This window comes from Episyrphus balteatus, chromosome 2 (genome assembly GCF_945859705.1).
Source record: "Episyrphus balteatus chromosome 2, idEpiBalt1.1, whole genome shotgun sequence".
Lineage (NCBI taxonomy): Eukaryota > Metazoa > Arthropoda > Insecta > Diptera > Syrphidae > Episyrphus > Episyrphus balteatus.
The window spans coordinates 58,414,275-58,486,363 of NC_079135.1; the positions used below are offsets into that span (position 1 = coordinate 58,414,275).

The following is a 72,089-nucleotide window of genomic DNA, read 5'->3' on the forward strand; positions in this document are numbered from 1 at the left end:
GGACTTATAAAAGCTGCGTTCCTTTGGGAAAATTTATCTACTGCTTAGTACTTAAAGTTGCTTTGAACTACTTTTTCAATATAGCAATAGTAGTTCAAAGTTTGTAGTTTTAAGTACTTAGCACTAGATAAATGTTCCCAAAAGAACGCAGATAAAGTAGATATATTATGTTTTAATTTCGCTAAAACAAAAAGAATGCGATCTTAGCTATTGCGTAGATGTATGAGAGAAATTAAGACAACTAGTTATATGTATTCCACAAATCGTTCTCAAAATATTGAGATTTATACTCAGAAGAAACCCCTCTTCAATGGTGCATCCAAACTAAGCCGGAAGAAAATTTTCGTCTTTCGGTCTATGTTTCGTTTTTGGACCATTTACACAGTTAAAAAATTGACAAAGCTTGGTTTGTTCATTGATTCATTCTGGTGGTTGAGTCCCATATCAACCCTCCCACTACCTTAAGACCCCGCTCGCACTAGTGCCGAATTAAGTTGGCAACAGTTCTTTCCTTTTTAAGCGAAGATATATCGTCGGCACAACGCCAAAACCACGAATCTGCATTTTTGGACATTTTCACTTTAAGGCTGGGTTCCCTTTTTTTGCGAAGTCAGATCTCATGTAAAAGCATTTGTATGTATTAGTGAATATTTTTTGCTCTCTCGCCATCGAATTCTCTGGCTTTTTCCTCTCAGGATGTTGGTTTTCAATTTTTCATTCATTGTCTCTTGATGAGATCGCAATCGCACTCACGCGTGCGGGGTGACATACAAATGGATGTAGGTATACATAGATCTTTATATGGATATGGTGTTTGTGGACGAAAACTGGTTTGAAATTCTATATTTTCATGAAAGATTTCTGAAGTGTTTACCTATTTATTTTTGAAATGAAAAAGAAACTTGTTTTCATGTTGCTGTTGTGGATGGCAATTGAGTTTTCTGTGTATCAGAAAAAGTTTTTTGCATTATAATAATAACACCGGCACACAAAAAAAAAAAAAGTGTCATGAACCAGAAACCAGACCTATCTTTCTATATGTTTTTGGACCCGCTGAATCCGAATTTCCGTTTGGCCCTGTCACCCTCCAGTTTTGAGTAATATGCAAAAAACTCAAAAAAAGGTAGTTTTTGGGGTCTTTTTTACACTTTTCTCATTTTGTTTGAATTTTTATGACTTTTTTGGAGTTTTTTGCATTTTTCTCAAAACTGAAGGGTGACCGGGCAAAACGGACTTGAAATTCGGATTCAGCGGTCCCAAAAACATATAGAAAGATAGGTCTGGTTTCTGGTTCATACAACTTTTTTTTTTGTGTGCTAGCACTGTCGCGACATGTCGCTGTCATACCCGGCACACAAAAAAAAAGTTTCATGTACCAGGAAGCAGACCTATCTTTCTATATGTTTTTGGGACCGCTGAATCCGATTTTCAAGTCCGTTTTGCCCGGTCACCCTTCAGTTTTGAGAAAAATGCAAAAAACTCCAAAAAAGTCATAAAAATTCAAACAAAATGCACTCACAGCTCAAAACTGGAGGGTGATGGGGCCAAACGGACTTCAAATTCGGATTCAGCGTGCCCAAAAACATATAGAAAGATAGGTCTGGTTTCTGGTTCATGACACTTTTTTTTTTTGTGTGCCGGTGTAACTATAGTTGTTCAGCGGAGAAGCAGGTAGAGGATTATGTTATGTGGGTGCTTTGATATTATATACTTGGCAGTATCCTTTGTGTACCCTTCAAGCAAGAAAACAAGCAATCGGGCTTGCACTCACACACTTGCAACTTTTTGTGTATGAACACAAAAGTCGAACGAGAATCGTGGTGAAAAAGTGCGAAAAGGAAAATTGACGAAGGAAAGACAAAGGGAACAGAAAAACAAAGCGTCAACTTCATTTTATTTTTTTTCTTGCAGTGTTTGTGGCGTGTCGTGTCTCGCCTTGTTTAATATTAAATTACTATAGGATATAATATGGGATCATTTTTAGCCAAAAAAAGAATTCATCGATAAAATATGGGTGAGTGTGCTCGCGCAGTGATTTCTTAAATAATAAACTAATCATTTTGTGTTTTTCTTAGGAAATCTTCTTCGGCAGCCTGACGCCACCAGCACCCACATACATTCAACATCCACAATTTGTCGAATTACATCGAGATCTCCTGCCGCTGGTCTTCACCAGAAAATAATTATAAAAATTGTGTTTGTGAAAATAAAATAAAGAAAAGAAAAAAAAATAAAACAGTTTCAGTGAAAAAAAAAAAAAAATCTGGTTCTTTTTTTGGTCGCAAATGCGAAACGTCATCCCTTTTTTGTTCCTCTTTCTGGTAGGATTTCGCTGCTCCGACTCGGGTCCGACTTCGGCTCCGTTTTCTCGGAATGGAGATTTTCACCACACCAATACATATGCAATCGACTTCGCGGTGATTATAATTTCCGTACTAATTTGAGCCGCCATCGGACCAGTTTCTGAGCCGAAGTCGGACTCAGCTCCGCCTCAGGCGGAGCGGATTCGGACCGAAGTCGGACTTGTTTGCTTGAAGGGTAGTGTGTATAAAAATATGAGTAGATGCGCAGAAGGATTTATCAGGTTCTTGCTCACTTTTGAGTTGTTCTTCGTTGAGAATTTTTTTATCTAGCACTCGCGCGTGCCGGCTGAATGTTTAGGTTCTTATGTGTATGTTGGTTGAGGATGGACTCGAGATAAATCTTGTATGACAATATGATCATGGAGAATGCCGCAAAAAGTTTCTCCTGAACTTATTTTTTTAAACTTAGGCCGCATTCGGATTAGACTAAATATTTAGCCGAGAATAAATTTTGATAGCTTCTTCTTCATTTAAAAACAAAGAAGACACTGAATTGAAAATCCATTGCAAAACTATTTCTATAAATACCATCAAGGGCTTTCTAACCACAAATACACTTAGGTATATAACCCTTATACCTAAAATATTATACCTAAAATGGCAAAAATTCTCTGTGGTAACCTACAAAAAAAAAACCCAAATCCACAACATATAAACAAAGACAATGAAAAACAAAAGGACATATTTATATCAGAGATACCCAAAAGAGATGAGAAACTTCTGACGTCATACGGGTTTGCCTACAAGCTGCTTTAGACATTTTTGGATAAGTATGCGTGAAAAAATATACATTTTTGGTTAAGTATACGTGAAAAATCGTAGATTTTTGCTTAGGTGTGCGTAAAAACACCGTGGCTACACTATGTGTGTTTTTCACATTTATTCACGAATACAAAAGAGATTACAACAACACGAAATAAACAAATGGGTTTTGGGGGGTAAAACGTACGAAAGTTTCCCATCTCCTTTGGGTATCTCTGATTTATATTATATATAACCCCGTACGCACGCGCGAGTGTAGTATAATAAACAATACAACCCAGAAATCAACCTAAATATGGAAATCAATCATTGTGTACATGTCAAATGTCAATACGCATTTTTACACACAAACAAGTGTATACTTACAAATGTACCCACATATCTAATCCTTTACCTATATCCCCGCACGAGCGATTTGAATATTACACAATGCAAAGAATTTCGCTGACACAAAAAAACCCAAAAATGTCATCTCGCACGCGCGAGTGCGATATTATAAACACGAAATGAATTGTTAGGAAAAACCCAAGAGTCAACAAGAACAAAACAACCCTTTTTGAAAAACAAAGATAATGATCTTGCAAAAAACATCTACTATCTACCTACTCTCTGCAATGCAGCATCTTCATAATTTCATGAATGATTTTTGCCTGCCTGAGTGAGAAAATAGGAAACAAAACAAAAAGTATTATGTAAACACAAAAAAAAAAAAAAAAAACAAAATATAACGAGAAAATGAGAGCGCAAGAGCAAGTTTTTTTTTCAATAAATAGAAAAGAACAGAAAGAAAGAGTTCATCAGCGCCAGCCTCCGCAGTGACATTCTTTTGAACTAGGTTTGTATGTGTGCGTGATTAATGCAATTTTCAAAGTAAAAAAAAGCTAAAATAGACACTTTTTGAACAATTTATATTAAAAATACTGTGATCAAAAATATATATATATTTTTGAAACTTATTTGAAATATAATGAAAAAAAATAATAAAAATAAATTGTGGATGCTTTGACTGCCCCTTCCTCAAAAAAAGAATGCAAATATTGGTTCATTAAAATCAAAGGACCATGGGCACTTTTGTATGGGCTTTGGGCCCAATTTCAACATTGCTCAACAGTGATGAAACGCATGTCAAATGAAAGGAGTACTTTAATTTATTATATGGGGGTGAAGTCGAAATCGAGTGCAAAAGTGGTGTTTTGGACCATTTTATAAAATAGTACTCAAAATGAAAAAAAATATATTTAAAAAAAGTGGCAACACTTACTATAAAGTGTTTAACCTTTTTCAAAAGCTAGACATCCCACCTTTAATTCAGTATTAAAATAAAGTTATTTCTATTAATAGTTTTCGAAAAAAATGATTTATAAATAAAAAAATGTAAAAAAATAAGGTAAAATCAAAATATTTAGTTCTAATTTTTTCTTACTTTTTGTGAAATAAAGCTCTAAAATGACTTTTTATTCACTGTACTATCAATTTATCATACACTGAAAACCAAATAGTTTTATCTCTTCTAGTTTTTAAGAAAATCGAAAATTACTAAAACTTCATTTTTTCCATACGATTTTTTATGCTGAGTCCTGAGTATCAAGTTTGGATAAGTGTAATCGAAGTCTCCTATTTTGTGAAAGTAGACCTATTCCTAATACTTATGAAGGGCCAGTTGTACAAACGTGGTTCAGCCTCGGATCAGGAATTTAACCCACCGATTTCCGCGGATTAGCTGCGGATCAACTTCGGTTTAAACATGGATGTGGCTGTTTTTACATACATATGTGGACATTGCACTAGTGCTAAACTGGAACCTTAACACCGATTTCATAAGATAAAAGTTGTTGAACCACGGATTTAATATTTGTACAACTGGGCCTTACATTAATAAAATCAATGGCATATGGTTTGGTTCTAGTGCCAGTATCAATAATAACGTTATTCGTTACTTGCGTATGTTTCGTATTTTTAGTATATTTCGAGCCTTTGATTTTGGTATGGAACGAAGTACGTTTGGTAGGTACCTACTTAAAATATTTTATTTTATTTAGTTATTTTTTCATGGTTTGGACTAGAATTATAATGGAATGAAAACGGAATAGGAATTTAATAATTCGTTTAGGATATTTTTTTATTCAAATCTTACGGAAAATTCGAGTATGTAACGACATTGTTTAGAAAATAACCTTTCGTCACTCTTTACTGACGTGAATACCCGCATCTTAGTAATGAATACATACAATTTGTTACAGCTCTAGTCTGGATAACTGTAATTTTATTTTCTGTCAACAAAAAGTTGATATCGGTTACGATTTGGTCCATGACGATTTGGTAAGACGAATTAGTAGGTGTAGTGAATATAAAATAATTAATATACATATATGAAAAAAATACTGGAAAAACATCAGCAATGAATCAGCATAAAAAATCGTATGGAAAAAATGTAGTTTTAGTAATTTTCGATTTTCTTAAAAACTAGAAGAGATAAAACAATTTAATTTTCAGTGTTTGATAGATCGATAGTGCAGTGAATAAAAAGTCATTTTGAAGCTTTATTTCACAAAAAGTGAAAAAAATTAGTACTAAATATTTTGATTTTACCTTATTTTTTTACATTTTTTTATTTATAAATCATTTTTTTCGAAAACTATTAAAAGAAATAACTTTATTTTAATACTGAAATAAAGGTGGGATGTCTAGCTTTTGAAAAAGGTGAAACACTTTATAGTAAGTGTTGCCACTTATTTTAAATATATTTTTTTTCATTTTGAGTACTATTTTATAAAATGGTCAAAAACACCACTTTTGCACTCGATTTCGACTTTACCCCCATGTAATAAATTGAAGTACTCCTCAAGACCTTTCATTTGACATGCGTTTCATCACTGTTGAGCAATGTTGAAATTGGGCCCAAAATGCCCATGGTCCTTTTTAGTGGGTAAATAAAAATAATATTTTTTTTTGGCAAACTGGCTGCATTAAAAACTTTATTAACTTCTCATTAAAAAATACAAAAATATTTTAAAAAATAATCACGCTTTGCCCCACGATTAAAATGCTAAAAAAGTGCATTTTGACACTTTTCCTTCAAATTAACCGTTCAAACTAACTTCAAATTAAATTTTAGTAATTATTTTGGATTCTCCTTATTCCACTTTATTATTTTCTTTTTGTTTCATCTAAAAAAACACCAATAAATGGTAAAGTTATTCTAAGAATAGAAATTACAACAAATTGACGAAGCTTTTTTTCAAATAAAAAAAAAAAAATCTGTTACACCTACTGCATGAAAACACATTTGATCATTATAAAACAAAAACAAAAAAAAAAAATAAAAAGTTTATAAACAACGGTGCCCCAAGCAAAATTCTGATTTAATATAAATTTGCATGAAAAAAATTAATTTCGACTCTTATAAAAATCGCCAATGAAATGTTTCTAAAATTTAAATGATGCAAAAATGTGCATACGTTTATTGCCTTTTCAAATAAGTACGTTTCATAAGATTATCTTATAAACTGCAAAAGTTATACAACAATTAGTCAACCATCTTCTATTAAAATGCTATGGAAACCCCCCCTTAATGCATCATTTTACTTGCTATCGGTCCTTCTATTCACTGCATCGATCCCAATCCTCCAACTTTTGCCTTGAAGCCTAAACTACCAATTTCCGTTGTTCAAGTTTCCATAAGATTGCATGAGTTTGCAAAGCTTTGAAGAAGTTTTTCTCAAAGGTACAATTTTTCAGATTCGTGGTTTTGGCTTCGTGCCCGCGATATGTTTCCCGAAAAACATATTCAGCCCTATTGTGATTATGAGTTTCTCGTGAACCCGGAAAAATATATTTTCACTTTTTCTCTATTGTGAGTTGCGGCCGACAATTTGTTCTGGTCCCGAGAACTCCTCGTACCTATTTGAATTTAGTGAAAAACAAAAACCAGTTTAGCGGAAAACTCTAATTTCACTCCGATGCAACTTGCAATAGCTTTTCAAATTCCGGACGAATAAAAATATTTCGGGCAAAAAATTGTCCACCTGAAACACACAACAGGGCTTATAAATAATACAAAAAAAAAATAGTCAATTAATTTTTTAATTTTCTGGCAACACTGTCCCTGTCCCTAAGTAAGAGTTTTGAGAGATGTTTTGAGCTGAATATGAATGACAATTTATAATTGTTTGGTTAGTTGAGACAGGGAATGAAAGTTTTGAGGGTTTTTAGTTTTTTGTCTGGTTGTTTTTTTTTGTTCGAGGTTTTTTTTCAGCCGGTTTTTTTTCAGTATTTCGGTTTTTTTCCAAAACTGATTTAAGCCAGGAGGGCAAAAAACTGGAAAAAACGGTTGACAGAAGTAAAAAAAAGGAAGCGGTTAAACCGGCAGGTTTTTCCCATCCTTATAAAAAGGGTTCTTTCAGTGGAGTAAAGGAAAGCCACATGTGTTTTGTTTTTGTTCATGTTTCGGATAACCGAGTTATTGTCAAGAAACCAATTTTATTATTTTTTCAAAAAGTAAATTTCGGTCGAAAATTTTAAGTTAAGCTTTTCTAAGCACCCTCTACAACATATAAAAAATTTAGCTGTCTCGGTTCATTTGCATTTCTAAGTCGTTTTTTTTCGACGGAATGACTGACTACGGTAGCAGCTGCTGGCGATCAATCGTCTCGAAGAAGTCAAATGGACCAGATCGTGGGGACACACCTTGTAGTGCCTACCACCTCACCAGCCGAACCAATCCTAGCACCTGGTGATACGATTGGTGAAGCAGGTGAGGTGAGGCACAACTGACGAGGGCAAAGATGAAGGGGGGTGTAGGTATAACTTGGTTAGCAATTGCCCACATTGGGCAAATGAGACCAAACATTTTAATTTTTCATTAAACCAAGATTATTATGATGTGAAAATTCAGAAAAAGCTATTCCGATACACAATTTTATGCCCATTCTTCAAGTTAGCAAAAAATATTCTTTTTTCTACTTTGCATTTAAACAAAAAGTTAAAATATTTTTTTAAGAGCGACTCTTCAATAGTTTTAACATTTTTTAATGGTTTTGAATTAGAAGAATTTATGTAAAGTATGACTTTATGACTTCTTGGTACCAATAACTTCTAAATTACTTTAGATAAGATAAAAAATGTTACCATTCTGAAATTCTCTTTAGACGCTGATATTTTAAAAAAAGTTGGCCACCTACTACATTCCTATAGAATTTTTGAAGTTATACTTCTTTTGCAGCGATGAGCCATGAAAATTTACTTTTTGACAAGAATGTCAAAGGGATTATGACTCGATCGCCATCTCCGAAACTAATAATTGGGCAGCAGGGCTGTCGTTTCACCTTTAGAGTTGGCAGTACTTCAGTATTTAAAAATGCAGTACGCCGCAGTACAGCAGAAACACACAACACGTGGCAAGTTGCATTATTCATGTCGCAAGTCGCATGTGGCAAGTACCATGTGGCATGAAACATGGTGCAAGTGCATGCTGCATGTGGCAAATAGCACGAGTCATGTGGCATTCAGTATGAAAGGAAGTGTATTTGGCAAGTTGTATGTTGCAAGTTGCGTGTGGCAAGTTGCATGTGGAAAGTTGCATGTGGCAAGTTGCATGTGGCATGTTGCGTGTGTCAAGTTGCAAGTGGCAAGTTGCGTGCGACAAGTTGTATGAGGTATTTCTTTGTGGTGTAGACTCCATGTTGTTTGTATGAATGTAAATAAAAATAAAGAATGTATTGAAAAAATTTTAAGTTATTAATATTTTTTATAATTTTATTTAATTTTAAAAAATTTTAATTTTCACAACATTAAATTATTTTAAAAAATTAATTCAGCGAAGCGTTTTGGTTTTATAAACCATCATCGGGCTCAATTGTGTGACTTTTAGTGTTGTTTCGCCAAGAATATTTGCTCCAGTGCTTGCTGTGGTCTATGTTGAATTATTGTATTTGTTGTTAATGGTTTATATATTTGTTTCATTTATGTTGAATGTGTTTGCCTGTTTTGGTGTTTGATTGCAGTGTTAAATAAAGTGTTAGTTTTATTGTTAGTTTGTCGTTTAATATTTTGTCTTGTTCTGTCTTGTAAGCTCTGTAAATTTCGTATTCTTCAAGTGCGTGTAGTCTTTTCCTTTTTTTTTACATATATGTAATGGTATTACGTTCGTGTCGAAGTACGTATAGTTGTGGTTATTTTAATAATAATAATAATAATAATAATAATAATAATAATAATAATAATAATAATAATAATAATAATAATAATAATAATAATAATAATAATAATAATAATAATAATAATAATAATAATAATAATAATAATAATAATAATAATAATAATAATAATAATAATAATAATAATAATAATAATAATAATAATAATAATAATAATAATAATAATAATAATAATAATAATAATAATAATAATAATAATAATAATAATAATAATAATAATAATAATAATAATAATAATAATAATAATAATAATAATAATAATAATAATAATAATAATAATAATAATTTTTTTTTTTTTTTTTTTTTTTTTACTTTACTTGTGGAGGAATGCGTTACGCACCATAAGGAGGTATCCATACCTCCCCGTGTGTCGGACTCACCACCAAGGAAAAAATGTTAAAACCTTATAATGGCATACCGACTAAACCTCCAAAAGTGTCACGAAGAACCCCCCCTCGGGACCACGGGATTGCACTTCTTCAAGAGGGGGTGCTGTTGTACGGCCCATTCTGGGCTCACGTCTTGTGGCAAGATCTTTTCTTCCTCTGCTTTCTTCGTTCCTAGGTTAGGAGGGGTAAGGTTAGGGAGGTTACGTTAGGGAGGTTAAGTAAGGATTAGGTGGAATTAGTTGGGTTTCGTTAGTTTAATATTAGTCTTTGATTAGGTGAAGTTAGGTTACGTTAGTTGAAAGTGGTTTGGTTAAATTTGGTTAGGTTAGTTGGTTAATAGGTTAGGAAAGGTTAGGAACGCGGAACTGTTCTTCTTCTCTTTTCTTATTTCTGAGGAGCTGATTTGTGTATGCACTGATCGCGTTCCAGTTGTGTTGGCTAGTAAGCATCTTCTCGACTATGTTCTCTGGAGTGATGGTGCCAATGTTTGTCTCCAGTTCTTCTCTTTGTGCTGCCCATCTGCTGCAGACGAAGAAGGTATGTTGTGCATCGTCTTCTTGGGAGTCCCCGTACTGGCATGCTGGACTACTCGTTTTGCCGATCTTGTGGAGAAATGCGTTGAAGTAACCGTGTCCGGTGAGTAATTGGGTGACGTAATAATTAACTTCACCGTGTTTCCGGTCTTTCCACTCAGCCACATTTCTAATCAGCCTCGCCGTCCATCGTCCTCTGCTTTCTGCGCACCAACGTTCTTGCCACTTCTGTATGGTCAGCTGCTTAGCCTCTTCTGCTGCCGCTTCCAACCCCATTTCCGCCTTTTTGTCGTAGACGTACTTCCTTTCTGTCGCTAGGAGATCGATAGGGGTCACTCCAGCGATTACAAGGACAGCTGGTTCCGACACCGTTCGATAAGAGCTTGCCACGCGTAGAGCTCCGCATCTTTGTACTGCTGCCATCTGCTTTCGGTACTTCTCTTGCTTAAGTGCGTCCGCCCATATTTCGCTGCCATACAGAAGGATGGAATGCGTTGTCGCCATCAGTAGCTTCCGCTTACTGGCCGTTGGTCCCCCAACGTTCGCCATCAGTCTGCTCAGTGATGTGGTAGTTTTTGATGCTCTTTCCGATGCTGCCTTTATTTGTTGCCAGTAGGTTAGCTTTGTGTCGAGCCTCAATCCCAAGTACTTCACTGTCGCGCTGCTTCTTATCACTTCGGCCCCGATTTGGAAGTCGATTTGTGTAGGAATCCTCTTCCTCGTCAGAAGAACTATCTCTGTTTTTTCCGTGGCTAGGCTGAGTCCATGCTCTTCCATCCAAGAATTTGTTCGTCGCATGACCTGGTTTAGCTTTCTTTGCGCGCTATCGGTGTCTCGTGCCGTAATCACCGCGGCGATGTCGTCAGCATAGCCAACCAGGAAGGCATCGTCAGGCATCTCCATGCGTAGGATATCATCATAGGAGATGTTCCACAGGTCTGGTCCTAAGATTGATCCTTGCGCTGCACCAGATGTGACTTCCCTCCTTCGCGGACCTTCTGCGGTCTCGTAGATCAGCTCGCGATCTCTGAGATAGTCCTTCGTCATCCGTAGAAGATATGCAGGGACGTGGAATCTCAATTCCAGCGCATGTAGGATATCACTCCACCTGGCCGAGTTGAAGGCATTTCGTACATCCAGCGTTGCCAGCAAGACGATCTCCTTCGAGTAGTGATTTCTTTGTTGGGCAATTTGGGTGGCGTGCACTACTTCTTGTATTGCTCCGATAGTAGAGCGGCCTCTCCGGAAACCGTACTGTCTCTCTGATAGATCGCCTGACGCTTGTACTGCAGCTGAAAGCCGCGGTTTTAAAAGCTTTTCCAAGAGTTTTCCCGCGGTGTCTAGCATGCACAGAGGTCTGTATGCCGATGGGGAATCTGGGTCTCCTTTGCCTTTGCTGATGAGCACCAGCCGTTGTTTCTTCCAGCTCTTCGGGAAGACGCCTTCTATGAGGAAATTGTTGAACATGTTCAGAAGTAATTGGGGACATGCTTTGGCGGTCGCTTTCAGGACTTCTGCGGGGATTCCATCGGGGCCCGGAGCTCTTCGGTTTTGCAAGGACTGCACAGCTATGCTCAACTCCTCCTCGTTAAAAAGTGGGATATCCTGTCTTTGGACCGGTGTGTTGTCGGGTGGTCTGACAGGATGAGTTGGGAATAGTGTTCCAACAATGTGCTCCATTTTTTCTTCGCTTAGGACTGGGGGTGTTATCTGAGCTCCTAGTTTACGAGTAACGATCTTGTAGCCTAGTCCCCAGGGGTCGCTATTGACATCACGGCGGAGATCCTCCCATTTCTCTCTCTTGCTCGAATTGATGGCTCTCTTGAGCTCGGATCTCTTGGTTCTGAACTCTGCTATGGCGTCCTCCATAGGTTCAGCGTTTCTTCTCCTTCTCCCCCTGGTAACTATTCGTCGAAGTTGTAAACATCTTCGGCGTAACGCAGCTATCTCCTCTGTCCACCAGTACACTGGATCTCTGTTTCTGTTGGCACCTCTTGTCCGTGGCATTGAGGAGTCGCAGGCGAGCCGAATTAGTTGCATCGTGGCTTCAGCCTTGGTTTCAGCAGGTCCTTCTACTCGTAGCACAGCATCTGCCCCTTCCTCGATCACTCCCTTTAAAACATCCGCGTTAAGCCTGTTTAAGTTCCACCTTGGAGTACTTGGTTGGTGACGTAGGTTTAGGGCTCGTTGGTTTTCCTCCAGGTCGAAAACGATATACTGGTGGTCACTACCTGTGTAGTCCTCGATTACTCTCCAGTTCTTAATTTTTGCGAATGCGGTGCCCGTCGCAAAGGTAACATCTGGAATAGTGCCTCTGTGTCCTGGTCTCCTGAAGGTGGGCGTGTTTCCTACGTTAGCTACGTATAGTCCACGTCTCGCGGCCATCTCGAGTATTTGCCTTCCTCGAGAGTCTGTAGTAGGCATTCCCCACTCTTGACCTCTGGCGTTGAAATCTCCTGCGACTAGAACATCTCCACTAGTCTCATTCAGAAAATCCTCCAAATCCTCCAGTAATAATAATAATAATAATAATAATAATAATAATAATAATAATAATAATAATAATAATAATAATAATAATAATAATAATAATAATAATAATAATAATAATAATAATAATAATAATAATAATAATAATAATAATAATAATAATAATAATAATAATAATAATAATAATAATAATAATAATAATAATAATAATAATAATAATAATAATAATAATAATAATAATAATAATAATAATAATAATAATAATAATAATAATAATAATAATAATAATAATAATAATAATAATAATAATAATAATAATAATAATAATAATAATAATAATAATAATAATAATAATAATAATAATAATAATAATAATAATAATAATAATAATAATAATAATAATAATAATAATAATAATAATAATAATAATAATAATAATAATAATAATAATAATAATAATAATAATAATAATAATAATAATAATAATAATAATAATAATAATAATAATAATAATAATAATAATAATAATAATAATAATAATAATAATAATAATAATAATAATAATAATAATAATAATAATAATAATAATAATAATAATAATAATAATAATAATAATAATAATAATAATAATAATAATAATAATAATAATAATAATAATAATAATAATAATAATAATAATAATAATAATAATAATAATAATAATAATAATAATAATAATAATAATAATAATAATAATAATAATAATAATAATAATAATAATAATAATAATAATAATAATAATAATAATAATAATAATAATAATAATAATAATAATAATAATAATAATAATAATAATAATAATAATAATAATAATAATAATAATAATAATAATAATAATAATAATAATAATAATAATAATAATAATAATAATAATAATAATAATAATAATAATAATAATAATAATAATAATAATAATAATAATAATAATAATAATAATAATAATAATAATAATAATAATAATAATAATAATAATAATAATAATAATAATAATAATAATAATAATAATAATAATAATAATAATAATAATAATAATAATAATAATAATAATAATAATAATAATAATAATAATAATAATAATAATAATAATAATAATAATAATAATAATAATAATAATAATAATAATAATAATAATAATAATAATAATAATAATAATAATAATAATAATAATAATAATAATAATAATAATAATAATAATAATAATAATAATAATAATAATAATAATAATAATAATAATAATAATAATAATAATAATAATAATAATAATAATAATAATAATAATAATAATAATAATAATAATAATAATAATAATAATAATAATAATAATAATAATAATAATAATAATAATAATAATAATAATAATAATAATAATAATAATAATAATAATAATAATAATAATAATAATAATAATAATAATAATAATAATAATAATAATAATAATAATAATAATAATAATAATAATAATAATAATAATAATAATAATAATAATAATAATAATAATAATAATAATAATAATAATAATAATAATAATAATAATAATAATAATAATAATAATAATAATAATAATAATAATAATAATAATAATAATAATAATAATAATAATAATAATAATAATAATAATAATAATAATAATAATAATAATAATAATAATAATAATAATAATAATAATAATAATAATAATAATAATAATAATAATAATAATAATAATAATAATAATAATAATAATAATAATAATAATAATAATAATAATAATAATAATAATAATAATAATAATAATAATAATAATAATAATAATAATAATAATAATAATAATAATAATAATAATAATAATAATAATAATAATAATAATAATAATAATAATAATAATAATAATAATAATAATAATAATAATAATAATAATAATAATAATAATAATAATAATAATAATAATAATAATAATAATAATAATAATAATAATAATAATAATAATAATAATAATAATAATAATAATAATAATAATAATAATAATAATAATAATAATAATAATAATAATAATAATAATAATAATAATAATTTTTTTTTTTTTTTTTTTTTTTTTTTTTTTTACTTTACTTGTGGAGGAATGCGTTACGCACCATAAGGAGGTATCCATACCTCCCCGTGTGTCGGACTCACCACCAAGGAAAAAATGTTAAAACCTTATAATGGCATACCGACTAAACCTCCAAAAGTGTCACGAAGAACCCCCCCTCGGGACCACGGGATTGCACTTCTTCAAGAGGGGGTGCTGTTGTACGGCCCATTCTGGGCTCACGTCTTGTGGCGAGATCTTTTCTTCCTCTGCTTTCTTCGTTCCTAGGTTAGGAAGGGTAAGGTTAGGGAGGTTACGTTAGGGAGGTTAAGTAAGGACTAGGTGGAATTAGTTGGGTTTCGTTAGTTTAGTATTAGTCTTTGATTAGGTGAAGTTAGGTTACGTTAGTTGAAAGTGGTTTGGTTAAATTTGGTTAGGTTAGTTGGTTAATAGGTTAGGAAAGGTTAGGAACGCGGAACTGTTCTTCTTCTCTTTTCTTATTTCTGAGGAGCTGATTTGTGTATGCACTGATCGCGTTCCAGTTGTGTTGGCTAGTGAGCATCTTCTCGACTATGTTCTCTGGAGTGATGGTGCCAATGTTTGTCTCCAGTTCTTCTCTTTGTGCTGCCCATCTGCTGCAGACGAAGAAGGTATGTTGTGCATCGTCTTCTTGGGAGTCCCCGTACTGGCATGCTGGACTACTCGTTTTGCCGATCTTGTGGAGAAATGCGTTGAAGTAACCGTGTCCGGTGAGTAATTGGGTGACGTAATAATTAACTTCACCGTGTTTCCGGTCTTTCCACTCAGCCACATTTCTAATCAGCCTCGCCGTCCATCGTCCTCTGCTTTCTGCGCACCAACGTTCTTGCCACTTCTGTATGGTCAGCTGCTTAGCCTCTTCTGCTGCCGCTTCCAACCCCATTTCCGCCTTTTTGTCGTAGACATACTTCCTTTCTGTCGCTAGGAGATCGATAGGGGTCACTCCAGCGATTACAAGGACAGCTGGTTCCGACACCGTTCGATAAGAGCTTGCCACGCGTAGAGCTCCGCATCTTTGTACTGCTGCCATCTGCTTTCGGTACTTCTCTTGCTTAAGTGCGTCCGCCCATATTTCGCTGCCATACAGAAGGATGGAATGCGTTGTCGCCATCAGTAGCTTCCGCTTACTGGCCGTTGGTCCCCCAACGTTCGCCATCAGTCTGCTCAGTGATGTGGTAGTTTTTGATGCTCTTTCCGATGCTGCCTTTATTTGTTGCCAGTAGGTTAGCTTTGTGTCGAGCCTCAATCCCAAGTACTTCACTGTCGCGCTGCTTCTTATCACTTCGGCCCCGATTTGGAAGTCGATTTGTGTAGGAATCCTCTTCCTCGTCAGAAGAACTATCTCTGTTTTTTCCGTGGCTAGGCTGAGTCCATGCTCTTCCATCCATGAATTTGTTCGTCGCATGACCTGGTTTAGCTTTCTTTGCGCGCTATCGGTGTCTCGTGCCGTAATCACCGCGGCGATGTCGTCAGCATAGCCAACCAGGAAGGCATCGTCAGGCATCTCCATGCGTAGGATATCATCATAGGAGATGTTCCACAGGTCTGGTCCTAAGATTGATCCTTGCGCTGCACCAGATGTGACTTCCTTCCTTCGCGGACCTTCTGCGGTCTCGTAGATCAGCTCGCGATCTCTGAGATAGTCCTTCGTCATCCGTAGAAGATATGCAGGGACGTGGAATCTCAATTCCAGCGCATGTAGGATATCACTCCACCTGGCCGAGTTGAAGGCATTTCGTACATCCAGCGTTGCCAGCAAGACGATCTCCTTCGAGTAGTGATTTCTTTGTTGGGCAATTTGGGTGGCGTGCACTACTTCTTGTATTGCTCCGATAGTAGAGCGGCCTCTCCGGAAACCGTACTGTCTCTCTGATAGATCGCCCGACGCTTGTACTGCAGCTGAAAGCCGCGGTTTCAAAAGCTTTTCCAAGAGTTTTCCCGCGGTGTCTAGCATGCACAGAGGTCTGTATGCCGATGGGGAATCTGGGTCTCCTTTGCCTTTGCTGATGAGCACCAGCCGTTGTTTCTTCCAGCTCTTCGGGAAGACGCCTTCTATGAGGAAATTGTTGAACATGTTCAGAAGTAATTGGGGACATGCTTTGGCGGTCGCTTTCAGGACTTCTGCGGGGATTCCATCGGGGCCCGGAGCTCTTCGGTTTTGCAAGGACTGCACAGCTATGCTCAACTCCTCCTCGTTAAAAAGTGGGATATCCTGTCTTTGGACCGGTGTGTTGTCGGGTGGTCTGACAGGATGAGTTGGGAATAGTGTTCCAACAATGTGCTCCATTTTTTCTTCGCTTAGGACTGGGGGTGCCATCTGAGCTCCTAGTTTACGAGTAACGATCTTGTAGCCTAGTCCCCAGGGGTCGCTATAATAATAATAATAATAATAATAATAATAATAATAATAATAATAATAATAATAATAATAATAATAATAATAATAATAATAATAATAATAATAATAATAATAATAATAATAATAATAATAATAATAATAATAATAATAATAATAATAATAATAATAATAATAATAATAATAATAATAATAATAATAATAATAATAATAATAATAATAATAATAATAATAATAATAATAATAATAATAATAATAATAATAATAATAATAATAATAATAATAATAATAATAATAATAATGATAATAATAATAATAATAATAATAATAATAATAATAATAATAATAATAATAATAATAATAATAATAATAATAATAATAATAATAATAATAATAATAATAATAATAATAATAATAATAATAATAATAATAATAATAATAATAATAATAATAATAATAATAATAATAATAATAATAATAATAATAATAATAATAATAATAATGATAATAATAATAATAATAATAATAATAATAATAATAATAATAATAATAATAATAATAATAATAATAATAATAATAATTATAATAATAATAATAATAATAATAATAATAATAATAATAATAATAATAATAATAATAATAATAATTTTTTTTTTTTTTTTTTTTTTTTTTACTTTACTTGTGGAGGAATGCGTTACGCACCATAAGGAGGTATCCATACCTCCCCGTGTGTCGGACTCACCACCAAGGAAAAAATGTTAAAACCTTACATATAATGGCATACCGACTAAACCTCCAAAAGTGTCACGAAGAACCCCCCCTCGGGACCACGGGATTGCACTTCTTCAAGAGGGGGTGCTGTTGTACGGCCCATTCTGGGCTCACGTCTTGTGGCGAGATCTTTTCTTCCTCTGCTTTCTTCGTTCCTAGGTTAGGAAGGGTAAGGTTAGGGAGGTTACGTTAGGGAGGTTAAGTAAGGACTAGGTGGAATTAGTTGGGTTTCGTTAGTTTAATATTAGTCTTTGATAAGGTGAAGTTAGGTTACGTTAGTTGAAAGTGGTTTGGTTAAATTTGGTTAGGTTAGTTGGTTAATAGGTTAGGAAAGGTTAGGAACGCGGAACTGTTCTTCTTCTCTTTTCTTATTTCTGAGGAGCTGATTTGTGTATGCACTGATCGCGTTCCAGTTGTGTTGGCTAGTGAGCATCTTCTCGACTATGTTCTCTGGAGTGATGGTGCCAATGTTTGTCTCCAGTTCTTCTCTTTGTGCTGCCCATCTGCTGCAGACGAAGAGGGTATGTTGTGCATCGTCTTCTTGGGAGTCCCCGTACTGGCATGCTGGACTACTCGTTTTGCCGATCTTGTGGAGAAATGCGTTGAAGTAACCGTGTCCGGTGAGTAATTGGGTGACGTAATAATTAACTTCACCGTGTTTCCGGTCTTTCCACTCAGCCACATTTCTAATCAGCCTCGCCGTCCATCGTCCTCTGCTTTCTGCGCACCAACGTTCTTGCCACTTCTGTATGGTCAGCTGCTTAGCCTCTTCTGCTGCCGCTTCCAACCCCATTTCCGCCTTTTTGTCGTAGACATACTTCCTTTCTGTCGCTAGGAGATCGATAGGGGTCACTCCAGCGATTACAAGGACAGCTGGTTCCGACACCGTTCGATAAGAGCTTGCCACGCGTAGAGCTCCGCATCTTTGTACTGCTGCCATCTGCTTTCGGTACTTCTCTTGCTTAAGTGCGTCCGCCCATATTTCGCTGCCATACAGGAGGATGGAATGCGTTGTCGCCATCAGTAGCTTCCGCTTACTGGCCGTTGGTCCCCCAACGTTCGCCATCAGTCTGCTCAGTGATGTGGTAGTTTTTGATGCTCTTTCCGATGCTGCCTTTATTTGTTGCCAGTAGGTTAGCTTTGTGTCGAGCCTCAATCCCAAGTACTTCACTGTCGCGCTGCTTCTTATCACTTCGGTCCCGATTTGGAAGTCGATTTGTGTAGGAATCCTCTTCCTCGTCAGAAGAACTATCTCTGTTTTTTCCGTGGCTAGGCTGAGTCCATGCTCTTCCATCCATGAATTTGTTCGTCGCATGACCTGGTTTAGCTTTCTTTGCGCGCTATCGGTGTCTCGTGCCGTAATCACCGCGGCGATGTCGTCAGCATAGCCAACCAGGAAGGCATCGTCAGGCATCTCCATGCGTAGGATATCATCATAGGAGATGTTCCACAGGTCTGGTCCTAAGATTGATCCTTGCGCTGCACCAGATGTGACTTCCTTCCTTCGCGGACCTTCTGCGGTCTCGTAGATCAACTCGCGATCTCTGAGATAGTCCTTCGTCATCCGTAGAAGATATGCAGGGACGTGGAATCTCAATTCCAGCGCATGTAGGATATCGCTCCACCTGGCCGAGTTGAAGGCATTTCGTACATCCAGCGTTGCCAGCAAGACGATCTCCTTCGAGTAGTGATTTCTTTGTTGGGCAATTTGGGTGGCGTGCACTACTTCTTGTATTGCTCCGATAGTAGAGCGGCCTCTCCGGAAACCGTACTGTCTCTCTGATAGATCGCCCGACGCTTGTACTGCAGCTGAAAGCCGCGGTTTCAAAAGCTTTTCCAAGAGTTTTCCCGCGGTGTCTAGCATGCACAGAGGTCTGTATGCCGATGGGGAATCTGGGTCTCCTTTGCCTTTGCTGATGAGCACCAGCCGTTGTTTCTTCCAGCTCTTCGGGAAGACGCCTTCTATGAGGAAATTGTTGAACATGTTCAGAAGTAATTGGGGACATGCTTTGGCGGTCGCTTTCAGGACTTCTGCGGGGATTCCATCGGGGCCCGGAGCTCTTCGGTTTTGCAAGGACTGCACAGCTATGCTCAACTCCTCCTCGTTAAAAAGTGGGATATCCTGTCTTTGGACCGGTGTGTTGTCGGGTGGTCTGACAGGATGAGTTGGGAATAGTGTTCCAACAATGTGCTCCATTTTTTCTTCGCTTAGGACTGGGGGTGCCATCTGAGCTCCTAGTTTACGAGTAACGATCTTGTAGCCTAGTCCCCAGGGGTCGCTATTGACATCACGGCGGAGATCCTCCCATTTCTCTCTCTTGCTCGAATTGATGGCCCTCTTGAGCTCGGATCTCTTGGTTCTGAACTCTGCTATGGCGTCCTCCATAGGTTCAGCGTTTCTTCTCCTTCTCCCCCTGGTAACTATTCGTCGAAGTTGTAAACACCTTCGGCGTAACGCAGCTATCTCCTCTGTCCACCAGTACACTGGATCTCTGTTTCTGTTGGCACCTCTTGTCCGGGGCATTGAGGAGTCGCAGGCGAGCCGAATTAGTTGCATCGTGGCTTCAGCCTTGGTTTCAGCAGGTCCTTCTACTCGCAGCACAGCATCTGCCCCTTCCTCGATCACTCCCTTTAAAACATCCGCGTTAAGCCTGTTTAAGTTCCACCTTGGAGTCCGTGGTTGGTGACGTAGGTTTAGGGCTCGTTGGTTTTCCTCCAGGTCGAAAACGATATACTGGTGGTCACTACCTGTGTAGTCCTCGATTACTCTCCAGTTCTTAATTTTTGCGAATGCGGTGCCCGTCGCAAAGGTAACATCTGGAATAGTGCCTCTGTGTCCTGGTCTCCTGAAGGTGGGGGTGTTTCCTACGTTAGCTACGTATAGTCCACGTCTCGCGGCCATCTCGAGTATTTGCCTTCCTCGAGAGTCTGTAGTTGGCATTCCCCACTCTTGACCTCTGGCGTTGAAATCTCCTGCGACTAGAACATCTCCACTAGTCTCATTCAGAAAATCCTCCAAATCCTCCAGTTTTTTGCGAAATTCTTCGATCCTGTCGTTTGGGCTAAAATATATGCTTACTATTGTAAGTTTTTCAGTTTTGACCCAGACAAAGCCTCTTTCTGCCCCTTTTCTATCAATTTGGAATTTTGTTGTGTCTGTGATCCAAATGGCAGCAGTATTTAGCAGGTCTGAAAACCAATTTTGTCCGTCCTTATCGCGGTATTGTTCGCTTACGATAACAATGTCAGCTCGAAGTTCCGAGATAAGTTTTGTCAGAAGGCTGTCTGCTGTTAGACTTCTGTGGACATTCGCCTGGAGGATCAAGGTCATTTTGAGGAGGCCTTTTTCGCCTCTTCAAGTGCTTTTCTGAACACTTGACAGCTTCCGGTGCCAGGTACATGGTTTATGGATGATGTTGTTTCCAATTCCACACAGAGGCAGCACTTAGGCTGGTTTCTGCAGTCCTTCTTTTTATGACCCTTTTCCCCGCATTGGATGCATAGTCCTTGCCCCTTTCTGTCCGGATTTGGACAGGACGACTGTTTGTGTCCATATCCGAAACATTTGAAGCAGCGTGGAACTTCGGTTCTCTGTCTGATTCGGCAGTGTGTCCAGCCAATTTTAACTGTGCTGGCCTTCAGCATTTCTTCGGCGGCTTGAGCATTCACCCTGATAATGGCCATCTTCAGAGATCTGTTGTTTTTACTAGTGATCCCTATTTCCAGCTCTGTTATGGAGTCTGTACATTTTTTGCGAATTGCTTCCTGGACCTCTTCTACCGTGGTTAGTTCGTCAAGGTCCTTAATCTCGAGTGAAATCATCTGTTGGAGGTTTTTGACAACGGCTTTTTCTCCCAGAATTTCCTTTAGGCAGTTTCCAAAGGCTGTCTTGTTTTTTTCGCCCCGAGCTCTACCAAGACCTCTCCCTTTTTGGTTTCGCGAATCTTTTTGACAACTGTTTCTGTCGCGTCGGGATTGGCCTTATTCCGAATTTCTCTCAAGATGCCGGAGTAGGTTTCCTCTCCCATCGGCTTGATAAGAATAGCTCCCGGGTTTTGTTTCCGTCTAGGCTTTTTCTTTTTTCTCTTCTTCTGTTTTCCACTTGCTTTGGTAGTTGGGTTACCTTTATTCTTGTTCGTCTTATCAGGTAACGTTTCCTTGGCAGCTTCTGAGTCCTTTCCTTGGAGGGTTGCTATATTCTTTTTCGTATTAGCAGGTACAGTTCCCTTGGCAGCGTCTGTGACCTTTCCTCTGAGGGCTGCTTGGGCGTAGGTCTCTTCACCGGGGATGACGTCGTCGGTCAGTGTGTTTGCTTGTCTGTCCTCCGACTCCGCGGCTTGTGAAATCTTTCTCGTTTTCTTTTCGGAATCCTTTTGGAGTGGACTCGACGGTGGTCTTTTGGTGGTTCCCGGGTCTGAAGGGTTTTTTGGAACTTTCTTCTTACCGGCTTCCACCCTCTGCTGTGGGGTTTCGTGGCTCGTGGTGGGCGGTTTTGAGCAGCAAACATCGGTCTTTTTCTTTTCTCTTTTTGACCATTTTATTTTGTCAAGAGACTCCTCCAATGACGCTATGCCGTCTTTAATATCTATGCTGATATTTTTTTGTCTTAGACACGCTGCCTTCATTTTCTTGAGTGTATTAAGGCATTTCTGCATCTCCATAACAAAAACGTCGTTTGGATTTCCCTCGTCCGTTTCTTTGGAGGCAGAAGCATTAATTACTCCCGTCGGCAGCGCAGCAGTGTTGGCTTCCTCTTCTGGTTTTTCCGCTTCAGCTCGAGGAATCGGGAAAATCCCACGTCTTGCTGACTTCGGCCCTTCAGGCGGTTTAGGACCTGTAGGAGTACCCTTCTTCGGAGGTGTCCGAGGTATTTTTGATACTCTTTTAAAAGGGTCACCGTTGTTCTTGCTTGTAGCATTTTGATCCGTAGGAGCCAAGCTTTCCACTCCCATCGAATCAGTTCTCAATGTTGTTGTTGTTGTGCGGTCGCTGTATATCGACGTCTCGGGGCCCGCGTACTCACCCCCGACAGACGCCGGTACTGGGGATCCGACTCCCTGCACCGTAAAATTGTTCTCACTATCTTCTCCTTCCATATTTGGTTTCTTGTTCTGTGTTCCTTCACATAGTAGTTTTTGTTGGTCCGCGTGTGGTATTTTATTTCCCACATACCCTGCATTCCAAAGGAGATGCCGAGCGTTCCACTATCCGCCACCTGTGGACGCGTCCTCTAGGGGAAAAACTACAAAACCCCCGAGGAATAATAATAATAATAATAATAATAATAATAATAATAATAATAATAATAATAATAATAATAATAATAATAATAATAATAATAATAATAATAATAATAATAATAATAATAATAATAATAATAATAATAATAATAATAATAATAATAATAATAATAATAATAATAATAATAATAATAATAATAATAATAATAATAATAATAATAATAATAATAATAATAATAATAATAATAATAATAATAATAATAATAATAATAATAATAATAATAATAATAATAATAATAATAATAATAATAATAATAATAATAATAATAATAATAATAATAATAATAATAATAATAATAATAATAATAATAATAATAATAATAATAATAATAATAATAATAATAATAATAATAATAATAATAATAATAATAATAATAATAATAATAATAATAATAATAATAATAATAATAATAATAATAATAATAATAATAATAATAATAATAATAATAATAATAATAATAATAATAATAATAATAATAATAATAATAATAATAATAATAATAATAATAATAATAATAATTAAATGTTGTAAAAGTTTAAAATTTTTTAAAATTAAATAAAATTAAAAAAAATATTAATAACTTAAAAATTGTTTAGTATATTCTTTATTTTTATTTACATTTATACTATACATATGGTTATTTCCATGTGGCAAGTTGCTACTAAAAATGCTCGAACACACACAATTCTCAAAAAATACGTTTACTTTCGTTAGTCATCAGTATGTTCTGAACCGCACGACATGAGTAAATTTCACAGAATAAATTGAAAACAACTTGGACGCAAAGAGGATTGAAAAATTAATTTAGTGTTCACTTGATAAAAATGGGAAAAACCAAGTGCGGATTAACTAATTTAATAATCAAAATTAAAAATATCAAATGAAAATCATTTACATATATTGAGTGAGAATTATAACTTCAGTCGCGGGTATTTTTTATGTACAAGTGTTTAAAATTTTTCAAAAAATATTTTTTTTCCATTTTGCTTTTGATAAAAAAAAAATTATTTAGAAATTATTTGTTTGTCAACTTTCTTGTTAAAAGACTTCACATATTTCTATCTATGTTTTGAGAAAAACGCAAAAATGTTTTGAATCCAATGTACAAGAAAACGCTACAAAAATTACCTTTTTTTTTCTCACACAGAGAGAAATACATATGACCACCTAAAAACTAACAGATTGCCTTATTATTTTACTACCCATATGCTTGATAAGGAAATCTTATTAAAAGAAACGATTAATAAGGTTTTTCTATAAGGATTTCTTATTATTTTCATAGAGAAAGAAGTCTCCAGTTCGATTCCCGGCCTGGTCGTGCGTCGTTTTTTTTTCTTTTCAAAACCCTAGAAGTGCAGATTTCAAAAAGAATAAGGAAAACCCGATTGTTTTAATAAGGTTTCCTTCTTGGATGAAAACCATAGAAAAATCTTATTATTTTTGTTTTATTTTATGTGGTCTATTTTTCTCTTTGCATATCAATTTTTTATATGATAACACTCATTTTTTATGAAAAAATCACTGCCATCACCCAAAAGTCCATTTTTGTAATTAACAACCTATAATAAAATTTTATACCACCTGAAAGCCTATTGATTCAGCTCAAAGTATTTACATCAGTCATATCTGTACGACATCTACAAAAAGAGCTAGAATTTTTTAAACCCAATCAATTTTCATCAAAAAGCAAGAAAATCGAAATTTTTTCTTCCATTTCCTATATATTATAATATAATATTATTTGTATAATTATATCACCTAAAAGCTTATTATTTCAGATTTAATACGATGCTTCAATCATATTTCTACGCTGCCTAGAAAGTAATTTTTTTCAAAGCCAACCATGTCGAAATTTCAAACTGAGATTGCGGTAGCAACAGATCTGCACAGGTTTTTTTTTGGTATTTATGAAGTTTTTCAATTTAAAATTGTGTAGCTTGTATTGAATGTACCGTTATGTGTGATTCATCAAATGAAAGGTAATATTATCAGCTTGCTCAATAAAGTTCAATCAAATTTTTATCTGCTCTAGATCAAAAGAAATGTCGTGTAAAAAATTACCGTTATCTCAAAGTTGGGAATACGAATTTGTTTGAAATTTTGCACAAATATAGTGGTTATTATTATTATTATATATCTACACTATAAATTTCATTTATTAATCTGTTAAAGAAAACAAAATAAAAATAAAAAACGGATAAAACGGCCAAACAAATTCGGGCAAAAAAAATTGTTTTTTTCCCATTATTCAGTCAAAAATCATTTTAAAATTACAATTTTTTGCACATGCATGAGCATGTGCATGCAAAAAATAAAAAACCACCCGAAAATACTAAAAAAGGAGGTGTTTTTTAAAAATTAATATTTCGAAACGCAGAGATTTAGAAAAAAATCCATATCAGACCCCTAATTTTGCTCACTATCTTTCGAATGGCATTTTCGAAAAAATTTCCCCTACCTATAATAACCACTTTATCAAAGGTCTACCACATATTTAAGTTTTAAAAATCCGTTCATAACTTGGTTTTGAATTTTTTTATAATTTTTAAAACATTGCCAGCCTAACAATAGATTTATCTATCGATTAAACAAATTCAAGTTTCTACAACGTCGCGTTTAGAGAATAGCTACTTTTTGGCAATTTCGTTTTGCCCCTATTTACCCTCTTTAATGATTGCATTTTTCAAAATCCTTTATAAGTACTCACCTTTAGGTTTTTACCTTTCAAATAAGCTATAAAAGATTTTTGTATCTTTAATAGTTTATTTTTAAATTGAAATTTATGCCACTATACTAAAAATTTCAGGTGGAACGGGAGAAAATGGCGTCACTTTTTCGTGGATGCTGCCATGTTTAATCGATATATAAGAATTACTCACTTCAAAAAGTATGAAAATACCCCCAAAATGTGAAAAACTAAAATATTCAAAAAAAAAATAGTGCACCTAGAAAGAAACGAATGTGATTTTTAGGCTTAAGGACCATTTCACACATACCCGGCGACCCGGCCCGGATAGCCGCTTGCTAGATACACGTTCTTATGGGCGCCTTTACACGAACAAACCGAAACCAAAACCGGCTACACGGTTCGGCTGCATGCCGGAGTGAAACCAACTGCGCTTACTACAACCACAGGCAAGAGAAATATTATAATCATAAACAAAAAATACCAAGACTGGAAACTTTCGTACGTCTTTCCCCCCAAAACCCTGTTGTGTACAGTGTTGTCTGTGAATATATGTGAAAGCCACCACGTTGGTAAAGGACGTTAACACGCACACATTTATAGATTCACCACACATCGGACACGAACACAACGATAAGTTCACGACATTCACCACACCTCGCAGCTTGTAGGCAAACGTCAGTTGACCGCCGAGTTTCCAGTCTTGGTATTTTTTGTTTATGTATATAATTCTCTTTCGTGCTACAACCAAGGTTCGGACTTTACTTCGATCGAAGTAGATGTACTTTGATTTTGGGAAAAAAAAAAAATAAAATCTACTTCCCTGATTCTATTTTTCAGGAGCTACTTCTATTTCTTGATTGAAAAATATTTTTTAAATAACAAATTTAGGGTGACGTGAAATAACGCCCTACGAAATAAGGCCGCATCGGCCCTTATTTCCATTTGTAATGGAAATAAGGCCCTGACAATGCTTGCGGCCTTATTTCCATTTCAACAACGAAATTAGGCCCGTCGGGCCTTATTTCGTTTTTTCTACTTGGAAGTAGAAAACAAGAACATCTGAACTTCCAAACTTCATTCTTTAAAAAAAATTTAAATGTTATTTGAAGCTCAGAGCGTATAAACAAGAACATCTGAACTTCCAAACTTCATTCTTTAAAAAAAATTTAAATGTTATTTGAAGATCAATTTTGAGGTGTGAAAATTAAAAATTCGCGCGAATTTTTAATTTTCACACCTCAAAATTGATCCTCACGTGGGCAAACATTTTTTCCGCTTCGCATTAAAATTCGGGTTAGAAAATTTTTTTTCCGCTTCGCATTTGAACATTGGAATTAAATTGAATCTACTTATGTTACTACGAGTAAGTATATATGTAACTCAATTTTATTTATTTTGAATTTCCTAAATGTATTCTTAGCCCAGTAATTTTAGACATTTTTTAACCCAATCTGCGGAAAAATTCCTACTGGGCTCGATTTTGGTATAGACCTTCGTTACGGCGTTGTTATGAAGATGTGAAAAATCGACATTGATATCGTGTCCGCGTTAAGAGTTATAGGGGTCAAAAGGTCACAAAAACTGGTTTTTCACGATTTTCAGCAAAACGGTAAGTCTTATCAAAAAATTTTCAATGCAAGAATTGTAGACCAGATTATTATATATAAAAAGTGTCATGACACTTTTTTTCCTAAGACCCACCGTTTCTTAGGTATAACGATTCAAAAAGTTGAAGTTTAGTTGTAATCGTCATAATCCTATTCCTGAAAAAAAAACTCCTAACTGAAAAGTTCCTGAAATTTCATTATTTTTTTAGCTTGAATTTCGTTCCTCAACTGTTAAGAATATGGGGAAACCAAAAAAAAAAATGGAAATTTTCGCCATTTTTCCGATTGGGGCCCTTCTCCCGAAACCATTTCCCTGGGAATTTTTGTTTAGAATATGTCTAAAAATATACAGGGTGTGCAATAGAGAATGGACAACCCTAAAACGGCTTATAGCTACACTTATGATTGTCCTAAAAACAGATAGAAAAAAGTTCTATCGCAACCAGTTCATAAAATATGGACTTTTTTTCGTTCAGTGTATTTTAAATTTTATCATCTTATGTTTTCGTTCACTACAACCACGAATGAATGAATTTTATTTATTTCTTTTTTTTATAATTTTCTACAATAATTGGATGAGTACATAAACACTTTAAAAATTTCATAGCTATTGCACATTTTCGTAAAAAAAATTTTGAAATCTGTTTTTTGATGCAAAATGTAAAAAAAGTATTTTATGAAAAATTTTAAACACCTGTGGTATTAAATAAATCTATAGAAACCTAGGTGGCCAACTTTCTTAAAAATATTCTCCTTATACCAGAATATTTTTAAGAAAGTTGGCCACCTAGGTTTCTATAGATTTATTTTATACCACAGGTGTTTAAAATTTTTCATAAAATACTTTTTTTACATTTTGCATCAAAAAACAGATTTCAAAATTTTTTTTACGAAAATGTGCAATAGCTATGAAATTTTTAAAGTGTTTATGTACTCATCCAATTATTGTAGAAAATTATAAAAAAAAGAAATAAATAAAATTCATTCATTCGTGGTTGTAGTGAACGAAAACATAAGATGATAAAATTTAAAATACACTGAACGAAAAAAAGTCCATATTTTATGAACTGGTTGCGATAGAACTTTTTTCTATCTGTTTTTAGAACAATCATAAGTGTAGCTATAAGCCGTTTTAGGGTTGTCCATTCTCTATTGCACACCCTGTATATTTTTAGACATATTCTAAACAAAAATTCCCAGGGAAATGGTTTCGGGAGAAGGGCCCCAATCGGAAAAATGGCGAAAATTTCCATTTTTTTTTTTTGGTTTCCCCATATTCTTAACAGTTGAGGAACGAAATTCAAGCTAAAAAAATAATGAAATTTCAGGAACTTTTCAGTTAGGAGTTTTTTTTTCAGGAATAGGATTATGACGATTACAACTAAACTTCAACTTTTTGAATCGTTATACCTAAGAAACGGTGGGTCTTAGGAAAAAAAGTGTCATGACACTTTTTATATATAATAATCTGGTCTACAATTCTTGCATTGAAAATTTTTGAAGTTTTACTTCTTTTACGGCGGTGGAGTGAAAATTTGCTTTTTGACAAGAACTGTCAAAAGGATTAGCAAGTAGCTCCACCTAGTGCTCATGGTTTTAAACAGTTTTGTTTGTTTTTGTTTACCTAAAGAGTTTCATTCTTGCTAATAAATTCTATGATTACTTGAAATTAAATAATGTTGACTTTATTAAATAAAGGACTTACATTTTTGGATTTTATAGTTATTCAATATGAGGACCTTCATGTTAAAAATTTTCCATTTTCTGTTGGCCAAATTTACTCGAGGATTTGCCTGCAGTGAATCGAGTACATCTCTGGTTAGGATATCCAATTTCGGTGGCAATGGCTCTATTGATTCCTCTTGTTTAGACTTTGATGCAGATGGATTGTCACTCATAATGCGGTGATTTAAAAAAATTCACACTAAATTAGGTATATTTGAATAAATTCCATCTTTTTCAAATTTATATTTCAAAAAAAAAACTACACAAAAACAAACTTGTCACAATGACAGCTCCCGTTAAAACTTTAAACCTGTCATGTTTAAATGAACGAGTTCAGCGAAGGCATAAAAATGTACACACCTAAGGCCTCGCCTCCATTAACCTGGGCCTGTTTTCTTGAAATGTAGACCTGAACAGAATGCGTCGCTCGTGGTTCGGCGACTAAATTGACAGCTATCAAAAAATTCGCTTTCTAAAATCAACGAAGAATGAGTGAACAGAATACAATTGCGCGGCCAACTATCAAATTACCTATAAAAAAGAAACATATTTTTTCGATGAAAAATTCAATGCTTAAAGCCTGGTACTCTGCTCGCGCTAAATTTTAGCTCCCATACAAATTATCGAAAATTTTTAGCCGAGATAAAATGGATCCCATACAAGTTATCGATAACTTGTATAGGAATTTTATCTCAGCTAAAATTTAGAGCGAGCAGCGTACCAGGCTTAAGCCTTAAGCGAACAGCGTACCAGGCTTTAAGCCTGGTACGCTGCTTTAATGTTTTTGTATTTTTGCTTTTTTTAAATAAATATTTTTACTGACTCAAGCCTGGTACGCAGCTCGCGCTAAATTTTAGCTCCCATACAAATTATCGAAAAATTTTATCTGAGCTAAAATGGATCCCATACAAATTATCGATAACTTGTATGGGAATTTTATCTTGGCCAAAATTTAGCGCGAACAGCGTACCGGGCTTCACTTGAGAAGAATACAAAAATTAGAAAAAGGAAACAAAAAGGAGAGCTTTAAAAAAATCATAAGCGTGAAACTCGTCGCGCGACAAAGTTGAAAAAAGTTAAACCTTTGAGCGAATCGTTGAGCGACGAGCCACTGCATTCTGTTGCCGATGGGCAACTTTAGGTGTGTTTTTTATTACCACCGGTCTTAACTGGACAAAAAAACCGCAGTCGGGGCTAGGCAATTTACATGTTATAGTCTGGTACGCTGCTCGCGCTAAATTTTAGCTGAAGCCTGGTACGCTGCTCGCGCTAAATTTTAGCTGAGAAAAAATTCCCATACAAGTTATCGATAAATTGTATGGGATCCATTTTATCTCGGCTAAAAATTTTCGATAATTTGTATGGGAGCTAAAATTTAGCGCGAGCAGCGTACCAGGCTTGAGATAAAATTCCCATACAAGTTATCGATAACTTGTATGGGATCCATTTTATCTCGGCTAAAAATTTTCGATAATTTGTATGGGAGCTAAAATTTAGCGCGAGCAGCGTACCAGGCTTAAAGCCTGGTACGCTGCTCGCGCTAAATTTTAGCCGAGATAATTTGTATGGGATCCATTTTAGCTCAAATAAAATTTTTCGATAATTTGTATGGGAGCTAAAATTTAGCGCGAGCAGCGTACCAGGCTTTAAGCCTAAATTTTAGCTCCCATACAAATTATCGAAAATTTTTAGCCGAGATAAAATGGATCCCATACAAGTTATCGATAACTTGTATGGGAATTTTATCTCAAGCCTGGTACGCAGCTCGCGCTAAATTTTAGCTCCCATACAAATTATCGAAAAATTTTATCTGAGCTAAAATGAGTCCCATACAAACTATCGATAACTTGTATGGGAATTTTATCTCGGCTAAAATTTAGCGCGAACAGCGTACCCAGGCTTTACCGGAAAAAATTGGCAGCACTGCATATTAAATGTTCCGACACAAAATGCTGACACAAAAAAAATAGAGTTGTCATGTTTTTCGCTTTTGGTTTTTTTTGAAAAAAAAAGTTTAACAAAACATTATAAAAGTATTTAAAATAATAATTGTCATTGATGTTTTTAAACAAATTCTAAATAATTTACGAACAAGTTAATTTGGTAGCACAGATTTAAATCTGTTGAAAAAGTTAAGCCCAGAGAATTCTCCGGACTTAACAACTAAGCCCAAGGGGCTAAAGTGTTGTTTCATTTAACATGTAAATTGCCTAGCCCCGACTGCGGTTTTTTTGTCCAGTTAAGCCGGTGGTAATAAAAAACACACCTAAAGTTGCCCATCGGCAACAGAATGCAGTGGCTCGTCGCTCAACGATTCGCTCAAAGGTTTAACTTTTTTCAACTTTGTCGCGCGACGAGTTTCACGCTTAAAGCCTGGTACGCTGCTCGCGCTAAATTTTAGCTCCCATACAAATTATCGAAAATTTTTATCTGAGCTAAAATGGATCCCATACAAATTATCGATAACTTGTATGGGAATTTTATCTCGGCTAAAATTTAGCGCGGGCAGCGTACCAGGCTTTAAGAATTGAATTTTTCATCGAAAAAATATGTTTCTTTTTTATAGGTAATTTGATAGTTGGCCGCGCAATTGTATTCTGTTCACTCATTCTTCGTTGATTTTAGAAAGCGAATTTTTTGATAGCTGTCAATTTAGTCGCCGAACCACGAGCGACGCATTCTGTTCAGGTCTACATTTCAAGAAAACAGGCCCAGGTTAATGGAGGCGAGGCCTTAGGTGTGTACATTTTTATGCCTTCGCTGAACTCGTTCATTTAAACATGACAGGTTTAAAGTTTTAACGGGAGCTGTCATTGTGACAAGTTTGTTTTTGTGTAGTTTTTTTTTTGAAATATAAATTTGAAAAAGATGGAATTTATTCAAATATACCTAATTTAGTGTGAATTTTTTTAAATCACCGCATTATGAGTGACAATCCATCTGCATCAAAGTCTAAACAAGAGGAATCAATAGAGCCATTGCCACCGAAATTGGATATCCTAACCAGAGATGTACTCGATTCACTGCAGGCAAATCCTCGAGTAAATTTGGCCAACAGAAAATGGAAAATTTTTAACATGAGGACCTATCTATATTGTATATTGAATAACTATAAAATCCAAAAAATTCCTCATTGCATTTATAAGCAAGAATGAAACTCGTTAGGTAAACAGGTAGGTACCTAAACAAAAACAAACAAAACACTGAGCTCTACTAAGAAACACCCCTATTGCGATTACCTACATATTTTAAAACTGGTTTTTAAACCAGGCAACTTTTCAATAATATTTATCAATCATCAAATTTTATAGTTGACAATCCTATTAAGGGTGTAAGAAGTAAAACTTCAGTCGCGTGTACATAATGTACACACACACTTTTTTTTTGATAAGACTTACCGTTTTGCTGAAAATCGTGAAAAACCAGTTTTTGTGACCTTTTGACCCCTATAACTCTTAACGCGGACACGATATCAATGTCGATTTTTCACATCTTCATAACAACGCCGTAACGAAGGTCTATACCAAAATCGAGCCCAGTAGGAATTTTTCCGCAGATAAAACCTAAAATTACTGGACTATCTTGATTTTACTTATTTCTTAAAAGTTTGTACTAGAAAAAAAGAGTGCAAAAACTTTGTGAAGACGCGCGACTTCCCATTTTCATTTTTCAGTGCAGACTTTTGTAAAAAAAAATGTGCCAAAGACACCTCATCTAATAAGATACAGTATTAAAAAGAAAAATTATTTTCCACTTCCCACTTCACCCAAAAGTGAATTTCGTTCCAAAAAAAAAAAAAAATGTTGTTCTCACATTCAGCGAGAACTAACTTCCCAAAAAAAGTGAAATTATTTCCTACCCTTAGTGAAGTAATGTCCCATAAGAAAGCCGCATCCCCCTCCCATATTCTTCTACTTATCACTTATAGGTACTATGAACACGAAGCAAGATTTCGCTTCCTCCAGAAATGCGGCCTTATTTCTATCTCAAATGGGGTCTTATTTCTATATTGAAACTGAAATAAGGCCCGTCGGGCGTTATTTCGGTTTTTCCATGGAAATAAAGCCGCATTTCAAATGGGGCCTTATTTCGTAGGGCGTTATTTCACGTCACCCAAATTTAGATAAATTAGAGAAAGGGATTTAACTTCAATTTTGAATCTGATCGGGGCATTGAGAAATAAAGTCAACTGATATCTCAAAAGATGAATGTAGGTCAATTATTATTCGAATTCAAGATACACTAGCCCAAAAAATTAAGGGAACAAAAATAAAATTGTGATTTTTTAGTGATTTTGGATAGGCTGTATGAATGTAAAATATGATCACATTATGACAAAATAAAAAGCATGTGAAAGCTCTATTCTTCTAGTTTTAGGATTAAATGTTAAAATATTTTTTTTTCCAATAGTAAAATATCTTAAACGTTGGAACTGTTCAAAAACCAAAATTCTCCAATTTTTTTTGTTTTTATTTTTTTCTTAAGAAAGTGGGAAATTTTTTTCTGATAAAATGATTATTATTTTTAGAGAGGCTATTTATTTGGCTTCAAGATTCATTTTGTTTCAAATAAGCCAAATCTTCTACCATTTTTTTTAGACTGCAATATCAGTCATCAAACCAAAAACCATACTTTTGACTTTGACTATCAATATCTCAACAACGCATCACTGTACAGAATACTCAAGGACACATTTAAAAACTTCATTCAATTCTCTACAAAGGAATTAAGTTTGCTTTGTTCAACAAAATGTTTTCTTATTTTTGAGATTAATTTAGAAAAGTTATTAAAATAGGCATTTTTACGGTTTTTTAGAGAATTTACCGCTATTTTATTTCTATGGGTGATAAGATTAAACTGAGGCTTAGTTATTGAAGTTTAAAATACTTGAAATTAATTTGAAAAGTTACAGATTTATTAATCGAACGTTTTTCGGTTGTGAGCGTTTGAACTTTTGAGATGAAATAAAACACCATATTTCTGCAGGTCCAAATGACTTACTTCTTTGAACTTTTTATGAGCAAAATCAAATTCTTTTGAGTTTATTATTATTATTATTAACCAAGGAATAAAAAAATTTCAAAATTTTGTTCCCTTAATTTTTTGGGCTAGTGTAAAAATAAAGTGTATCAAAGTTATTTTGACTGCTGAATTAACCGTTTTACCCCAAAGCAACGTTACAACCACTAGATGAAAGGTTTTTTTGAAATGATCATTATAAAAAAAAAAGTAAAGAAAAATAATTTTTTTCAGAATAAATTTTTGTAAATAAATGTTCTGAAAGTTTAATTTTGAAATCTACTTCCGAAGTTTGGGATCTACTTCACTTTTTTTCAAATTTGCTTCGAAATTTTGAAACTGCAGTCCGAACCCTGTATATCAACATCAAGTCGAAGTGAATACCTACAAGAAAAATTCTTGTTTTATCCCTAGGGATGTAAGCTTGTTCGCTTCAGCCTGCCGGCGCACATAGGGGTATTTAGTCAATATAGGCGGACAAAACACGAAATTTTAAACTGATCCAAACGTAAAAAATCAACATCCTACTAAAAGTAGATAACTTGCTTAGCGTTTTCTTATAGTTTAAAAATTGATTATCACTTCAGGTGACTAAAAGCAGCGGTCTAAAGTTCAAAATTTTCAGCCCAAAGATAAAATTAATTTTTTTTTTGTAATTTAGCGACTGTACTTAAGTAAGTACTTTTTTTTTAAGTGGATTTAGAAAGAAGTTTTTATGGAATATTGATAAGGAGATACGAAACTGTCTACTAGATGTTGTATCTAAATGTTGTATTACTTAATAAATAAAAACGTGATATGTTGAATCTTAATATAAATTAATCGTAAAAAAAGGAAATTTCTGTGTTGGTAAGGAGATAAGTTATACAATTTCACATTATTGTGTGATAAAATTGAATTTGTAAAAAATAAGTGCAACTAAGTGCAACTTCGACGCATTTGCCCTTAAAGGTTTTAGGTTTTGAAAAATGGTTACCTTGCATTCAGCATCCATATTTTAAGTTTTTTTTAAAGATTTAACTTCTTGAATTACAGAACCTGAATCCTTATGATTTTTCCTAAATTTTAAGACCTTTATCTTGGTGATACCATTAATACAACTGCTTTTATAAGCGTTTTAACAAACCATAGGGATCCATTCTTGACACTTTTTTGTTTGATCAAAAAGTGGTTTAGGAAGAAAAATGCTTTCATCGAAATCAACACTTAAAACACTTTATTCCAGTACTAAATACAAACTTTTACCTTGTTGATGAAGATAAACCGGAAAAATAATTTTGTCCGCGTAAAATTGGTAAATACCCCTATGGGCGGCGGCCGGCTGCCGGGTGTGTGTGAAAGCATACCAATTTATTGACAAAACCGGGTAACCGGGCCGGTGAGACTGTCGCATGGTATGTGTGAAATGGGCCTAAATGACCCCAAACACATTTATTTTAATGTACATTTTTCCGGGAAATTTTAATAAACACTCAAAGTAAGGAAAACTTAAAAAATAGTATGAACATGAACAATGCTCAACAACAATTTTTAATATTTGGGGGCATATTCATTGAACATTCCCCTAAATATTAAAAATTTAATATTTCAAAAACTAGAGCTGAAAGAAAGAAACCAATATGCATATGTAATTTTTTTGGCTTACTGAACTCAAATCCTTACAATTCGATATAAATCTTTCTGGAAAATTTTAAAAAGTTTAAAATCGGTGGCCAGTGTAAATTAAGATAAGCGCCGGAAAAATCTATTTTTATAAATTAGCGACAATTTGAAAGACTAGCGAATAAGTTTAAGGCTCTTGCCTTAAACTTAAAGTGAAGTGATATATTATTTGACATTGATTTCATTACATTATAGTGTTGCCAATGTAATAACACAAGTATACTTATGAGATAGTGTTTAAGCTAATGATTCTATGTATTTGTTTAGACCAGTGTTTTTCAAACTTTTTGAGTTCGCGACCCCCTTGAGAAAAAAAATATTTTGGCCACCCCCTCAGACTATAATGAGTCAGTATTTTTAAAAAGCCATATTCAATGTACCCCTTCAAAACTCAATCTAATAACATAAGATTTGGCTTATTCGCGATTAAATTTTCTCCGGGGTTGCCATTTAAATATGTAAGGCTCTTTCTTCCCGCTTACACTACTGGTCAGTTTTTTTACCACATATTTTAAGAAAGCTTTCCCGACTACAAAATAAATTGGGCAAAATGTTTTTGTTGCGATGGATGGTGCCAAAGCTTTGGCCGGCAACAAAAGTGGACTAATTGCAAAATGCCAAACTTGTTATGAACACATAGATTTCTTCATCGAAAAGTTCTTGCATCGAAGGTACCACCTTTAGAATTAATTGATGTGCTTGAAGATGTGATCAGAAAAGTGAACTTTATAAAAGGCAAGGCTTGGCAAAGTCGACTGTTTAGGATTGTATGTGATGACAGTTGGCTGTCAAAAGGAAAAGTATAGACACAAGTTTTGGAATTAAGAGCTGAATTATTGGTGTTCTTACGAGATTCAAAACCTGAAAATCCGAACCATTTTTCTGACCCAAAATAAGAGCCTCCAAGGAAAAGAGAAAAGCATTATACTTTCAAAAGAAAATCAGAGGATTTGTCGGAAAACTTTGGTTATGGTCCGTGTCTCTAAAAGCAAACAAAGGAGAATGGGCAAGTTTGTATGAAACGTGGACGTTACGCGGCCAGGAATGAATTTGTTATTTTTTGATGTAATTAAGGTTAACATATATTGTGCAGAAGTTTTATCCCTGTGACGTATTTCAATAACGGATAAAATGCATTTTTGCATTTAACACTTTATATATGTCTCAATGTTATAACACAATTGTGTATTTTAAGTGCAAAATATTATTTTCTGTCATTTTCCCTGAGTCTGAAGACCTTTATCTTGAATATCCAACCACTAGAACCCAAACTATAAGCATTTTAAAACAACAAATTCAAGCCTATTTTTAGAGTTTTGTTGTTCAATTTTTTGTTACTTTGAATTGTTTGAAAACTTTCGAACCTGAAATGGTTGTCTTAAAAATCTTATATTATGAGTTCTATTGGTCGGATTTTCAAGATTAATGTCTTCATGCTCAGGGAAAATGACAGAGCATCATATTTTATATTCCATATAAAAATATAAATCAGTTTTTCCTTCATACATTGAACAATGCATTAACAACACTAATACTGCATTATCTTGCATTCTTAACGCAATACAGCGAAACGTCCATAGTAAAAGTTTTTCCTGGGCTATAATTCTTTCATTTGATACCAATTTTATTGATGGCCGCTCAACGTCCAAAATGCCCATTCTCCTTTGATTCTTTTAGTTAGTTAGTTTAGTTTTATTGAATTCAAAATTTTAATTCTATTCACAATTTCATTTTTAAGTTTATCTTAAGTTTTAAATTGGTTTGGCCGATGGCCGTCTACCAGACTGACATTTACATTTTAATTTTTACAGAAATATCTTACTTAAGAAAAAAAAAAACTAATATAATGCTTTCAAAAATATAATTTTACAGTTATTTAAACTATTTTTTATGCGTTAAAAACTTTCTTTGATTATACATGTTCTGTATCGCAAAGCATTCAGACAATATTGGTATAAAAGATTCCAACCGCGTTCTCCATTTATCAGTTTTATGGTTTCTTCTAAAGTGAGCATATCAACTCCAAAGTATTTCTTGCGGAATTCTTTAAGAACTGGACACAGGCCAGTAGCCAAGGAGGGCGTTGAGGGGCAGTGCCCTACCTCAAATTTGAAATGCCCTACCTTAAAAATGCCCTACCTTAAAAGTGTCCTACCTTAAAAATGCCTTAGCTTGAAAAATGTCTTACCGCTACCATGTACTATCAGAAAGGCCTTACCTTTAAAAATGCCCTACCCTCAAAAATACCCTTCTTTTAAAAATGTCGTAGCTTCAAAAATGCTCCAACTTTAAAAATTCCCTGCCTTAAAAATGCCGTACTTATGAAAATGTCCTACTTTCAAAAATGCTCTAGCTTTTAACATGCCCTAACTTCAAGAAGGCTGCACTTATAAAAATACCCTACCTTCAAAAAAGATCTAGCTTTAAAAATGCCTATAAAAATGGCGTAGCTTCAAAAATGCACAAACTCTTAAAATTCCTTTCGTTAAAAATGCCCTATACTTATGAAAATGTCCTACTTTCAAAAATGCTCTAGCTTTAATAAAGATCCCGTACCTTCAAAATTACTTTAGTTTTAAAACTCTGCCTCAAAAATGCACTACATTCAAAAACGTACTGTTTATGAAAATATTTGACCCTAAAAAATTACCTTTAATGTAAATCCCCTTTCTTATAAAAATATCCTAAAAATAAAAAAGGCGTTTTATTTCTCCTTAATGATAGGTATTATATAACGTCAAACAATTGAAGATATCTGACAATAAAAAAATATCGGAATGATTTAAGCAGTTTTTGACAGCATACAAAGTTTTTTTAAGAAACCGGTACAAAGCATAACCTCAGAATCAGTATAAAACGCTTTTTTGCATTTTCCAGCACATCGTTAAGCTTTAATTACAATGAACTAAAAAGTGAAAAAACTTCGAAATTTACAAAATTAAATTTTTTTATTTCTTTCTAGTTCTATTTTTATTTTTGGAAAAAACTACAAAAATTGTTTTTGAAACCAAAAACTAAGCGTTCTGCATGATTATTTAAAATTTTGCAGTCGGAAAAACCATCACAAAATAAGTTTGAAAACTTTCACTCTTTGACTTTTTGCAAAAAGTGGTTGTTGTAGTTGTACCTAACTTTGATATTTCAAAAACGAAAAAAAGTAGGTACCTAAATATTTTGACTTCGAATTCGAGTTCAGCGGTTCCGCGCTTCAGAGCGCACGACATATGCTTAACGAAAGTTAACGAAGCGCGCATATGCTCATTATGGCTATCCCCATAAGAATTGTGTATGTTCGACAACTCACTCATGCCATTTTGACATAAACCCATGCGCGCATATGCCTATTATAGTTGGGCCTTTACTTTCATTTTATTTTAAAAACAACTTGGGGCCTTATCAGGGCTTGCATTGCGCCTCTAAAGAGGCGTTTTTTCTCTTTTTTTACTCCTAATCCACTATCTCACCACTTTTTAAAAATTGTCAAAAAATCGTCTTTTTGATATTTTGATTCCTCTTTTTCCTCTTTTTTAAAATTGTTTACGTTTGATTAAAAAAATTGACATTGACAAATGTTTTTGTATTATTCTTATTATGTTGATACAATTTTAATTTTAAGAAATTGTGTTAAAACGTTTGTGTTGCGGTTCGGGAAAGGCCCAAATGAGGTATTTCGTGTGACTATCGTACTTAACTTATGCTCATCAGTTTACCCTTGAGCCCAACTTCGGACGTAGGGTAAGTGGGGGTACATTTGACACCGGGGCACATTGGACTTTGCGTTTTTCGGTATGACCGTGCCCTTATTAAAGAATAGTTTGCATGAAGAAAGAAGCTTAGTTTAATTTAAAGAAATTTTGTGAAATTTCGCAGTCTTTCATTCACTTTTCGCGGAGTACCACGTGTTTTCGTGTTTTCTGTATTTCTGATCTAATTTTTGACCACCGGTATGTAAGCGATTTCTGAACCTTATCAAAAAGGTTTTTTACTTGCTCTATAGGGCAAGTATTGGTTTCGTGTAGAAAAAAAAAATCGAGGTTTTAATCAAAACCAACATTACGATGATGGAGAAGATCAAAAAAGTGGTTTTCGTCATGCCGTCCGTCGGTCTGTGCGTCTGTGCGTCTGTGCGTCTGTGCGTCTGTGCGTCCATCTGTACATCGAGCTAGGGCCTAAACGGGTGGATGGATTTGCTTGAAACTTGGTACAGATGATTTTTACGTAATTCCCTAGGTCCGTTTTTTTTATTTTTTTAATATCTCCATTTTAACGCATATCTCCCATATAACGTTTTCGAGGTATTGCAAATTTCTCGAAAACGGCTCTAACGATTTCGATCAAATTTGGTGTGCGGAATACTCTTATTGATTCTAACAAAACTGCGTTTTTAGTTTTTCTCAAAAAATGCCGAGAGCGGAAATATGGCGTTGCCGTTTTTCAAAAATTGACATGTTTTTTAAGTTCATATATTTCATCAATGCATAAGTCAATTTTTTCAAAAGTTACAGACATCATAGGTATTGAAGTGTAAAATGTAAAAAAAAATTAAAAAAAAAAAGTTTTTCAAAAAATATTTAAAAAATTGAATTTTTTTAACTTTCGAGTTTTTTTTTTGTTTTTATTTTTTTTTCTCCACAAAATCTTAAATTTCCAATAGATATTTAAGATAAAGATGCTTTGAACTACAAGAGCAAGTACGTGCGACCCAGTCGTGCATTTTATTTTAATGGTGAATTAACATTTTGATAGCTTAAGGTTTAGTTAATTAAATTAAAGTATTAGTTATTGAAAAAAAAGAAGAACAATTATGAGGCTCCTTCGGGGCACCTTTGACTTTTGCAATTTGCGCACAGTTTTACGTTGATTTTGGGGAAATATATATTAAATAAATTATTTAAAAATAAATCAACATCGATTAATTTTCATTAAGGTTTAAATGGAGGGATTTTTTGAAATATTTTATGGTTTTTTAGTTTTTTCTACTCCTTTTTAGAAAAGTAATTTTTTGATTTATATTTTTCGTTATATTGTTTAGTAGATTGTCTAAAACCAAAAATTTATTTATTTTTTCTAAGGAAACAATAGACGGGCAAGATCCGCTGATAGTTTTAAAAATATAATACACACGATGTGGTCTTTAATCCACCATTGTCAAATGTACCCCTTTTAAAGTCAAATGTGCCCCGGGGCACTTTTGACAAAATGACTTTTTTTGGAAAACATTTTTTTTTTATGTTGAAATCTTGTAAAACAAAAAAAAATTACTGTTATTATAATCTTGAATAGTCAATAAATCAAATAAAACAAAAAACATTGGAAAACATTAACAGTTTTCGAAAATACAGACATTTAAAAACTAAATGTCAAATGTACCCCCTTCTCCCCTACCGTCAAATACAGAGATTCTTTCTTTAGCCGCACCACACGAATGTGGAATATATTACCCGCCTCTGTTTTTTCTTGCCATTTTAATGTCCAGAGCTTTAAAACTAATGTGCATCGGTTTCTCCTTTTAAATTCCTCCCTATTTTCCTGAAGCTCGCACTGTGTTTAACATATTAAGGGTATTTAACTCCCTTTAGTGCGCGTTAATTATAAAAAAAAAAAATAATTTCACTGTGAAAAATACTCCAATATGGGGCCTTAGGTATTTCTTTTTTTTTTTTTGGGCCTAATTTCAGCACACAAAAAAAAAACTTTAGAAAAGTTTAGTTTACTCTAAGATACAAAATAAAAGTTTAATATTGTTGACTCTTGTGATATATGTATGTTCAAATTAAACGCATACGGTCCAATTTTTCATTTTAAACGTATCTTAATATCGGAAAAATGCAAATTTTTAATTATGGTCAAAAATTATTTGAAAAGACTCGAAGATAAAACCGAAAACCAAGTGCATATTTTTACAAAAAACCTTGGCCTTGTAAGATAAGGAATTTTAAAAACACTGTTTTCAACTACATTTTTTCCACTTGGTGTTCGATTTAAGCCATACACTAATAAAAAAACATGTAATTTTATTTTTTTTAATTTATAACTAATATACTATAATTATTTTCAAAATCAACGAGGTACTTTTTATGAGAATAGGTTGAGAACTGACTGAGAAAAAAAATTTTAAACTACCAATGCCCTTCCTGATAAGACCGTTGCCCTACCTTAAATTCAACTCTGGCTACGGGCCTGATTGGACAAACTCCCAGAAAATGGAACACGTCTTCACATTCTCTTCGATTGCATAAATCGCACAATATAGGAAGATCGGGACGGTAAGGGATGAAATTTAAGTTGACGAGTTCATCTCTAATTTTAAGGTTCATACTGATTTTGTGTATGGTGTTATCCGTCAAGAAGTAGGTCTGTTGCTCTAAAAAGTGGTTAACTTTACTGTAGTAAGCTCTATATGTATAGTGATGATTCCGCTTTCTCAATAAACTTGTCGTATATTTTGGCAAACGAAGCTTTGCAATTGCAAGTGCCCTTCGCCACTTCACACCTGTGTATCTATCTATGTGAAGTCACATTCTCTTCAATGCTGGACATCAAAACTATGAAGAGAAATAGACATAACTTGGATTTAATCGCTTAAGTATCAAAGATCAATCCAAAATTTCAACATTTATTAAAAAACATTTAAACACATTTGCCCCACTTAGAAATTTTCTGTGTTTTGTTTTTATTTTGCATTATTAATTTTTTGTATCAACATTTGGCTTGCGGCCGCGACCCCTCCATAATGGGAGCGGGGGGGGGGGGGGAGGTGATATGCCCATATCATGAAGGGCTTAAGATTGACCATCGAGCTCAATGAGGGAATGGAAGGACCAGTTTAAAAAGAAACGAACGTTGCAAAATAGGTGACAAAAAAAAAACTTTTGCGGACTGCTGAGCAAGTTTTAACAAATAAAGACCCTTTCAGTTTTAATCAAAATGAATTTCGCACCTAGTATTCGGCTTCTGGTGAAAATGACATTTCTTCAGTTTTTATCTTGGTACTCAATGCACAATCGTATTTTTTTATAATAAAGTATTACACGATTTGTAAAAAACTCATTTTAGTTTTTTTTTTAATAAATAATTTTTACAGCGTTTTTAGTTTTGAATTTCCGTTAACTGTTTGGGTATTGGTGCAGGGTGCACCAACCCTGGTCGGGAGCGAAAGCAATAATACAAAACTTCAAATAGCTATATTGTACTGAGGGTGCGATCTAAATACATATCACTCATAGAGCAGTATTCTAATAAAATAATTGTCGCGAAAATGGTTTTGAAAATAGTGGCTTTCACCTAGCGATTCCCAGTGTATGTTACGAAGAATCCCTAAATATAATGTAGGTACGTGGATTAGTGCATACCTCATAATTGGTCTTTTTTAATCATCACTAACAAACACTCGGTCTACCCACCCAAGAACACTTTATTACAATTTGCATACTCTAATTACATCCAATTAGAATACTAAAGGCTATTTTTCTGCACCGCAACCGTTTTGTGTTTATTTGCAAATAAATTTCTAGTTTGGTGTATTTCCAGTGCGATGAATTCGAGGAAACAAACTCATCTTCACAAAGAAAGATACCGCTATATCTACTGCTACAATTTTAATGCATGAGACTACTATTAGTTTAAGTGTTTTGTTTTTACCCTGTAAGCATAACCAAAAAACGAATTTAAATAGGAAACTGTATACCATTGTTTAAATATTGTATAAAATTCGGATGTTGCCTGGTCATATGTGTAATATAATCCTATGTACTTTTATAATTATAATAAATTTAATTCTAAAAGTAAATTCTTGCCAGACTTTTCATTTTAAGGATAGTTGAGCTTAAAGCCTGGTAAGCAGATCGAGCTAAATTTTAGCTCCCATACATTAGACTGGTCAACAAAATTGAACTTTTTTTGCCACAAGAACCAAGATATTCTTTTCTACACGGTTAAAAATTCTGGAGTATTTTTTAATACTTTTTGGGTTACATATAAGTCTACACCAGATATGTATTAAAATTTAATACAAAACAAATATTAAATTTTTTTAGTTAATAAAAAATGTATTAAAATGTAATATAGTTGTATTAAAAAATAATACAGTTTATATTAAAATTTAATACCAAATATATTAAATTTCAATTATTGTATATTCAAATTTAATCTTTTCATATTAATTTCTAATAAGAATTTTATTGAAAGATAATACAAAAATATTTCAATTCAATACCAAATATTTAAAGTTAATAATAAGTATTCTTTTCCTAAATTCATTACTGAAAATAAATATTAATCATAAATAATACAATAATGGTGATATTATTGTCTCTATTTCCTATGTTTCACAAACTGTGGAATGTAAAATCTTATTGCCGATCAAAATTCATCTGCAATGTATGTATTTTGCTTCGAAAAAACACAAAGCCCCTTCAAATTAGTACAAATTTACAAATATTAATTATATTTTTTTTAGAAAAGGTACCTCAAACAATGGATTTTTTTCATTTTTTAAATGGCTGCTGCTGACCACAGTACACATAAAAAGGTAATATATTCCAAATCTTTTTTCTTTTATTTACCGACGAAAAACGCACAAAAACCGAAAAACCACGCACACCACTAATTTGTCAACAATAATTATTCACCATTTTCCGCGAAGAAACACAAAGAAATTGGTTATTTTTTAATTTATATTTTTTTTTAAATAACATTTTATAAATTAAAACAAAAACAAATTTCCTGTTTCCTGTCATTAAAATATAAAAATTAAAGCCCGACCTGACAGATGCGTGGCCATTTTATAAAATAAGGACAGGCATGATACATTCCGGCGGTGCTCAAGAGGTGGGATTGTACCAGTAAAGGACCTATCACCTATCATTTTAAAAGCTCTATTTTGAATTCTATCCAAATAACTCAAGTGGGTCTTAGGAGCACCTGCCCAGATATGGGAGTTATACTCGAGTTTTGGACGAATATATGCTTTATAAATTATAGCCAGATCAGAAGGGGTGAAATATTTCTTACATCTTCGGAGGAAACCTAAGCATTTCGCAGAGTTTTTGGCTACATCGAATATGTGCTCATTCCACAAAAGGTGGTTTGTAATGGACATACCTAGAATCGAAAGCTGATCAGTTTCCTCGATGCAAGTACCACTCATGGATAGTGGCAAAGGGGGAAGGTTTCGTTTTAATGATAGTAAGCAGCATTGTGTTTTAGAAGCATTAAATTCTACGCGGTTTCTTATTCCCCATTGGACAATGCATTCGAGATCAGAATTTAATGAGCTTATCATATTTTGCCTTTGGAGTTCCACATCCGAAGGACATGGGTGTGAATCTTCAAACGAATATGAAAAGCTGGGGGTACTATCATCTGCGAAACAATTTAATGGATTAGAACTTTCAGAGAGCAAATCATTAATGAAAATGAGAAAGAGAGTCGGAGACAAAACGGAGCCCTGGGGCACACCAGCGTTTATATTGTAGGTTTCAGACCTGAATCCATCCAAAACGACTTGAATTGAACGGTTCGAAAGGTAATTTCTAATCCAACGAAGAAGAGATTCATCAATACCGAATGCAAGCATTTTCGATAAGAGAGCTTCCCAAATAACATTTTGTGGTTAGAAAGCGGAAAATAAACCGGATATTTACTCTGGTTATTTAACGGATAAGTTACTAAACTCGTTAAATAAACGTATTTAAGACGTTCCAGAAACGTCTCCACAACCGAAAATGGTCAGTTATTTTTTAACTTCGTCTAAATCGGGTTTTTAAAAAACCCACTTTTTTCTACAAATACTGGGTTTTTAAAAACCTAATTTTCACGGTTATTAAATAACTGTTTATTTTTAGTCAAAGAAAAACTTGAAATAAACCATTTACGGCTATTTTATAACCGTTTACAAACCGTTATTATACAGTTTAAAAAAAACCTGTACTGAGTTGTTTGACGGTTTTTTTTATAACCGTTTTACTACGGTTATTATAAAACCTGTAATTAACGTTATTACAGGTTTTTTTGAAACCTGTAATATAACAAGTTCTTTTAAAACCTGTATTAAACGTTAATTTACGGTTTTTTTTATAACCTCTTACCTATAGGTTTTTATAAAACCTCTAATAAACGTTATTTGACGGTTTTTTTATAACCGTTTTCTTCCCGTTTTTTTTAAAACCTGTAATAAACGTTGTACAGGTTTTTATAAAACCTATAACAAACGTTATTTGACGGTTTTTTTTATAACCGCTTACCTATAGGTTTCTATAAAACCTGTAATAAACGTTATTTAACGGTTTTTTTTATAACCGTTTTCTTCCAGTTTTTTTAAAACCTGTAATAAACGTTGTACAGGTTTTTATAAAACCTATAACAAACGTTATTTGACGGTTTTTTTTATAACCGCTTACCTATAGGTTTCTATAAAACCTGTAAATAACTTCGTACAGGTTCTTATAAAACCTGTAATAAACGTTACTTCACAGCTTTTTTATAACCGGTTATTTACAGATTTTAAAAAACCTATAAAATGTTTGCTTACCAACATGCTGCAAACCATAAGATTCTTCCCAGCTGAAAATTTAATATTTGAAATAAGAACGCTGAAATTTAAGTTTAGTGAAACATTATTTAATGAAGTAAAACTAAAACTAAAACTTAAAGTAAAAGTAAAACTAAAACTAAAAATAAAAAATAGCTTAACTTAATTATGTTGTGGATTGCCCGTCAGAGGCAGAGGAGCTGGTGTTGGAACTGGTATTTCTGTAATGAGAAAAATGTTAACTTAAATGTTGATTATAATTTTATTTTTACTTGCTCTATAGGGCAAGTATTGGTTTCGTGTAGAAAAAAAAAATCGAGGTTTTAATCAAAACCAACATTACGATGATGGAGAAGATCAAAAAAGTGGTTTTCGTCATGCCGTCCGTCGGTCTGTGCGTCTGTGCGTCTGTGCGTCTGTGCGTCTGTGCGTCTGTGCGTCCATCTGTACATCGAGCTAGGGCCTAAACGGGTGGATGGATTTGCTTGAAACTTGGTACAGATGATTTTTACGTAATTCCCTAGGTCCGTTTTTTTTATTTTTTTAATATCTCCATTTTAACGCATATCTCCCATATAACGTTTTCGAGGTATTGCAAATTTCTCGAAAACGGCTCTAACGATTTCGATCAAATTTGGTGTGCGGAATACTCTTATTGATTCTAACAAAACTGCGTTTTTAGTTTTTCTCAAAAAATGCCGAGAGCGGAAATATGGCGTTGCCGTTTTTCAAAAATTGACATGTTTTTTAAGTTCATATATTTCATCAATGCATAAGTCAATTTTTTCAAAAGTTACAGACATCATAGGTATTGAAGTGTAAAATGTAAAAAAAAATTAAAAAAAAAAAGTTTTTCAAAAAATATTTAAAAAATTGAATTTTTTTAACTTTCGAGTTTTTTTTTTGTTTTTATTTTTTTTTCTCCACAAAATCTTAAATTTCCAATAGATATTTAAGATAAAGATGCTTTGAACTACAAGAGCAAGTACGTGCGACCCAGTCGTGCATTTTATTTAACTTACGTGGACGGTTTTCCCATTCGAAATGGGGCTTGCTTCAAAAAGCCTTTAAAAAATGAAGCACCCTCAGCTTCACTATAAGTGGGGTACCTTGATCGGACCGCTTCCAATATAGTTTTATACAGGAATTTGTATTGGCTGAAACTTTTTTTGGCATTAGTCCCCAGCCAAGAATGTTCTGCCAGTAGTGGATCCGTAAAAATGCACTTGCAAATAGTGCGGATCGTTTTCATTCCGTTGGCCCCCCCATAGGAGCTCAACTTACGGACCTGAAAGAAAACAAAAATATGTTTTAAGATGTCGTTTTTTAAACTTTTTCGTAATATAAAATGCATTTATTTTCAAATATTTTTGGCCGCATTTATTATGATTTGAAATTATAAAAGAAAATGTCAATATGTATTACGGTTTATGAAAAAAATTAAAAAGAATTTCATTTTCGAAGAACTTTTTTTAATAAAAGTTTTGAAAAAAAATGTATCTTATTTTTTTTCAAAGTTCAACATCTAAACATAAAATTATTTTTTATTTATTTAATAACCCTTACTGTTGAAAGTTAAATAGCAAAAATTTAAAGTTCTTATTTACCAAAGTCTTTTAGAAAATTAATTATTTGGATGCAAAAATTCAGTTTTTATCAAAAAAAAAAACCAATTGAAATTGAAGTTATTTTTAATTGTTTTTTCAAAAGTGTGATATATATTACCTTTTCTGCTTCGGAATTCAACTGATAATATTTATTAGAAAAAGTTTGGAAAAAAGTCATTTTTAATTTTTTTAATAAATTTTTTTTTTAATTCTGAGTTTGAGGACCATTTTTTCAAAAACTCTTAATTAAATTTAGTGAATTTAAATTTAAGATAAGCTTCTGGCTTTGTAAAAATGTATTTTAAAATATTGTAGGTGTTGCCGTTGTTTTATAAATATTTTTTTTGTGTTTGAAGTCGGATTGTGAGAAAATTGCATATTTCGTATATTTTGGTACTTACCAATTTTTTTTTGAATGCTGCATTTTGATGGAGTTTTTCCTCGATTTCCTCAATTTGTTGGACAGAGGTAAGTGGGAAAATTTCATCCAGTTGCAGTTCCTCATCCACTTCCTCTGCATTCTCTTTTGCAATTTTGGACGCCAACAAATTGACCGAAACTTCGGACTTCGCCATGAATGCCTCCAGCATTCCTTGCATGGCCTGCACCTTCACCTCAGTGGAACGCTGTCTTTCCAAAATTTCGTCTATTTTGGACGACAGTTCCTTGAATTGGGTACTGGTGCTGGGGCCTATAAACAATTAAAAATAAGAGTTATAGTAATATACAAAAAAAAGTAATACGGTTAGTGAAAGAACTAATATGCTATCTCAGCTGTTACTAAGAGGGACTGGGGTTTATCCTATTCAAATAACATTGGATAAACCCCAGTCTAAGATAAGCTGGAGTTTAAAAACGACTTTGAAAATTGTACTAGTGCTAAAATACATTTTTTACCTTCAAACGTGTATAAGTCGGAAATGACATTAGTGATGGTAACATCTTCATTTGGGGGGGTGAACGAGGAAACGTCTTGAAAATGAGAAGTAAGTATGACAAAATTAGTAACTTTGTTCCCATGTTTATACATTTTAAACTTACCAGAATTAGGAATCAAAGTTGACATCAATTTGTTCATATCTGTCATGTATTCCGAAGAATTGGTGTCGATGGTCACTTCTTCCGTATTTTCTTCAGAAGAAGACAAATACTCGGCATCCTTTTCCTTCTGAACTGCTTCCTCCCAGGAACCTTAAAAGGAAATACATGTTTTGTCGTAAATATAAGTGGCATGAAAGGGATACAAGAAAATATTTGTTCAAAAGGTGAAGCGGCTTAAGACCGGCCGAACAGCTCAGATTTTGACGATTTTTTTTCAAACGTAGGCAATTAAAAATGCTTTAAAGTCTATAGATTAAAAATTGCCGATGTTACCGTATTGTTTTTTAAAATTACAATTAAATTTTTTTTGAACACAACCATTTTTTTTCTTAAATTTCATAAAACAAATGATAGCAAAAGATTCTCTAGGTTATTTAAGGAAAAAAAATATAAGGGAGTAAGGGACAATCTTCCATCGTTTAAGAGATAAATGCAATTTTCTCATAATCTGACTTTAAACACAAAAAAAATATTTTGAAAACAACGGCAACACCTACAATATTTTAAAATACATTTTTAAAAAGCCAGAAGCTCATTCTTATCTCCTAAATTTAAATCCACTAAATTTAATCAAGAGTTTTTGAAAAAAATTTCAATTTCAATGGGTTTTTTTTTATAAAAACTGAATTTTTGCTTTGAAATAATTAATTTTCTCAAAGACTTTGGTAAATAAGAACTTTAAATTTTTGCTATTTAACTTTCAACAATAAGGGCTATTGACTGAAGAAAAAATGACTTTATATTTAGATGTTGAACTTTAAAAAACAAATAAGTAAAATTTTTTTTCAAAACTTCTATTAAAAAAAGTTCTTCGAAAATGAAATACTTTTTAATTTTTTTCATAAACCGTAATACATATTGACATTTTCTTTTATAATTTCAAATCGTAATAAATTTTTGGGAACTGCCGTCACGAACTTCCCTTCATCTTCGAGCGTCTCCACAACACAATACATTTTGATTAACAATGTACTAATGGAAAAAAAACAGATTCAGTGTTTGGTAAAGTTATTTTGAAAAATTTAGAGGAAATATTTTCTATGTTATAAAAATTAGGCAAATTTTCTTCTTCATTTGATTTATAAACGCTTAAAAATTTAGAATAGAACGGTTTTTCGTAAAAATTTTGTTTTTGTTTTAAGCTTGAACCATAGATAACTGGGATGCCATGTCGATATGTTGCAAACTCCATTCTAACAATTTCTTCTGAGTTTGTTAAGAAGTAACTATCTGCAAGTGACGACTTCAAAACAAAATGTTGAAGCTGAATTGCTCTATAGATTCCAACACAGTGTTTAATTTTGCATATTTTATTCCTATCTTTCATATAAAGCATAGGAGTTTTGTTTTCATCTACATCAATTAGATCTACATTCTCAAAATCTTCGATAATCCTATTTGCAATTTGTTCCAGGGGTCTGTTTCCAGATCTTATTCGACGTTTTAAATATTGTAAACGATTTTCATATTTGAAAGCACTTATATTATCTAAAGGTCCATGGTATTTAACATCATCTACGACATGATATAAATTGTGAACGTTATAACTTATGTTTTCAGCTCCATAGATACTAGAAAAGTTATATATGAATGATTTGAACAGACTCTGTGCGACATCAACAAAAACTTGTTTATTTTTACTCAAACATATTGAAACAGCACAGTGTAGTTCCATAAAATTGGCATATACTTCTTCATGAGTTTCATTTTGCAAAACAACCGGACCTAAGTACAACAAAAACATACGAAATTCAGTGGCCTTCCAAAAGCTTATCACATCAAGTCCACGAGGTGTTCTATTGAAGTCGCATGGAACATATTTTCGTAGTGATACTAAGGTCTTAGAGATTCTCTCAATGTTTTTTGCCGAGAATTTTGTTTTAAGGGTTCTATTCTTAATCCATGTAACCAACAATTTTTTCATGACACCTAAGCACAACAAGTGCATGTAATCTAGAGGAAAATTCATAATAATATCTATTGGAAGTTTTTCTAATGGAGATGGTTGCGTATGATGATCTTCGTGTATCCCAGCCCGGAAAGAATCATTCGTGCGAAGTGATTTTGATAGGTTTGGAAAACACATTTGGTGAGATTTGTAATTATAATCCCCTTCTACATTACATCTTTCACAAGCAAAATAACCATTATGCCCTTTGATTCCTTTTAAATAAGAACGAGCGGGGGCGTCACAGATGAAATTCCTGATTTTAAAACTTATTTTTTTGGAACCAATGTTCAAATCATCAATGTTAACAGCCTCCTCAAGAAATAATCGCAGAAATTCATTAACACTTGAAGGTTTTGCCATTCCGTAGTAAACACCTATTACTAGCGGCGGCACACGAAAACCATCTGGTGAACACAAAATAGGCCAAAATTGGCCCTTTGAACTTTTGCTAACAGGAATCCCATCAATATTAAAGTCCAAGAATATTACTGTTTGACATGTCTGAACACTTTCAAAAACCTTAGTAAGAGCGCGAACCAAACCGAAATGCCAGTATCTACCAGGTGGAACTTCGATAAAAATTTTCTCAAGGGAAACGCGAGTTTGTAATAATGTTCGAGGGTCTAATGGCAAATAAGGATGAGAATTATGCAAAATGTTAAGCAAATCACGCAAGCAAATATTCGATATGTTATGCTGAATAGCCCATAATACTAAGTTTTTTTTTAAATTTTCTGGAATAGCTTCAAAATTAGTTGAGACAGCGACACAATTGTTTCCAGAATTTTCACTGTCACTTTCATGTTCAGAAATAATATTCGATAGGTGTTGCAACTCTTCAAATTTCGTGTTAGAAAAACCTTGTTCACAATTAGCACTTATTTCATTTTCCGAAAGGTGTTGCTGCACTTCAAATAACCTCTTGCTAAGAAAAACTTGTTCAAGATTTTTAATTCTTTCTTTTTCACGCATTTCTAATATTATTTTTTTAACTTTTCTTTTAAAAGTAGTTCTACTACAAATTTTATTTTTAATGATAGAATACATTTTTATTATAGTGATTTTATCAACAGTCAAGCTTGGAATAATAACGCGGAATGAGAAAGACAAATGAAAAGACGCGCTAAGTTATCTGTATGCCTACTCTCAAGTTATTTTTCAAACTCAGAAGTTATTTTCCAAACTCAGAAGATATTTTTCAAACTCAGAAGTTATTTTCTAAACTCAGAAGATATTTTTCAAACTCAGAAGTTATTTTCTAAACTCAGAAGATATTTTTCAAACTCAGAAGTTATTTTCTAAACTCAGAAGATATTTTTCAAACTCAGAAGTTATTTTCCAAACTCAAAAGATATTTTTCAAACTCAGAAGTTATTTTCCAAACTCAGAAGATATTTTTCAAACTCAGAAGTTATTTTTTATACTCTGAAGTTATTTATTAAACAATATTTAATATTTAACCCTTCGCTCCCGGAAAAAAATACAAATATCTTGAAAAAAAGTTTTGATATTTTCTAACAACACACTAAAATGAAAAAAATAATGATTGTACTAGTAATAACATTGTATAAGGAATGTTTTGAGCTGAGAGTACAAAAGGAAAAGTCCATTTTGTAGTAAAAAAAACTAACAAAGTAATTAATAGGTGGTATCATGCTGAAACCACTAGGAAGCAAAGGGTTAAAATAAATTATAAACAAATAACAATATTTAAAATAAATTATAAACAAATAACTTACCTCTTAATAATTTTTCACAGACAGATATTTTTTTTTATTTAATTTATATTTTTTCACAAAAACTTTCTCGCACAATAACTTGCTACCACCAGCCACAAAAGAATACTGAGAGATCTGAGAAAAATGAGAGACAAAAATATGATGGGCGACGCGCGACGCTCGAGTATGGTGAATGTGTATGTGTGGAGAGTTGTTGGTTAGTTGAAATTGGGTTGGAACTTAGTTGAAAAATTGCCAGGGTTGTTAAAAGGTAAATAACGAGTTGATTAAAAACTTATACGTACTTATAGTAGTTATTTAAAATCTTACTTTAAGCTTAGGATTTATAATGGATTAATTTTAAACCAATAAACAACTTTCATTGTAAAAAGTCAGTAATTTAAAATCTCGTTTCAAACTTAAGGTCAAATTTGGTTAATTTCTAGTCTATAAATAGCTTTTTGCGTAAAAAAGGAGTTATTTAAATACTTACTTGAAACTTGTAATGAAAATTTGGTTATTTTTTAGCCCATAAAAGACAAAAATAAAGAAGTTAATTAGAAACTCACCTTGAACTTAAGATTTATAATGGGTTAATTTTAAACCAATAAACAACTTTAATGGTAAAAAGTCAGTAATTTAAAATCTCGTTTCAAACTTAAGGTCAAATTTGGTTAATTTCTAGTCTATAAATAGCTTTTTGTGTAAAAAAGGAGTTATTTAAATACTTACTTGAAACTTGTAATGAAAATTTGGTTATTTTTTAGCCCATAAAAGACAAAAATAAAGAAGTTAATTAGAAACTCACCTTAAACTTAGGTTCTATAATGGGTTAATTTTAAACCAATAAACAACTTCCATCTTAAAGTGAGTAATTTAAAAACTCGTTTCAAACTATAGATAAAATTTGGTTAATTTATAACCTATAAATAACTTTTTGGGTAAAAAAAGAGTTATTAAAATACTTACTTAAAACTTTGGGATCAGATTTGGTTAAATTCTAACTTAAAAAAAAACTTTTTGTGCGAAAAAAAAAGTTATTAAAATACTTACTTCAAACTTGGAGCCAAAATTTGGTTATTTTTTAACCCTTAAAACACAAAACTAGAAGTTATTTAAAAACTTATTTATGACTTTGTGTCAAAAACGAGTTATTTAAATACTTTTCCGAAACTTTTGAAGAAATTTGGTTATTTTAAAACCAACTTCAAACTGAGGTTATAATTTAACCAAAAAAATTGGGTTGAAAAAATAACAAGAATGTAACCTGGGTTTAATAAAAGTAAATAAATAGCCAAAATATTTCCTTAGTTTAAAAATGGAATTTTTTAAACTAATTTATGACTAAAAAGTTTATTTTACGTATAATTTTAACCCAAAACAAACCTTCGAAAATACTGGGTTTTTTTTCTAACCTAAAATTAACCACAGACTTTTAACAACCCGTTTATAGCCGCTTTTTGACCGCGGTTATTTGCAGTTATTTTATAACTTTGGTTATTTTGTAACCGAGGTTTGAAATTGTTACTTGGGTTGATGCCAAACTCTATCAAATGCCTTTGAAATATCAAGCGCAACAATCTTACTTTCTCCAAAACGATGTAAAGATTTGTTCCACTGATCGGTGAGATAAACCATCAAATCACCAGTGGATCTATTGCTACGAAAGCCATACTGCCGGTCATTAAGAAGCTTCCGTTCTTCAAGATATTTCTTAAGCTGGAAATTAATCAGCGTTTCCATGACCTTGGAAAGAAGGGACGTAAGTGCAATCGGACGATAGTTAGAGGATGAAGAAGATTCTCATTTTTTAGGGACAGGCTGGACAAATGCTGTTCTCCATCCACTCGGAAAGAGACCTGTAGAGTAGGACAGATGGAAAAGCTTACGCAGTGGTTTTGCCAGCGTAGAAGAACACCTCTTCAGAACTATGGGAGGGATACTATCCGGGCCAGCGGATTTGTGCATGTCAAGGTCTTTAAGAACTCTTGCCACTGCACGAGTACGAAAAAAGATAGGTCCCATAAAACTATTTACTCGCTCAAGTGAAGGGGGAGTCATGACACTTTCTGTTAACGTTGAATTGGCAGCGAACTGCCTGACGAGAAGGCTAGCTTTCTCAAGAGAACTAACAAAAGGAGTGTCATTGTAAACGAGCGTTGGAACCGAAGATGTTGTAGAGTTTCGAATATTTTTCACAAATGACCAAAAATTTTTACTACCTGTGGGACACTGTAGTGTTTTTTGTCTTAATTTTTGCTCATGCAAAAATTTGATTCGTCGAATATGGGCGTTGCTGGTCTTTCTAGCTTGCTTAAATCTTATTCGATTTTCCTCAGTGGGGTTGGCTTTATAATAACGGAACATTACCTCTTTTTCCCTGATAACCTCTTTACAGCTCGAATCAAACCACGAATTCTCTTTCGGTTTGATTGTTTTAGCCCTATTCGGGATAAAATTTCTCATTCCGGAGAGAATTAAATTTGTGATCATATCTGTACTGGCATCAACGTCACTATCGAGGAAACATAGCGACCAGTTAAAGTTTTTGAAAAAAGCGCTGAGACCCTCCCAGTTGGCTTTCTCATATTGCCAAACAGTTCTCTGAGGAGTTTTTTCCTTAACTGGATCTCTCCTAGTGCCAAAACAGCTGGCCTGTTTTGTACAGTATAAATGTACTCATCACAAAAATTCGATCTAAGCCCACGAATGTTTGCATAATCGACCCTGAATGTACCTACCATTTAAATATACCAAAACTTTTAAAAACCTTATCCGACAATTACCTATATTGTATATGTTATATAAATTCCAATTTGAGCTTCAACAAAACAAATTATCACTAGTGTTATGCCTTAGTGACAATTTGTATCGATCCGCCCCTGGTTATTTATCAACACACACAATAATCTATCTGGAATCAAACTGATAACGATTACGGCATTTTGAGAAGAGGTTCCACTTGCGAAACCACAATCGTTATCAAGTCAGACTGCAAGAAGGATGGGGGGAAGGAAAAGAAAGGATTACTCGTATGCACTGAACACTGAAGAAAATTTGGGAGACGCGAGAGTTTTTGTTTTTTTTTTTTTTGATAAGCTGTTGTTGTGTAATGCTATTGCAGTGGTTGTTTCTATTGTTTTTGCACTAGGTGGGTATATGATTTTTTTTGTTGTATTTAACACTAGGTATTTGCAAAGTGGGCATTTGTTATTTTTTTTTTTCTTTTATTTCGGGAGAGGTATTTCGGTGTTGTTGTTGTTGGATATTTTTTTTTTTGTTAAACTCGCGATGAATTTGAGAGAATTAATTTTATTTTTGCATTTATTTATTTTATTTTTTTTAATTTGAATAGGGCTATAGGGCAATTTTTTTTGTTTTTTTTTTATTATATTATTTCGTGGATAATTTTGGCTTATTTGACACCACGCTTTAAAATGTATCTCTGAAAGACTGGCCGTCTTTGTAGTTTCCCGAAAATGGTTCGATTCGAACAAATGGGATAAAGCCATCATCCTGTTTTACTACAGAAGTGGACTGACTTAATGTGTCACTCAAAACTTTTTGTCGTCTGGTCTTATAAAAAAGTAAAAAACTACCCCAAATCTAAGAACATGTTTTACTTTCCAGACGATCAGGGCTTCTATATTTATACAAGTTGCGATCCTTGTCATAAAGTTAAGAATGTCCCGTTATTCCTCGGTACAAGAAATTAAGTATTTGACCGGTCTGGTAATTATCCGGGCGTGAATTCCATAGGGTACGTTTTTTGGAGCTTATCCCCTTTTGTACGTTATTTTTATCAAAAAGTATGAATTTTTAAACTTTTTTCAAGTCAATCCGTATCTACATGATATGTGCAAGTAAATGGGACAAAAAAAATTCAAGATATTTCGACAAAAACTTTAGAAACTGAGCAAAAACTGAACCGAAAAATTGTATTTTTTTCGCTTGGGCCTAATAATATGGCAAGGTACTGTAGTTAACTTCGTTAGGGAACCTTTAAGGTGACCACGTGTACTGCGGAGGAGGGGCAATGTGGTTGGCTGCAAATCAGATGCCATTTTAACAAGTTTAATAACAGGGTAGACGAAGGTTTCCACGAAAATCACGAATTTGATTAACACGAATTAACAAAAGTTCTTTTTTGGAAACAAATGTTAACAAAAATTTAACACAATTAATGTATCCGGCTCGAATTTGGACCAAAAATGTTTAATAATGAAAAAGTTCAAAAAAATATTTCACCATTAAATGAAACGCAACGGAATTTTTAATTCTAAGAACAATTTTTATTAGTTGTTACCCTCTATGTGTCTGCAATCCAAGTGAACGAGAAATGCTTTTATCAAAAATTATGTTAGAGAAAAAAAAAACAGTATTTTTAACTATTTCGAATTATATGCAACGGATTAATGAATTTATACATACATAAACAAAAAAAGCATAATTTAAACAGGAATAAGAATGAGAAATAAGAAACTTGTAAACAATTAACTGTTAACATAAAAAATATAGGGTAAATGAACAAAGTTTAACAAAGATAAGCAATGATGAAAAATGAAAAGTATCGAAAATGAAAATTAGGCTTTAATAGCATTGAATCTGAAACAGATAGTATTTACTATTTTGTATGCATACGGGCCCTTGTCTAAAAAATTACATTTGAATTTATTTACCGTTATTTTTGGTCCAAAAAAATTAATTCCGAAAACCCCTCTGGAGATTCGCCAAATAACGCTTATTACGCTTATTACCAAGTTTGACATTAATCGGTCCATCCGTTTAGGCTGTATACAGACAGATGGACTTTCGGGACCCACTTTTTTGGCATTCTCTATCATCGTTATGTCATGTCTGAAGTCTGATTGTTATCTTAACTTTTTTTTTGTCCGAATGCATAACTTGATACATATGTATATGTATGTATTGTATATAGTACCTATATCGCAAGTATATAAATAACGGACATCCCAACATTGAATCTCTTAGGTATAGCTTAGGACTTTGCAAGCTTTTTTTTAGGGACTCCCAAAAAGGAGGAGGTATTCATTTGTATTTTTTTTTTGTTTTTTTGTGTTTGTCACCTCATAACTTTAGACTGAGTGAACCAATTTTGATAATTCTTTTTGTATTGGAGAGATGGGGGCTGCAATGTGGTCCCGTTTCAATTTCGTTCAGTTCTGGCCATATGAACTATTAGAAAAACCATAAGACCCAGTTTTGATCCATGGAAGTCGGTTTTTTTTTTTGATAAAAATGATTATTTGTATTGCTGGATTTTTTTATCTTTTATGTTTTTGTTCATTCAATTTTTCACATTTTGTATTGTCATTGTTAGTTGCATATATCAACCCAAAACAAAATAAGGCTGTATATTCAAGTACTAAAGCCTGTTTGGACCTATGGAATCCAATTATGGGGCTGTAAAAAGAAAACAAATACCTAAATCTTCCAAAAATTCCAAAACAAAGTCCTTCGTGGAACAGTTTATGCACCTTGGTACATAAAAAATAGCGATCTACATCGTGACTTACAAATAGAAATGGTTACAGAAGTTGTTAAAAAATACGCTGGATCGCACAATCAGAGACTGCAAAGTCAAACTAATTCTGAAATGGTGTCCGTCTTGAATATGAGAAACCATGTTCGGAGATTAAGAAGAACCAAGCCTCATGAGCTTATGGTCTAAAAAACATGTAACAGTTAAGAAAGAAAAATCTGATGTCAATCTTTCAAGATTGGTCCTGATTAAGATGTGGTTTTAGTGGTTAAGAGTCCCACACTACTTGGTGTCGAATACTGCCAAGTGTCCTTTCCTCCTGTCAAAAAAAAAAAATTGTTAGTTGCTATTCATTACATCAAACTTATGTGGTCTTCATGTTGTTATCTTGTAATTGTGCTTAATTTAAATAAAAACCTGTTTGTAAAAAATATTTATTACAATCGATCACAAAAAACCCAACCTATCGCTATCGATCTCAAAGAACATACATACAAATGATATGTATGATGCCATGGTAAGACCCAGCATGCTCGCTCAGGTGATAATTTGTCTACCATTTCATTGATAGATGGTGGCATAACCTCATCCTCATAAAGGTATAATCAGTTATAATATTTTGGGTCTCAGCGTTAAAACCAAAATTAAAAAAGTCGATGCTACTTCACGTATGGCGCCGCCTTTTCAGTCTGTAGATTGGTAGTGGCGTACTTATAGAAAGCCGACAGTATACAAGTCGTTGCTTGGGCAACAACCATATTATAAGAATAATATGATGACTTAATTCATCACAATCAAAACTCGAAGTAAAACTCGTTTAGAAGAATGGGTCGCAGAACCGAAGACTATATCGAGCTGAAGATTCGTAATATGCCTACGGAGACCGATAATTATGGTTATGATCCTGGTGATGATGATGAGTGCATGGATTAATCGAGTTTTTTTTAGACCGACAAAGCAGTTTGATTCCGATATTTGGCAACTACAATGGCATACTTTCTTTGAAAAAGGCTACTTAAGTAGTATGTAAATCAATCAAAACAAATTATAAATCATATAGACCGAGAGCCGGCAGCATATTTTGGCAGTTTTAATATAACCGAAATTCGAGTGTGCACATATCTAGATATGCACCACAGTATGTCAACGGAAAAAGTCTGGCAGTGATCTTTTTCTGCTTTCCCTTGCCGTTTTGGTATAACCGAATAAATGATACACCAAAAAATCATAAAAAAATTCCCTGATTTCGAAACTGTGGGTACCGCAAGTTTCTTTTTCAGCTTTCGCCCCGCCAGACCGCTTTGAAGCATTTTGCATTTGCATTTTTCTAATAAAAAACCTAATAGCTTATTTTCTGTTAGGTATAACCGTATGATGGTAACAAATTAAAATTTTATGTCTATTCCTGGTTTAGAAAATATAATTTTTAGCCAGCTATTTTTCAGCCTTCCCTCTGCCAGACGCATCCAAAGTGCAGTCAAAAATCAACTTTTGGATTTTGCTAGGTATTAACCGAATAAATGATACACCCAAGAATCATAAAAAATCCCCTGATTTCAAAAATGTCGATGCAAGATGTTTTTTTTTTCAGCTTTCGCCCCGCCAGACCGCTTTGAAGCATTTTGAAATGCATTTTTCTATATGGTTATACCTAACAGAAAAGAAGTAATTAGGGTTTTTGTTAGAAAAATGCACTTCAAAATGCTTTAAAGCGGTCTGGCGGGGCGAAAGCTGAAAAAGAAACTTGCGGTACCCACAGTTTCGAAATCAGGGAATTTTTTATGATTTTTTGGTGTATCATTTATTCGGTTAATACCAAGCAATGTATCATTTATTCGGTTATACCAAAACGGCAAAAGTTGATTTTTTACTGCACTTTGGATGCGTCTGGCAAGGGAAAGCAGAAAAAGATCACTGCCAGACTTTTTCCGTTGACATACTTTGGTGCATATCTTGATATGTGCACACTCGAATTTCGGTTATATCAAAACTGCCAAAATATGCTGCCGGCTCTTAGACTAATACCAGGTCAGCACGTTGCGCACTTATAATCGGGTTATCGTAGTCAAGGTTGATGTAATTTCACTTTTTCATTGGCTCTTACGCTAATGTATTGACAATATTTTCAGAATAAAAAAAAATAATTGTTTGTTTTGACAAAGGAAGTCAGTCCTGTTCTCTTTATTAAATTTCTCAGGCGTAAATACGGCCTATTTGCTGAAACGAAATTTAAATATTTATGTGAAACATAAACCCTAAAGTTCTACATACAGTACCTTGCCATATTTAGGCCCAAGCGAAAAAGAAATACAATTTTTCATGTTGATGAATTTTTAAATTTTTGTCGAAATATCTTAATTTATTTTTTTGTCTCATTTGCTTACATTCAGGGCCGCATTTAAAGCTGAGGGGGCCCCTGGGCTGCAAAAAAGCGGGGCCACCCTCTCAGCTAACTTATTTCCAACATAAAATTAAGATTATTTTTGAAAGTTTTAAATTTAAAGGGAATAGAAGATAAATACCATAAAATTGTATGATTTTGTGACTCAAAGGTGGTTTTGTACCAGCCCTGTTTTTTTTACCTTCAATTCCATTTTACCTATAATTTTACTTGAACATTAAGTTTATTTTAATGTGGAATTGTGCTGGAATGCTTTTCCAATCATTTCTTTGGGAACAGAATTAATATAAAAGCGTTTGAATCAGGGATAAAAAAAAAATCTTTTTCCTTTACTTTTTATGAGCTTATTTTTAGAAAGCCGCAAATTGTGTGGTTTAGGTATTTTGGGCAAATTCAATAGCTAATTTATTTCACACAGAGTCTCAATGAAAATATTGGATACAAATAATAATTTAACTCTTCAAATTTAAATTGTATCGACTCAGTAAGAAACTTGTTGCAAAAGTATATCAGCGGCTTAGAAACAACATAGTAGTAAAAAATACTATTCTCTTCACTCCTATATGTGTTTCTTTTAAGTTTAAATAAAATGATTTTATGCGCCTGAAAACTTTGGATATTATATGCCTTACCTTATTCTTAGGAGAGGAGAGATAACAAATCTCATTTTAACTGGATATCTTACATATTTCGAATTACTTTGTGACAAAGTTTGGAGGCTTCCAGTTAAAAACAGGAATTTCTGAAATATTAAGATAGTTTTTTGAATTACTAATACTTTCAGAAAAAACTCTCATACTAGGTTTTTTTTCTTTATGTACGTTGAGGTGAGCTTTCTAATAAGATTTGAAATTTTTGTATTGAAAATACATATAATTTTCGTAATCTGAAATGTATGCTATTTGATTTTTTTTGAAATCTTGGTTTTTGGTATTAATCGAAAATTACAATATTTTTTGTTTGTTTTTATTCGTGAACTGCTAAGTTAAATTTTGCGTATTTTTTATTGTTCCTAAGCGAAACGCATTATTTTGAAGTACAAACCAATAAAATTGAATTTATTTCAAACTGTCCACAAAACAAAAAATTATTTTTTTGGTGGTAAAATTCACTAAAGATGTTGTTTCTTGATTTTGAAGAACGAATTTTACATTTTTTCTCATTTGTTTATATTAAACAAATTTTACGGAAAAAAAAAATTAAAACTTTGAGCAACCCAGTCATACATTTTATTTTTTATGACAACAATAGCTGCGTTCCTTTGGGAATATTTATCTACTGCTTGGTACTTAAAACTGCTTTGAACTACTTTTTCAATATAGCAAAAGTAGTTCAAAGTTGTTTTAAGTACCAAGCAGTGCATAAATGTTCTCAAATTAATGCAGCTAATGATGCACGTTCTTCGTTTTTTTTTTTTTTTGATTTTGTGGGGGCCCCTATTTTGTGGGGCCTGGGTCTGTAGCCCCGGTTGCCCCGCCCTAAATCCGGCACTGCTTGCATTTATCATGTAGATACGGATTGACTTAAAAAAAAAGTTGGAAGCATACTGTGAATAGCTCTGCTCGTCTGATCTTCTACGAAAGAAAAAACTGCCCCAAATCTAAGAGCATTACATAATAATCAGACGATCAAAGCTTCCATATTGATGCAAGATGGGGCTTTTGTCATAAAGTTAAGAATTGCACGTTATTCTTCGATACAAAAATTTAAGTATTGGACCTGTCTGCAAATTTTCCGGTCCTGAATTCCATTGAAAACTTCTTTTGGAACTTATTCCCTTTTGCACGTTACTTTTTATCGAAATTTATGAATTTTTAGTTTTTTTTTAAGTCAATCCGTATCTACATGATAGGTGTAGGTAAATGAGACAAAAAAAATTTAAGATATTTTGAAAATTGTTTCTTCGCTTGGGACTAATAATATGGCAAAGTACGTTTGCACGAACTTCAAATTGTTCAGAAATTCCTCTAAGTTTAGAATAACTAAGGGGGTAAAATAGTAGAACATAAGCAAAGCAGTTTATGTTCTACTTAAGCAGTTTTATTTGAGAAATAAAGAGAGATGTTCGCTAAAAGTATAAGTAGGTACTAAAATTGCCACCAATTAATTTTAAAATAGCTAAATTAATTAGTTTTACCTAATGAAAATTGGTGGAGAACTAAAGTGAGGCATATTACTGAACATAGTAAAAGTAATGAACTCTATCTCCAGGGCCGGATCGGATATATTGATAAAAAGGGGTACCAAACCAGTTCAAGTGGAGGAAATGTCGGAAAAAACACTATTTTTAAAATTCTTGAGCTTTTTTTAATTAAGATTTTTTAATTAATATATGTACGTTAATAATAATTCCTATCTTCGTTTCCTTTTTTTTAAACTCAAATTCAATCCTAAGTGGTCTTAAACATAGTCTATAAAATAAAATGTTTAGGAAATGGGACAAACCCATGTCCTTCAGTTTATGTAGGACCTTCGATGCAAAAACTATGGAACCGTATAGCTGGTCATAGATCCGATATAAATAGCGGACATTCACAAAAAACAGCTTTAGCTTTGCATTGTATTGATGAGGAACATAGACCAGATTTTACTGACATACCTAGATATCTTACAGATAGAAAAACATTACAGTAGAAGAATGTTAATAGAAATGTTACATATAGGTATTACATACAGGTAGGTATTACATACATACATAATTAAAAAAATTTTTAATACAGTCAAGTAAGGTGAAAAACGGAGAAAACCTCTACTCGTAATGAATGCTAATAGAAATTTTGTTTGCTCAATACCTTCGTTTTGATATTCTATAACATACCTCAAGAACCTCTAGAAAAATCTCATGTCCGCAAGTAGAGATTTTCAATGTCAAAGCGCGAAATGGAGATTTTCAAAATAAGCAAAAAAAGACCATGGTATTATATACACATATGATACATTATTTCAAAGTATTTTTTAATGTTGATTCCAAAACATCTAAGATCAAGGCAATCTGACGTCTTTGAAAAAAGTTATGCCTGTTTCTCACCTGTCAACCCATATTATTATAACAGTTGCAAACTTACTACCGAAAAACCCTTAAAAGTTATTGTAGAAGAACTGAATTTTGAATGAAGGTTTTCATATCCATTACATTACCTAAGAATAAGAATCAGAACATTGCAATGAAAAAAAAAACATTCATAACTATGAAAAAATGGTATTTTTTTTTAGAAAAGGGGACATTTTGGGATATGCACTAAAAAACATCCTGTTACAATCTTGGATTTAGTGCAAATAGGCAAACTTTTGTGTTTCTGTCTTTGTTTGGATATTCTATAACTCTTTTCAAAAGTATAAAAAAATCTCATGTCCGCAAGTCCATATTTTCCAGGTTAAACTAAGTTAGGTGCAGATTTAAAATAAAAATAATAAGAAAACTTTAGATTTTTATATGTATAAAAACATAAGCGACATATGATTTAAAGGAGGTGCAGTGCAATAACACCCGCGGCAATAAACCCTGCAGGTGTTATTACCCAAACGAAAAGGAAATAATACCTACTCCGAAAAGGCATTAACAGCGGCAGCTTTACGAATTGCGAGGCTCTGGGTGGCAAGTCTTTGCGAGACCCCTTGTCCTTCTTTATAAATAAAATATGTGATGCGAAAGTAGGTCTGGTTCACTGAACCAAAAAGGTACATAAAATTAATGAATTTGTACATTAAATTAATGTAAAAATTCATGGCAAATGAGCCAATGTAAAAATTCATTAAATTTAAGAATCTTTTTAAGAACAAATTCATAAAGGAATGAATCCTTCTTAAAAATTAAGAATAAGTTTTTAAATTTTATGAATTCTGTTCATACACGAATTCGAAAATTTTTGAACATGTTTAAGAAAAGTTTCTTAGATTTTAAGAAAAATTCATACAATTTAAGAATTATTTCTTATAATTTAAGAACAAAGTTTAAGAAAAGTTTCTTACATTTTAAGATTATTTCTTAAATTTTATGATTTTTTTCATAAATTCCGTAAAAATTTGAATGAAATGTTGCTTAAATTTTATGAAAAAAAAATCATAAGGACTATGAATTTTTCTTAAAGTTTTATGATTGTTTTCATAAAATGTAATACACTTTTCATTAAAATGTATGCATTTATTTATATAGATGCATATAATATACATTACCATTCCAAGCATTTAATTTGTTCCTGAACAAAATTGTATTCCAATCAAACAAACAGCATAAGAAAACAACCCAAAATCTAAGACAAAGAAATGAAACGGTTTTTAAAAATAAAAGAAAAGTTATAAACATTTTTTATTGGTCACTTTCACTACAAATATCACCATAAATTTATTTTTTAATTTAATTTTTCTTTTTAATTGATGCATCATCTGGAAAGATAAAAAAACATTTGTATTAGTAAAATGACTATGTACTATTTGGTTCAAAAAATCGAATTATCTTTCACCTTATTGTAATCGGCAGCATTAGGTTCTGCAATATTTCGCTTTATTGCGAAAATAACATAGTCTAAAATTGAAGATTACTCACGTGCCTACTCGTTTCACACAAGTATGTATCTAAATAATTATGTACCTATAACAAAAATTTTTTAAATATATTTAATATATAAAAGAAAGAAATGTTTAATAAATTATGTTTTTATACTTATCTGAGTATATGTTTATAATAAATATTGTTTTTTATTCACAAACTTGTTTCGGCAACGATTGTCCACTTTGAATATCAGATTTTAAACTAAATCTGCAGACAAAACCTTCTAAGGCATAGATTCAAAACAACAGTTATTATTTTCTAGATTAATGAAAAAATACATAGACTTTAAGAAAATATACTTAAACACTCAAAACTTAAGAATTTTTTCATAAATTATATGTATAATTTCATAATATTTAATGAATTAATTCTTAAATTTTGGAAAATATGAATTTCGAACATAATAGAGCGGGCGGCCACTGCAGAAACGCTCAACTCATCGAGCTAAAGAAAATTTCAAATGGGAAGTGAAAGAGGGCTATTAGTAGTTACGAAAACCACAGGTCTTTCCGTTCGCGTCCTGCCACGATTGGCGTGGTAAAGTGCATCGTGCATCTCATAGAGTTAAAAGACAATATTGGTGTCAAATTAAAGGTGCTATTGTCAGCTATCAAAATTCAGAGGTCTTCCGGGCGAAATTCTGGCAGTTTTGTCATGCAGCCCGTTTTAAGGTTAGAAGCGATAAAAGTGAGTTTTTTCATAAAGTCTTGTTTTTTGGTATTTTGGTGGATGAGTTAAGGAGTTTTTTCACTATAAAATAAAAATAAGAGTTATTAGCATTTAAATATAAAACGATGTTTTGGAAAAAGCTTGATAGTTTATTAACAATGACCCAAAGTATATGCAAAACTACGAATAATTCACGAAAAAGTCTCAAATAATACGCTGCGCCCCTTACAACTTACCGAGTTAAAAGGCGACTTTAATTTCAAATTAAAGCTAATAATGTCTTTTTTTGAAAACCAGAGGTCTTCCAAGCCACATCTTGACATTTCACCCCCCGGCCTGCTTGAACGTTTTAAGTGAAAAACGCTCCTAACCTTAAAACAAGCTGCGTGACCTAACTTCCAATTTTTGGCTTGGAAGACCTCTGGTTTTCAAAAAAAGACATTATTAGCTTTAATTTGAAATTAAAGTCGCCTTTTAACTCGGTAAGTTGTAAGGGGCGCAGCGTATTATTTGAGACTTTTTCGTGAATTATTCGTAGTTTTGCATATAATTGGGTCATTGTTAATAAACTATCAAGCTTTTTCCAAAACATCGTTTTATATTTAAATGCTAATAACTCTTATTTTTATTTTATAGTGAAAAAACTCCTTAACTCATCCACCAAAATACCAAAAAACCAGACTTTATGAAAAAACTCACTTTTATCGCTTCTAACCTTAAAACGGGCTGCATGACAAAACTGCCGGACTTTCGCCCGGAAGACCTCTGAATTTTGATAGCTGACAATAGCACCTTTAATTTGACACCAATATTGTCTTTTAACTCTATGAGATGCACGATGCACTTTACCACGCCAATCGTGCCAGGACGCGAACGGGAAGACCTGTGGTTTTCGTAACTACTAATAGCCCTCTTTCACTTCCCATTTGAAATTTTCTTTAGCTCGATGAGTTGAGCGTTTCTGCAGTGGCCGCCCGGACTATAAAAAGTATGAACAGATTCTTAAATTTTAAGAATAAGTTCTTAATACTGAATACAGGATAACGGTAAAATATTCGTTATTTTTCGATTAATGAACAAATACATTTATTTTAAGAAAAAATACATTCATTTTTAAGAAAAAATACTTTAAAACACAAAATTTATGAATTTCTTACAAATGTAATTTTGAAAATAGATTTTTCAGTTTTAGAATGGAAAAAAAGTCAATTACCTATAAAAATTATTTTAGCTCATAATACAAATGAATGCAAAATAATAGTGAATTTCGTTTATAAAGGTATGTACAGATTCTAAGATTCAGCAAAAAATTCTTTCCAATTGGATCTAGAAGTTTATGTATTTATTCATAAACTTTCGTATTCGTTCTTAAAAAAAATTCATAAAAATATTTTCCATAGGAAAATTTTTATGAAAACTGATTCTTAAATTTTATGAATCTTTCTTAAAACTAAACTTTTTTTTTTAAGAATTTGTGCTTAAATTTAATGAATTTTTCTTAAAAATGTATGAATTTTGGTTTATGAACGAGATTCATAGTTTTTAAGAATAATACTTTTTTCAGTGTTGTTTGGTTTACCTTTCTCGTGTTTGACAAATTCCATTTAAGTTTTAGAATATTTGAAAGACTTACAAAGAAATTTCTGGGACAAAATTCGGGATCGGGTCAAAATTCTGGCTTCAAAATTCTGCTTTTCAAAATTCTGCTTTTTTAACGAAAGTTCTGTTTTTCAAAATTCTGCTTTTTTTTCTATTCTGCTTTTCATAATTCTGCTTTTTAAAATTCTGCTTTTCAAAATTCTGCCAGTATTATACTTAAACAAAAAAAATCTGCCAATTCTGTTTTTTTTATAGCATATACGCTGACTAAAGAAAAATACACCTCATTAATGTAATTCAACATTGGTACTTTCCTAAATTTTTTTGTTTAAGTGTCGCAAATATTTTTTTAAGTGCATAGACTGACTTTCTTTCAAATAAAATCTATAACTTATTGGAACCGATGATGTTTGATACAAAATATTCCTTTTCTTATTCAAATTTTTGAATATCCATCTTTATTTGATAAATTAAAAATGTTTAGTATTAAAAACCTTTTCTTAATATTTTCAATTATTTTCATTTATAAAACAAAAATTAATATGCATTCAAAGAATGACAAACTATGTAGGTAAGTAATCACATAAGCAGAAAATTTTTCAAGAAGATGATTTTACAGAATTTTGCAAAAAATTAAAAAAGGGTTTGAAAAATGTTAAAAAGCGCGGGCTTTTTAACATTTTCCAAACCCTTTTTTATTTTTTGGCAGAATTTTGAAAAACAGAATTTTGAAAAGCAGAATTTTGAAAAACAGAATTTTGAAAAACAGAATTTTGAAAAACAGAATTTTGAAAAGCAGAATTTTGAAAGCAGAATTTTGTAAAGCAGAATTTTGAAAGCAGAATTTTGACAAAAGAATTTTGACCCCGGCAGAATTTTGACCCCAACCCACAAAATTCATCAGAGTGGAGATATTTTATGTTACTCTCTTAAGCGCTCTCTTCTTCGGAAAAAAGGACAGGGTAATTCCATGAAAAAGTGGACACGAATTTTGAACAAATTATGCAGTTTTTTTTACTTTTTGTAATTTATTTATTTTATTTATTTTATTTATTTATTTTTATTTAAGCTTAGTACAAGCTATGACTTAAAACTAATTAAAAACTAACTTAAACTACCTTAGACTAATTTAAATTACTATTTACAAACGGTAACAATTTATGCAAGTTGCAAGAAAAGATTCTTTGTTGTATTCCCTTATGGATAGAAATTAAATTCAAGGAGAATAAATAATCTTAAAGCATTTTTAAAGCATAAGCTGCCAACTACAGAAGAATTTCACATGAAAATGACGGAAATACAAGCCCACAGAAAATTGGATGAATCTAATAGTGACGATGACAATATCCCCTCTTGATTGCTAAAATAAATTAACATTTAAGCAAGCTTCGTTACACAATATTCGATTTAAAAAAAACTGGAGTGAAAATGCATCTTTTCTTTACTTTTGGAACCACAAATCGCAGGTAACATGAGTTACCAAAATAATGTAGCGTGAGTTACCTAAACATTTTAAAATTTTTCCTCGAAATATCGAATAAATGTTTGGTTTTGTCACTAATATTAAAAGTTTGTAATTTTTTATGTATGGAATCTTTATTTAAAACAAATTTTAGATTCTTAATTTCGCAGAAAAACTTCATACTGTGGGACTCTTAAATCTCGTGTCCGATTTTTGTAACGTGAGTTACCATCATACTTTTATTTATCCCAAGCAAATACTAAAATTAAAGAAATTTGTTTTTGTTAATTATGAAAGTAATAGTTATGCTCCGTTCATGGATAGTAATTTCGTATCAATTTATATTAAAATTAACAAAAAAAAAATTATTTATGTATCGGAAATTTTTCTGAATGTAACGTGAGTTACCATGGAATTGCCCGACAGTTTTTGAAATTGGGAACAGAATCAGAACAAAAATAATTAAATATTACTAAATTCGCAAGTCTCAAACTGAGTGTGGAATAGGAATATTGTTGAACTATCAAACGACCAACAATTTTGTTTTCAGAATAATTTTATTTGCATTACTAGTTTCTTTGCTTTGGGAGCATTAATCTACTGCTTAGTACTTAAAGTTTCTTTGAACTTTCGTTAAACTTTATTAAAAAAGTAGTCAAAGCTGTTTTACGTCCTAGAGGCTTAACCACATTGCCCACTTTTTGCAACAGTACAAAAATCAACATATATTTTTGCTAAGTAATTTGTTCGTGAAAATTAATACACAAATTACACAGAAAATCATGTTTTTTTTATTCAAAATAAATTCTCTGTCATCATTAAATTGCAAAACTTCCATTTTAATTTTATTTTTCCGCTGAGGGGCTTATTACCAAAAGGCAAACAAAACTTTTGAGTTTGTTTTGTAATCAGAACATCCCCTTTAAAAAAAGAACGCACCTGTGTTATGCGATTTGACCGATCTTCAATTATTTCGAGGCGCGATATTAAAGTACTATATAATAAATTTTTCAATTACGAGTATGTTTTAAATGTATAAACTATTTTAGTTATTAGCCACGCTCTTGCAGGGGCCTCGCGCAATAAACCAAGAAAACTTTTTAAAATATGTAAAGATTTTTTTCACTATATTTTTGTTTTATTTAAAACTTTTGATTTTAATTCTTTAGAGCAAGGCAAGGGCGAAGCCCCGCTACGCTATGTAATAACCTGAATAAATAGTTGAGAATCAAAATCAAAAGTTTTAAATACAAAATATAGTGAAAAAAATCTATACATATTTTTAAAAGTTTTCTTGGGTTGTTGCGCGAGGCCCCAGCAAAAGCGAGGCCCCGGGTGATTGCCACTGGGCATTAAGCTCCACGGTTGTTTTTTTTTTCATTCTGAATGTGAATAAAAGGCACTTTCACTTGTAATAAAGCATTTGAAATTTGAGGAAGGTATGGGAGGCATGCTGGCCCTCTGAAACCCCCCTGCTTGGGCTCACTAGAGGAATTGGAGTGGGGACAAGGTTGGGTATATAAAAAGTTTTTGAAGAAAATTTGTCTACACCCAAACTCGCACAAACCCCAAATCAGGGGGGTAGTATGCCCCCCATACCTTCCTCAAAGTGAATGACACGTAGCATTGCAATTTTTTTGTTTTTCGATCTTATATAGGCTATAACACCCACGGGTGTAATTGCCATGTTAAAAAGGAAATTAAGCCTGGTATTTTTTAACACTTATTCCAACAAAACTCACAAACAAGTCAACCTGACCATCCCTGAAAAGTAATGCACCTTATTCATGTTGATATGAAACAAATATCTGAAGTGTTGTTTTTCATTTTTTTTTTTAATCTGCACCTTATCTTTAAACCAGAAAAATTAGGACTTGCGGACATGACATTAGTTATAGAATATCCAAACAAAGATAGAAACAAAAATTTAACCTATTAGCACTGAACCCGTATAAACTTAGCATGACAATTTTTAAGAAAGTAGATTTTTTGTTGGCTCAGTAATTGCCGCATAATTGCCGTGTTTATGCCGTGCTAAACACGGCATCACATTCGGGATAATCATTTAAATCTTGTATCTATTCCTGTTTCCCGTACAACCGCATTTCGTAAATTTTATGATGTTGTTTCGCGTCGACTGTTTAACAAACTTCCCACTCTTGCAGAGTTCTTGCATCTCTTTCTTTATTTAAAAAATGTCAAAGAATGGCTACTTTGTCTCGATTATGAAGTTAAATCGGTTAAAAACTGTAGGAGTTAGTTGGTCGCCCGATGGGAGCACAGGATTTTGCGATCATCCTGAACTACATTAAAAATTTTCAAATTAGCCTATTCTGTTACCTATTGATATACTTAAACAAACTAAATAAACTCCAAAAGAAAATAATGTTTCTCCTTTGTATTATGCGCTGATGAAAATGGTGAAACGATTTCGTGTCTACAAAGTGTTATTACCCCTTAATTCATTTTTATTTTTCATAATCTTAATTTATTTATTTATTTATTTATTTATTAGCTTAATACAAGCATAGAACTTACAACTATTGTTTACAAAAAAAAAACTTAAAACTAGAGGATAAAATTACTTAAGAAGTAAGAATAATTTTGGGGTTGATAAATTAGGAAGGTTCTGTGGTTAAGAAAATGTTGTAGAGAGAGGTTTTTAGAGAATGTTTGGAGGGATGGAAATCAAAAGAGTTATCCACGCTATAAGTGGCAAGTAGCATGCGACTCATTGGTTCGTTACATCCATAATTTGTACGGTGATAGTCAAGAACAAAAAGAGAAACAGATCTGAGATTTCTCGGGTTGGTATAGAGGGAGATTTTTTGCAAAAAAGCAGGGCAATCGATATTACCAGTTAAAAGTTGATGGATGAAAACAATGTCAGCAACTTTACGGCGTAAATCTATTAGTTTTAAACGATTAACATAAGGTGGGAGGTTAAATCTATCAGGCCAGGGAAGACCACGGAGAGCAAATCGAAGAAAT

The 72,089-nt window shown here is 32.8% G+C and overlaps 2 protein-coding genes across 4 annotated transcripts; one reads left to right on the forward strand and one right to left on the reverse strand.

Annotated features, from left to right (window-relative positions):
* Window positions 1-14,550: 14,550 nt before the first annotated feature.
* LOC129909450 (uncharacterized protein DDB_G0287625-like) lies at window positions 14,551-18,267 on the forward strand (the record flags this gene model as incomplete). The annotated part of the gene is made up of 3 exons (XM_055986531.1): window positions 14,551-14,839; window positions 17,249-17,654; window positions 18,264-18,267. Coding segments are annotated over 3 exons (699 nt in total), but the record flags the coding sequence as incomplete, so codon positions are not given.
* A 27,338-nt stretch (window positions 18,268-45,605) lies between these two features.
* On the reverse strand, window positions 45,606-49,833 carry LOC129908824 (uncharacterized). 3 transcript variants are annotated; one of them, XM_055985632.1, is made up of 5 exons: window positions 49,187-49,830; window positions 49,043-49,117; window positions 48,547-48,836; window positions 47,561-47,826; window positions 45,606-46,759 (listed from the first exon to the last, which is right to left on the reverse strand). In XM_055985632.1, exons 1-5 carry the CDS (start codon window positions 49,230-49,232, stop codon window positions 46,705-46,707), a joined length of 732 nt encoding a protein of 243 aa, XP_055841607.1. In that variant the 5' UTR covers window positions 49,233-49,830; the 3' UTR covers window positions 45,606-46,704. The 3 variants fall into 3 exon arrangements, with proteins under 3 accessions (XP_055841607.1, XP_055841606.1, XP_055841605.1); XM_055985631.1 differs by having other exon boundaries at window positions 45,606-46,750; window positions 49,043-49,833; XM_055985630.1 differs by having other exon boundaries at window positions 49,043-49,832.
* Window positions 49,834-72,089: the final 22,256 nt, after the last annotated feature.

Excerpts from the sequence above, each read along its gene's own strand:
- LOC129908824 (XM_055985630.1), bottom strand. The coding sequence starts at position 49,232 with ATGACAGATATGAACAAATTGATGTCAACTTTGATTCCTAATTCTGGT. Across the intron at positions 48,837-49,042 it reads CGACTTATACACGTTTGAAG|GCCCCAGCACCAGTACCCAA; the intron begins GTAAAAAATGTA and ends AATTGTTTATAG. Across the intron at positions 46,760-47,560 it reads CGAATGGGAAAACCGTCCAC|AAATACCAGTTCCAACACCA; the intron begins GTAAGTTAAATA and ends TTCTCATTACAG.